The 72089-nt window shown below is 44.1% G+C and overlaps 1 long non-coding RNA gene and 3 other non-coding genes across 4 annotated transcripts; all 4 read left to right on the top strand.

The window, feature by feature from the left end:
• Window positions 1–5571: 5571 nt before the first annotated feature.
• LOC138952617 (uncharacterized) lies at window positions 5572–16331 on the top strand. The gene is made up of 3 exons (XR_011451394.1): window positions 5572–5788; window positions 6269–6308; window positions 15532–16331. It is a non-coding gene; the product is annotated as an uncharacterized lncRNA (long non-coding RNA).
• Window positions 16332–32339: 16008 nt separating this feature from the next.
• Trnar-acg (transfer RNA arginine (anticodon ACG)) lies at window positions 32340–32412 on the top strand. The gene has a single exon. It is a non-coding gene; the product is annotated as a tRNA-Arg (tRNA).
• Window positions 32413–34700: 2288 nt separating this feature from the next.
• Window positions 34701–34773, top strand: Trnar-acg (transfer RNA arginine (anticodon ACG)). The gene has a single exon. It is a non-coding gene; the product is annotated as a tRNA-Arg (tRNA).
• A 398-nt stretch (window positions 34774–35171) lies between these two features.
• Trnar-acg (transfer RNA arginine (anticodon ACG)) lies at window positions 35172–35244 on the top strand. Its single transcript has one exon. It is a non-coding gene; the product is annotated as a tRNA-Arg (tRNA).
• The last annotated feature ends 36845 nt before the right edge of the window (window positions 35245–72089 follow it).

Genomic DNA, 72089 nt, shown 5'->3' with positions numbered 1-72089 from the left:
GCAGCAAATAGCCGGAACACAGTCAGCTTTACTGTGGCCAGTGACTCATAATTTATCGACATGCACCGTAATATGTGTGGATTTTCCACATTGGCGGACCTTTTGAATTTGTGAACACTACTCAGTTTCAGAGCATTGTAATCAAAGTGTGGGAAAACTCATTTAAAAACAAAGCACGCTTGACATCACAATCATGTCCAAGTGCAGTTTAAGGGTCGCTATTTCCTTTTAAATGTCCGCTCAAGAAATTCCTTCTTTGTAGCGGTTGTTTCACAAAGTCATGTGTCGAATGTAGTGCACGAACAGAAATGTACTTAGACTGCTGACCCCGTTAATCAGTGGGCCTATCCAAGACTTGTGTTTGTTTGTTTGTTTGTTTGTTTGTTTGTTATTATTTTTCGTTGTTTGTTTGTTTATTTGTTTGTTTCTTTCTTTCTATCTTTGTTCTGAGGAACGTGTTTGAAAACTGACTGCACTGAAACTAAGAACGAAGTCCCAATATTCCAATAACGGTGTTTTTTGTTTTTTTGTTCTGTTGTTGTTGATAGAACGAAGTATAACTAGCTGGTTACTAAGAATATCGGCATTCATTTTCATCTTCCCAACAGCTTACGATTTTTGGACGATTCACTTAAAATCCAACATGCAGTATCTGGAAATCATTAAGTCATCCGTTGGAGCCGCTGAAGACTTACATGTAATTATCTCCACACTTTCCATCCAAACGCTGTCCTCAGATCGAGCGTGTCAAGCGCGCGAAAACAAGTGTAGCTATGCGCATGCATTAACGGCATGATTATCAACATGGGTTGCAGTAGTAGTACGCATGTTAAGGTTAAATCGCGCTCTTGATAAACACTCTCAGCACATTTTTTTACCCAGCATTGAAACGCTCAAAGCTCCACGCCCAACTATCAAGACAAGGATACAAGGTCATCGGGAGTGACAGAGATTTGGACAGGCGGTTATTAATGGAACCATAAGGTTTGGTTATACAACTCATAAACACCATCGGCACAACATTCCGACACGTACAACACACAAGCCTGCTAATCTTGCGTTTATGTTTTTGTTGTATTGTTTTCCTGTCATCTATCTGTCTCTGTCCGTCTCTGCCCGTCTCTTTTTCTCTTTCTGTCAGTGTCTGTCTGTCTGTCTGTCTGCTTGTCTTTCTGTCTGTCTGTCTGTCTTTCTCCCTCTCTCTCGCTGTCTCTCTCGATCTCCCTCTCTCTCGCTTTCTCTCTCTCTCTCTCTCTCCTCTCTCTGTCTCTGTCTCTCTCTCTCTGTCTCTCTCTCTCTCTCTCTCTCTCTCTCTCTCCCTCCTCCTCTCTCTCTCTCTCTCGCTCTCCCTCCCTCTCTCTCTCTCTTGAGGAGCGAGACTCATAGACCAATCCATGAATTATGGCTACCACATGAAGGCCTGTTTGTCAGCACGCCGTGTCAACATAATTACCCGTAGACGTTCTTAGGATCTCGTCACACAAACACACACAAAGCAGTCTTCGCTGTTGAGACGGATATTTTTAGCCCGTAAAAGTGTTTCAGGGACGAACTTTTTTTGGGCCAAAAGACTGCCACAAAGGTTGCTGACTTAGTCATATGATATAATGCTGCAATGTTGGAAGTCCGGGTGTTTGTAAGGCACTTGAAATTCAGCCGTTTGTTCTTTCAAGTAAGGCAAAGAAAAGACGCCACGCCTCTCTACACACACACACACACACACACACACACACACGCGCGCGCACACACACACACGCGCGCGCGCGCACACACACACACACGCGCGCGCACACACACACACACACACACACACACGCACTCACACACACTGCAACACTCGCACTAGTACCGGTGCACGCGCATACACACACACTACACACACACACACACACACACACACACACGCACACAAACGCTAATTTTGGACCGTTATTTCCTTTACTTTTAAACCACGCTTTCCCGACTCACGTTGCTTCGAACTCAACTTATCTAATGGGAGTACGTGTGATATTACTGGTTCGTAAGACAAACACATTGCTTCTGCTTGACGTAAAGATTCCGTGAACAATGCCCCTTTAACTGCTTAAGTCCAGTCCAGGTTTGATGTCACGTTAGGGGAAAGCAAAGCCTGGCTATCCATTATGACACGCCCACTATGTCAAATAAGGTCACAAAGGACTCGCACACCGCGTGACCCAAAGTGTGACCTTCATAAAGCCACGTCAGGTCAAATCAGCATCCGTTGGCCTTTATCTGTTTTGTATACTAATCCGTTATAACGACGCGTGAGTACGTCATGTTTTTGTCACGCTGTCTGTGCGTGACAGCTGAACACTGTCACACCGTGTCGTTGGTACGTGACGCGCGTTTTCTTGCACGTGACTGCCATACTGTGACGACAGGCAACGTCAGAGTCAGTTGAATGTGGTTGAAAGTCGTCTCTGTTGCTCGTTTCGTAAGTTGGTTGGTCAAGTCACCCAAGGCTCTAGAAAACACGTGTAGGTCAACCACAGATGGTCATCTGTGGGCGTTCTTTAGTCAAATGTCGCTTAAAAGTACACTCCTTCTCGTGAAAATAGTTCTGCTCAACATCTCAGATTCAGACAGGCTTGTACATGGGATAAGTCTATCCTTCCACTTGGTCATATACCAACAATGAACAGCCTGGTTGCTCTAAGATCATCCTTCCATTTGGTCATATACCAACAATGAACAGCCTGGTTGCTCTAAGATCATCCTTCCACTTGGTCATATACCAACAATGAACAGCCTGGTTGCTCTAAGATCATCCTTCCACTTGGTCATATACCAACAATGAACAGCCTGGTTGCTCTAAGATCATCCTTCCACTTGGTCATATACCAACAATGAACAGCCTGGTTGCTCTAAGATCATCCTTCCACTTGGTCATATACCAACAATGAACAGCCTGGTTGCTCTAAGATCATCCTTCCATTTGGTCATATACCAACAATGAACAGCCTGGTTGCTCTCTGTGTATCGTCGAATCTTTTGATGAATTGATTTCGTGGAAGCTACTTAATGGCTTTTTCAGAAGAATTTTTTTTTCTTCAAACAAGTCCCAACTCACCACAGCAATCAGTCTTTCTTTCTTTCTTTATTTGGTGTTAAACGTCGTTTTCAACCAGCAATCAGTGAGGGTGTTGACGTTGGGTATATGACCAAGTGGAAGGATGGACTTATCCCACGTACAATTCTGGCTAGATCTGAGATGTTGAGCAGAACTGTTTTCACGAGAAGGAGTGTGCCCTTAAAACATCCCCGAGGAAGGCTTGTTAACCCGTGATTTGTAAAAATGTAAAAAAAACTTTATACAAATTAGGTCGAACCTAAAACCATTTCTACAAATCTCGGGTTTACAAGGCTCAACACAACCCTGACGTTTTCAACGATTCTTGGACAGTCCACCCCGTGAGCCGAAGGCCAGGGTCAATCGAAAAACGAGACGATTCATCCTAATGTCCAGTGGATCAAACTTTTCGATCCTGGACTATCATGTCATGAGGTCAATAGGTTACTTGAGCAATTGCCAATCAGAACGATCGGTCATTTAAAATGTTAAAGTACGTCAGTGATAGGTGACCTACGTTCATCCTAAACCCTGAGTCTTTGGGTTTTAATATGCGTTAACATAACTTGGAAACTTGTGTCTTCAGTTCACGTTCAGTTGACGAAGTGCTTTGGGGAGATGCTTCGCATCTACCCCCAAACCAAGAGTATGACATTGTGTCCTTTATCGTTTGTGTGTGTGTGTGTGTGTGTGTGTGTGTGTGTGTGCGTGCGGGCATGCGGGCGTGCGTGCGTGCGTACGTGCGTACGTGCGTGTGTGTGTGTGTGTGCTTGCTTGCTTGTGCGCGCGCTTGCGGGCGTGCGGGTGCGGATGCGTGTGTATGTGTTTTGTTGTGTTCAACTTTGTTTTGCCTGTTTTTGACACATACGGGTTTTTACATTTAGTCAAGTTTTGACTAAATGTTTTAACGTAGAGGGGGGAATCGAGACGAGGGTCGTGGTGTATGTGCGTGCATGTGTGTGTGTGTGTGTGTCTGTCTGTGTGTGTGTGTAGAGCGATTCAGACTAAACTACTGGACCGATCTTTATGAAATTTGACATGAGAGTTCCTGGGTATGAAATCCCCGAACGTTTTTTTCATTTTTTTGATAAATGTCTTTTATGACGTCATATCTGGCTTTTCGTGAAAGTTGAGGCGGCACTATCACGCCCTCATTTTTCAACCAAATTGGTTGAAATTTTGGTCAAGTAATCTTCGACGAAGCCCGGACTTCGGTATTGCATTTCAGCTTGGTGGCTTAAAAATTAATTAATGACTTTGGTCATTAAAAATCTGAAAATTGTAAAAAAAAATAAAAATTTATAAAACGATCCAAATTTACGTTCATCTTATTCTCCATCATTTTCTGATTCCAAAAACATATAAATATGTTCTATTTGGATTAAAAATAAGCTCTGAAAATTAAATATATAAAAATTATTATCAAAATTAAATTGTCGAAATCAATTTAAAAACACTTTCATCTTATTCCTTGTCGGTTCCTGATTCCAAAAACATATAGATATGATATGTTTGGATTAAAAACACGCTCAGAAAGTTAAAACAAAGAGAGGTACAGAAAAGCGTGCTATCCTTCTTAGTGCAACTACTACCCCGCTCTTCTTGTCAATTTCACTGCCTTTGCCATGAGCGGTGGACTGACGATGCTACGAGTATACGGTCTTGCTGAAAAATGGCATTGCGTTCAGTTTCATTCTGTGAGTTCGACAGCTACTTGACTAAATATTGTATTTTCGCCTTACGCGACTTGTTTCTTTCTCCCCTTACAGCGATTGGCAGCGACTGCAGTTTCCCACTTGACGCTGTGTGCAGCTGGAACATGCGTTGAATGCAAACAAGAATGCCACATAGGTCAGAAATGCATGACAACCCCCCACACCGACAAAACACTGAATGAATATTAAACACGAAGGGGTCTGACTCTGCCTTTGGAGTCTATTCAGCACAGGATGCCTGATTAAAGAGGGTATATGCCGAAGGGCCCCCTTAGCCATTGTTTTATGTACTATCACGACCGTTGACCACAGACAAAATATTGGATGTTCTCTTTACCTGCATTTCGGCACACCTGTCAACTAGTTTATCTGATCAGAGTGCATGACTATCAATAGATGGAATTCTTATAAATATAGAAGCTGTCCATGTTATTGAATGAATCGTAAATGCAGAAAATATTGATTTAGTTAAATCTTCGTATCTTGCTTCTGCAGTGTTTCTGTTGTGAGGAAACACTCTGTTATTTATCCCCTCCCCCCTCCCCACTCCCCCCCCCCCCCTCCAAAAAAAAAATTAAATACTGACGACTTTAAGTAGCTTTGGTTAGTTATCCTCAATTAAAGGCGAGAAGAATATCCGCGAGCACTCTACGGTCATTTGGTAGTTTCTACAGCGGCAGGAAATATCCTTTTTCCCCGTCAGTTTGTTTCCTCTGGGATAAGCAGGAATTAGCCCCCGACACTGGGTGGCTTTGCCCCGGTCTCGATTCGTCTGAGGCCTTTTCTCGTCGTGTGCAGTCTGCTGTTGTTTGCATACCATGACGTAATTGCAGAAATGCGAAGAACGTCACAAAATGGAGGTAAAAGTCAGCGAGCCAGGCTGGGGAAAAGATGTGAGCGGGGATGCAGATTTGACGGACCAAAACGGATATTAGTTCACCTCACGCGAACACACGACCTTTTCACGTGCACGTGTGGTACAGTAAGTAGGGTAAACTCTTCTTTCCTGCCTGCGGTTGGTCGAGCAGATGGTGTGTAGGTGTGAGCGATTGGTTTGAACAGTTTTTATTCAGTTGCAGTATATATATATACAAAGCCATAATTGACTGTTATAATAAAGGAGCACAACAAGATAACAAACGAGTAATGTGGCGGACGATATTGTAAATGCATGATATTTAAACAAATGAAAACAAGAACAAGCGGTGTGAGCGATTGGGGTGGGTCAGGGGATGGGGCTGGGGTGAATAGATGCCTGAGGCATGACTGAAAGCCCTAGTGGCTCAGTGCACCTGAATGTCAGAAGCCTTGAGGTCACCATTTGACCACCCTAACAGGTCGGCAGCCCTGCCGATTCAGTGACGGCCCATTTTTGTGCGATGTCAAAGTAGTATTGGCGTTCTGCCGACTGCCGAAAACAATTATAATGACAATAACAATACATGATTTGTATAAATTGCAGAAATGCAGAAAGAGCCTGCTGAAAGCGCTACACAATCAAGGTAAAAGAAAAGTAGTTTAATTGTGTTCCGTCCTAAACAGATGAGAATAACACAACAGCAAATGAGTGTAAAGAGGAAGTAAAAGATGTACCCCACTGCCAGGCACTGAAACTCGTATACTTGTGTAGCTCTCCTGCCTGAATGCAAGTGCATGTAGACCTAACACAATTCGTGGTGCTGTGCGATGTTGGCTGTCAAAGCGGGTAGATCTTTGTCGGGTGTGTGTGTGTGGACATAACGGGGTGGAGAAGTCAGCCCCTGGCGTCCCGAAGTCACAGAGTCGCTGTCGTCAGGTTTGTCAGCGGCATTTCGCGTTGGTCCGAAAAAACCGTCTGACTTGCCCCTTATTTGATCCAGACTACAGACAGTGAATGGGACAGGTCCACTTGTAATGCTACTCTGTTTTTGTGACTTTGGGGCGACATTTTCTGTGGTAGGTTTCATCATGAAAGTAACGACATTTGGACGACAATCAATTGTGTTGATTAAACCGAATATAACATTCTGTTATACACAGCAAAGACGATTTTTGTTTTGTACACAACGTCAGACCTTTTTGTCTCGTATTACTTTCAATGGAAATATGGACACTTTGGGACATAACTTTGATTTGGGCTGAATGTCAATTGATATGATTAAGTCCCGTTATTTTTGTTCGTTCCGAACTGACTCTCTGATAATCCCTCTGATTATTTCTTCCAATGACCAGGAGAGCAATATCTTTTGGTTGCATCGACATGGTTGTAAGTTTATGATGAGTGAACTGTAAAAGGAACAGGTAGTACCTACATTTATCTCCTATTATTCAGAGACGTTAGAGAGCAATAATGGAAAGTAAATCCAAAACCTGTTTAGAAGATTGTTTTTTTTTCAAGAACAGAAGGCCAATAAATATCCTGGAAAGCTGAAAGAACAAACATTTCGAGTCAACGCGTCTCCTGGTTTTATTTTTTTGTGTGATTAAGTTTCACATGACATTTTGAAGTTTACCTGAGTCACCAAAAGTTACCTTACTACTGCCCCCCCCCCCCCCCCCCCTCCCCCCCCCCCCACACACACACACACTCACACAAACATGCTGTTCAAATCTATTCAAGTACCCCCCGCAGTGAACACAAAGAGTGCTAACTCTGATCGCAATACAAATACAAGGGCGACCATTCGTCCTGTGACGCAAGAGTCAGTGTTGGCTGACTCACCAAACCTTCTTTTTACATTTAGTCAAGTTTTGACTAAATGTTTTAACATAGAGGGGGGAATCGAGACGAGGGTCGTGGTGTGTGTGTGTGTGTGTGTGTGTGTGTGTGTGTGTGTGTGTGTGTGTGTGTGTGTGTGTGTGTGTGTAGAGCGATTCAGAGTAAACTACTGGACCGATCTTTATGAAATTTTTCATGAGAGTTCCTGGGTATGATATCCCCAGAAGTGTTTTTCATTTTTTCGATAAATGTCTTTGATGACGTCATATCCGGCATTTTGTAAAAGTTGAGGCGGCACTGTCACACCCTCATTTTTCAATCAAATTGATCGAAATTTTGGCCAAGCAATCTTTGACAAAGGCCGGACTTTAGGATTGCATTTCAGCTTGGAGGCTTAAAAATTAATTAATGACTTTGGTCATTAAAAATCTGAAAATTGTAATTAAAATTATTTGTTTATAAAACGATCCAAAATTACGTTTATCGTATTCTTCATCATTGTCTGATTCCAAAAATATATAAATATGTTATATTTGGATTAAAAACAAGCTCTGAAAATTAAAAATATAAAAATTATGATTAAAATTAAATTTCCGAAATCGATTTAAAAACAATTTCATCTTATTCCTTGTCCGTTCCTGATTCCAAAAACATATAGATATGATATGTTTGGATTAAAAACACATTCAGAGAGTTAAAAAGAATAGAGAAATATAGAAAAGCGTGCTATCCTCCTCAGCGCAACCACTACCGCGCTTTTCTGGATTGTTCATTTCACTGCCTTTGCCACGAGCGGTGGACAGACGATGCTACGAGTGTACGGTCTTGCGGAAAAAATGCAATGCGTTCAGTTTCATTCTGTGAGTTCGACTGAGCTTGACTAAATGTTGTATTTTCGCCTTTCGCGACTTGTTTTAATCTCCTCCTCGTGACAGGAAGTTTTGAAAAGGTTATTCGATTTACAAGCGTCAAGGTGTGTGGACATACATTACATTTTCAATGGGTAACCTCTGTCCGTGAATGGAAACAGGGGGGAGGGGGTTATATTTTATCCATATTGATGAAATCTTTAATGTCTGTTAACTAGAAATCGGTTGCCTCACGCTTGGTTTTTAATATTTGTTTTTGTTTTTAGTTGTTGTTGTTGTTGTTGTTGTTGTTGTTATTGTTATTGTTGTTGTTGTTATTGTTGTCGTTGTTGTTAACGCTTGTTAATGATCGCTGAACTTCCCCATTTTACACACCGTCCCAGAACCTTTGTCTGATTATATATCATAAAATAGATTTTACAAAAAAAAAAGTGTTGTCAATGCAGCTTATGCATTAAACTTTTCTTTTTTTTATTCTTTTTTTTTTTATCGATGTAAGGTCATTTGTAACATTAAGGTCATTGCGCACCGGCTTCCGCTGTTATTGCAAGTTCTGTTGGCTTTTGCACGCTTTCGTCATTGAAGTTTTCCCTTTTTTTTCTTTTCTTTATTTCATCCTTTTTACATTTAGTCAAGTTTTAACTAAATGTTTTAACATAGACGGGGAATCGAGACGAGGGTCGTGATGTATGTGTGTGTGTATGTATGTATGTGTGTGTGTGTGTGTGTATATATGTTCTTCATTATTTTCTAATTCCAAAAACATGTACATATGTCATATTTGGATTAAAAATCAGCTATGAAAATTAAATATATGAAAATTGTGATACAAATTAAATGTCCAGAATCCCTTAAAAAAAAATTCATCTTAATCCTTGTCGGTTCCTGATTCCAAAAACATATAGATATGATATATTTCAATTAAAAACAAGCTCAGAAAGTTAAAAAGAACAGAGATACAGAAAAGCGTGGTATCCTGCTCAGCGCAACCACTACCGCGCTATTCTGGCTAGTCAATTTCACTGGCTTTGCCACGAGCGGTGGACTGACGATGCTACGAGTATACGGTCTTGGTGAAAAAAAATGCAGTGCGTTCAGTTTCATTCCGTGAGTACGACAGCTTGACTAAATGTTGTATTTTCGCCTTACGCGACTTGTTTTTCTTTCCCTTCTTCTCTCTTCTTTTTTTCTCGGGAAAACCAAGTCGACATTTGTAGACCGGCGCTTCGAACATGACTCTTTACTGCAAGATCACAAAAAGGACCTCCATTCAACAGATCCCACGCTGTTGAAGGCAGTTCAGGGGGGTAACGCTTGAAGTGGATTTGCAAACGAACGACATGTTTTAGTGCTAATCTATGAGCAGATTGATTAACCGTCGTGATTTATGGGCCCCAGTCGTTAGTGGGGAAGTTGTGGGCTTTTTAAGGGCACGTTAAACGCCCCTTTGGCAGACTTGAAGCCACTTTGTCCCGCTCAAGAATAAGGGTGGGTGTTTTCTATTCTGCTGTACACGCCCCGCCAATGTGATTTGTGCGTGGCTGGAAGAGTTCGATCCTGGTCGATTATTTCTGGTTAATTTACCGCACTGGACGCCAAACACGTGCATGTAAATATACACTTGAGAACACACACACACACACACACACACACCTACACACACACACATACATACACACATACACACACACCTACACACACACACACACACACACATACACACACACACACACACACATACACACACACACACACACACACACACATACACACACACACACACGTGCGTGCATGCGGGGGTCTGTGCGTGTGCGCGCGCTCGTGAGTGCGTGGCCGCGTGCGTACGTGAGTGTGTGTGTCTGACTGTTTCAGACGCGTGCTTGTATGTCTATCCGTCTGTGCGTCTGTGTTGGTGTGTGTTTGGGCATGATTGCACGTGCGTGTTTGCTCACAGAGCTTGTTTACTGGATGATTTAAGCTGACACTAAGCTATAAATCTCATGCACTGCAAACATATCAAAGGAAATCATTGATAGGCGGTCGGTGCATTGCGTAATCTTCACGCTTGAAATTCAAAAACGCTTTTCTCCCAAGCACTTTGGCCACTCAAATGAGCAACGCCCAGCATTCATGCAAAGAATGTTATCGCTTAAAAAGGACTAGGGCCAAAGCTGTCAAATAAATCAAACTCTTTTAGACGTTCAAAATTCAGTGGTGATCGTTTTTACGCAGAATGTTTTTTGATTCAGTCTAGACGACAGATAGAAGATAACATGTGGAGGAAGGTACAGATTAAATGTTAAAATTATAAGAGTAAGAGCTACGATAAAATAATATGGTACATTTCATTATAGATATAGACTATGCAAAAAAAGCACTGGAACTTCGACCTATCCGGTTTTAAAGTGAACGAAGAAGAAACCCAGCTGACAAATAGTAATAAAGGGTAATTCCTTATATTTTTGAGTAAGAAGTAAGTTACAGAACCAGTATTTTTATAGGAGGACAGGAACATAATGTTCTGGTTTTAACGGATAAATGAGGTTTTTTTTAATGAAACAAGTCTCTTGAAGAAACAATAACCCGAGAGAAAAATTAGTTGGAGTTGAATTATGACTGGTACTCTTTAACACATTTTCTTGAGAGACGGAAATCGAAACTTTCTTAATTTTTATAATTGTTATATTATATGTATATTATTTTATTATTATTTTGTGCGTGTGTCAGTTAGTGTGATTGGTAAACTTTTGTTAAAAACGTTTCTAATTCTGGAACATCAGTGTCCGTCGATTCCTCTGAAGATCAGCTCAACACTTTGTGGTCAAGTTATCAGTTTAGAAGCAGTGGTAAAATCTACCTCTTCGATCTTTATACACAGGCAAGGGAACGCATAGACAATCACGTTGTATACATTACTATGCATGAGATGAACGCAACCACTATTTCTGCTTTCTTTTGGCTATTTGACAGAAGATTGCCAGGGGAGATAATTTTGAGGGATCATTTTGTTTCAAGAACTAGTGTAGCTCTCTCAGAATGACCGAGAAGTTGGACGTCTTTTTGCAGCGGCTATTGCAAACTTTTGAGAAGTCGTAATTTTTGCCTTCGTAATCTGGTTGGTTAGCTGGGATTGTTGGTTGCTTGATTGCTTATTTCTTATTCTTCGGGATTCCGAGGAGGAATACGGCTACTGTTTGCATTTGGCTCGTCGGCCATAAGCTGATTGAGGGCATGGTCATTGTTATAGTATCAACACTGCTGGCATGTTAGTACCTGAAAAGGGTTGGGTTTTTTCCTTTTGTGGTGAAGAGAACAGAACTGCCGTTGTATGGTTCCCCTTATTTGAACGATTGAAAATGACCCGTGTAAAAGAACATTCCAATCCAAAAAGTGTGCCGGAAACCCAAGTCAAATTTTTGTCTGGGTATAGAAATTCTGAAAAAACAAGAAATTCCTCCGAGGTAGGAAAAACACCCCCGTTGGTCAAAGGGAAATAACCATTCTCACTGCCACCAACTGAGAAGGTTATTTCCCTTTGACCATTAATATGTCCCTCTATAAGTCCTTGTAGAATCTTAATCCACCAATAACTCCCTAACCGTGTGTTTGACTGGTCCCAATTTTTGTAAGGACCGTCTCAGGAATGTATAGAACCTGTTCACCAAGTTTGGTGACGATCGGTCCGTTCATTCTTGAGATCTATATGCGAACACAAACAAACAAACACATCGACCGAATCCTATACACACCCCTATACCGGGGGTGTAATAACACAGGTGTCAACTTTTGATGCCACTTCTTTTAGCGGCCAGATTTTTAATGCGTACTACATGTACACACACTGCTGTAATGAGGTAAACGTTTTTCATCGTGTTTGTCAAAGTTCACGCACAGCTGATAAAACATCTGTTTTCAAATAAGGATCAGCATGCCCTGAATGAAGTGAGTGTCGGAAACTTCGCATGTGGAAATCATTAATCTTCTGTGAGAAGAGGGGGAAGATAGAGTTGGATAGAAAATTTAAAGCAAAAAACACGAAACGAGGCATGATAATGATTGAAATGCACCTGCTAAAACTCAATTAGGCATATTTAATCCACAAATGCAAGACATGTGCTTTAGCCGAGACAACGTATCTCTGTCTGGCGTGGGACTGTTGGTAAGCAGGGTTTGGGAACCCAGTGACACTTGCTACCTGTCTGCATTTATCAGTGTCTCCCATTTCATTGACACTTGCAGGTAAAGTGCAGAACTATGGAGGGGTGGTGAGGGAAGGGAGTGAGGGGGTTGGGAGGGGGGGTGGGGGTCACGGTGGTGGCAATTACAATTCAGTCGGCGTCGGATTAAAAAAACTGCACAATCTCCTGAGAGATTGATCAGATTCTATTCTCGTTTCGGGGTAAATCAAATGTAATCCTGCATTTGCTATTCAGCCAGCCGAGTAAACCCAACATTCGCCTGAGAGGATCTTCATTTGATTAAATGGACGAATAATTAATTAGTGTGTGATTACATCTAACCGGCAACTAAGTAGTAATATCAGTCTGAAAATAGAAAATTACCTCGCAAAAGAAAAGCTGAACAGATAAGTTTCTGATTAGGTTAACAGTAACGAGGAGTTCACGATAGAAAACGGGAAAAGGTGTTCTTTTTTCTGACCTCTTTGTTAAACTAAAGTCTATTATTGCCGATCAGCAGAGTTCAACACGCTTGCAGTTGGGCTAACCATAGACCATTTATCCTGGACCGCCAACTAGCTCTCTCTCCGCTCTATATCTCTATTACGAGGTAGCGGCCTCTCGTGGCCTTTCAGAAATCAGGGGGACGTCATATCCGGTGTCGATTGTAAACATGGACGAAGTTGCCGAGGTAAATTCTGAAAATGCTAAAATAAACTCAGCAAAAGTGCATATGGAACATGTTTTTCGATGAGTTTTGTTAAGTTTAGTTTGGAGTTTTGGAAAATCCAGTTCATTGTCACCTCCCATTGTCACAAATAACTGGAGCGTGCTTTCTTTCCACTGTCTTCGAATCGCTAGCCTTTTAAACCGGACGTGACGCGCCCCTGAAAGTCGAGAGTCGTAACCTCGAAGGGTCACGTGACGAGTTGGCGGTCCAGGCTATTTGGTCTATGGTTAAACTAAAGTCTATTATTGCCGATCAGCAGAGTTCAACACGCTTGCAGTTGGGCTTACCAAGATTTAATCAAGTAAATCACAATACAATAGCACTGAAAATGAAAAGTAGGGACACGAACTCAAGCGAAAGTGTTTATTACGTAACCAAGATAAGTTTAAGGTTACACGGATTGTCGGAGGTACCAGCTAGTACTAAAGTACTAACTGTACACGCTTGCAGTTAAGTTGCAACATGTCAGATCACGTCGAAGTGTGTGGCGACCAACGTCAATGTTTGCTAAAAGAAGACAGAGGCGAGAAACTCTCGCCCAGTTTACATGAGACAAAATAAAGTCTGCTACATACTGCGCGTGCAAAACTTGAAAGACGCTGGCTTGTGTTGCTGACCATCTCACACTGACTGGCCTTCAGCTGATTGGACATCGCTAATGTGTGTTTGTGCATGTGTGCTTGTTGTGAGCATTTTGTCTGTTGTATGTGTTTGTTTGCGTGTTTTTTGACTGTGCACTGTGCTGCGCTGCGAAAAAATGTGATTTTTGTATTTTATGCAAACATGTAATTATTATGTGCTCTTTGATGAGTATTTTCCTTTTCATCTGAGACAAATCGTATTTGTTGTGTATATATATTGTGTTGAGTTTTTGATTGAACTTGTAAATTGAACTTGTAAAGCGCTTCGAGCTGTGGAGAAGCGCTATATAAATGTCCATTAGTATTATTATTATTATTAAATGATAAACAGTTTTTAGCTTTTCTTGATCCTCGGAGCCGATATTTTCTTCAACGGTCACGCCGGGTTTGGTAAATCTGTGTCGGGTTTTGGGGGGCTTCTCAAGCTGAAGTTAACACATAAGTGCAATCCTAACTTCTAATAGTGTGTCTGGAGTGTTTGGCACGTTTCCGATCTGTTTGAGGATGATGTTCCGCGCTGTTTACGGATAGTGGCCGGCCTAAGGCGTCTGAAAAGTCATCACACTAACGCCAAAAATGACAATTAAGACTTTGAGCCCTTTGATATATCTTATCACTGCGCGTGCTGACATATACTCCCTCTAATGAGAACTGCACCAGAAAGGCTACACAACATGTTCTATGAATGCAAACTGGATAATAATGATTTTGTGTTTTTGTTTTGTTGTTGAGATTCGCTCGAATAAAGCGATCTAAATGCAGTTCCACCTCTTCCCCCCTCTCCCCCTCCCCCTCCATATAGAGATACGATGACTAGTTCTGAGTCCCCTATCTCAAGGTTGTCTACTGATTGGCCACTGGTGCGTAGAATTCTCTTTCTATCAAACCACTTGCAGTAACCACATGTACAATCAGTGCATGAGAGAAGACGTGCGGCGAACATCAAATAACTTTTAACTTAACTTCCCGCAACGCAATGAAAAATCAACCTTTAAAAGTGCAACTGACGATCTAAAATGAAGACTTTAACCCCAAAAATCAGTTCACTCTTTAATTTTTCAAAAATGACATTTTCTTTCAAAAAAAAAATTCAAACCCAATGACATTAAAAGCCAGACAGGGGGAGAGGGCGTTAAGGCGATAACTGTTCTGACTCGCTTAATATCTTTGTGTGTCTGACTGCAGCAGCTATCTTTACTTCCTGGCTGCGTGTTTTTGCATACACTGTAACGCTGTGTGGTGCGCAGATAGTGGGAGTACATGCACGTGCAAACTGCAGTTCGTGTGGAACCAGTTGAATTCCATGGGCTAATGCATTGTTTACAAGTGTTGCAATGATGTTATTCGCCGGCTTGGCTAATCTTATCTTACGAAGTCTTCCAGTTTCTTTGATCTTTCCTTATCTCTTGTCTCATAAAGTTCTTTTCTGTTGTTGTTGTTGTTGTTGTTGTTGTTGTTGTTGTTGTTAGTTTTTGGTGAATCATTTTCTTTCAAAAGTTGCACAGAGTCATTTCGGCTCTCTGTCCCTTGTAAATGAAGGCTCTATAGTGGTGATTGATTGGTTTAGTGATTGGTTGGTTGATTGATTGGTTGTTTGGTTGGTTGATAGGTCAGAAGGGAGGCTAACAAGATGGCGACAGTGGGGATCGATGCTGGCCTTTCTTACAACACAACGCCGTCCGAGTGCAAGTATGCAACTGAAGAATCGCCTTATTCTGCTGTCTCGCCAGAGAAGCTGTAAAGATGATATCTTCCAATATTTTACGATGCGCGTTGGCCCGTCGATTTAGACAGCAAGCAATCAAGTGCGCTTGCCGAAAAAAACCACTTAAAAAACCCTGTCAATTGAACAGACAACAAACATTACACTCCTATCACTATCAGCATTCTCTGCTCTATCAGCTGTTTGGCACCAGATTCGGATGCCAGACTCCGGGCGTGTTTGGCGTATCCAAGGGGCCAGAGTGGCTGCCGACAGATCTCTGTCTTATCTACACACCTACTGTTACATAAAAAGCCTCTGCACAGGTATTGAGTGCGTGTGCGTGTCTCTCTCTCTCTCTCTCTCTCTCTCTCTCTCTCTCTCTCTCTGGAGTGGTGTTTGTGGAGGGGAGGGGGTGTGTGCGAGTGTGTGTTGGATTGTGTGCGAGCGTGATTGCAGGCATACGGCGCGCGTGTGTGTGCGAGTCGACTTTTCTTTTCCTTTGTATTTTATTGACATACATGTACTTTTCAATGTTCTGTTATGCATTATGTATTCGTATAGGTAATGTTGTAGTTTGTAATACTGTATGATTGTGATTGATGATTGTCCTTTTATTGTCTCTATTTTTATGTCTTATTTTAGCAGGGACAGATTGTAAGACTAGGCGTCAGCCTAAAATCTCCATCCTTGAGTAATAAAGTTCGTTCGTTCGTTCGTTCTCTGTGTGAGTGTGTGTGTGTGTGTGTGTGTTGAGCCTCTTTGTCTGCTCTTTCTTTTCCTTACTGACTTTCAGCACGTGAACCCCGGCGATAATATGACTCATCGGTGCAGCGACAGTGAACGATGTGCACGAGGTTAGCAGATGGAAAGGAATGGGTGTACAGACACGAAAACGTGCGATTTGCTTGTTGATGAACGTGGTGCTCACGCGTACGAACGCACGCTCATATTCAGACAGACAAACAGAAAGGCCGCTGAGAAACAGACACTTAAACAGAACAACTAACAGACAGACACACACACAGCAAACTCAAACATAATTATATGCAAACACACACGCACACACACACACGCACACGCACGTATACGTCATTCCGCCTTCCGCTCTGCTTCCTCACCCCCCCCCCCTCCTACCCTCTTAGTTTGCAACAGATTGATTAGCCCACTCATCCCTTGTACAGGGTGACACCAAAAAAATGGTCATGTGGTGGTGTCCCTGATAATATCGGTCGTCCAGAGTGTGATTGTCTGTTAGTGTCTTTACCATTGAGGTTACGCACAGTCCCATGGGTTCTGAACTTGTTGACCCATCTGTAGATCATTGAGTGGACAGGAAATTCACGACATCCGAACCGTTCTTTGAATTGCAATTGAGCTGCATGGATTGACTTCAGCCGAAAATATGCCTCAACTATAAATAATTTTCCTCCGTTGTCCATGCCATCTGGAAGCTCAAATTTGGTACACTCATAGAACATTGGTTCCACTTGGTAAATCTGAAAAATTAAAAGAATTGATTAATTATTTCAAAAGTTATTCAAGTTTAGGTGATGACCGGGGTTTTTTTGCCCCTTGATCCAAGTGTGCCTGCAGCGCCGGGGAGCTCATATAGAGCACATTTTTGTGCGCCAGTGAAACAAAGAGTCTTTGTAGTACAGACTTGACACTTTGGGGATGTCTGCTACATAGACTTGACCTAATGTGGCTGAAGTTTTGTGTTGATCTAAATACAATTTCTGAAGTTATTCGACTTTTGGTGATGACCGGTTTTTTTGGTGTCACCCTGTACATAAAACGGTTAGCCATCAGTATCTTCATTAGGAAGGGAGAACTCTGAATGCTCATTCCGCCTGCACGGGGCTTTCTCAAACTTTTAGAATGAAATTAAATCTGTTAGAGCAAATTGCTGGGTGCTGAACAAATGTTCAAAAAGAAACTGATACTCTGCAAACCTGTTGTAGCCCCCTCTCCCCCTCTACCCCCAACAAATCACACACTCGGCATCCCACCCTAAACACAAATTTAAAAAAAACTGTCGCCTTTTGTTTTATTTTATGTTACATATTTTTGAAATTAGGATCGGGGTGTGATCTTGCTGACTGTGTATATAGTAAGAGGTGTTTGGGTGTTTTTTTTCACAATCAAGAGGATTGTTTTAGAGTTTCCTGCAAGATTTGAATAAGTAAAAGGCAGGATGGAGCATGAAGAGGTCAGTTTTTATTGTCTTGAATTTGGAAAATCTCTGGTTGAAAACAAAGAATTTGATTGATGTTCCAGACACTAAACCTGCACATTACAGGGTGTGGTCCCGAAAACGACGTATTGTACATACCTTCTTGGATTAAAAAAAAAAAGAAGCAAAATTAGAATAATCGTACACACACACACACACACACACACACACACACACACACACACACACACACACACACACACACACACATACACACACACTCTCTCTCTCTCTTTCTCTCTCTCTCTATCTCTCTCTCTCTCTCTATCTCTCTCTCTCTCTCTCTTAAGATAATAATTTTTTGCACACTTCCAATTGAACCGCCGTAACATCACAGTTCCTCTTGCTATTTCCTGTTTTCCTTCTGCGCAATTTTCCCCCTTTCTTTCACCTTACATTCTTCGCTGTTTTCTTTGTAGGTTTTCTTCCTGTCTTTCTTTTTCTTTGTGGTTTTCTTGTGTATGTTTTCCAACAATTAAATACCCTGTTCGCAAAACCCGAGGAAGAAAAAAACCCGCGTATTGGTGTCAACGTATTAACAGCTAATCTTATTGTAGCCTTACTACAATTTCAAGTTTTCGATTTGGATAAACCTTCTTCAACGCCAAGACCCAGACAAAAAAAGTTGGAGAGTTTCTGTGCACCCCTATTCTTTTGTAGGTTAATTACCATCGTTTCAACTTTCAGATCTTGTCTGTTCTTCTTCCAGAGAAATACCTTCCACACCAAGACAAACAAAAAGGGATACAAGTGTACGACAAAGAAGAATACAACAACAAAACAAGCAAGTGAAGAGTGCAGAGTTTTTGAAAACAGCGCAATCGTGTGTAGCTTACTACAATTTCACCACCCAAATTACTCGCACGGGATCGTGCTGATAAGTGCACCCCAGGGGAGAAAACCACGTCTGAAGCTGTCTGCTTACTTCCCCCGGAAGAGGGGGGTTAATGAGGCATGATGGGGCGGAAAGTGTTTGCTGAGAGATCGATGGCGGAGAGAAACACGAACGGAGCTCCACACAACATGGCAGCAACAAGTCGTGTGTCAGCAACAGTCTGCTGGCGTGTGTTAGCATTTCGAAGAAATCGTCAGTTGGGGTTGGGGGGGGGGGGGGGCGGGGGTGTTTTGCCTTTATGTGTGTGTGGGGGGGTGGGGTGGGGTGGGGGGGCAGGGGCGTTCTTGTCACACACACACAGTTATCACGTTCCCCATAAGAAATCCGGGAAGGGCTTGGGCATGCAGAAGAGTAGGCTTACAAGAGAACTGGTATACGCATGATTTTTCCTCCCTTTAAAAACCTAGCCAACCTAGGCCTCTTTCAAGAAAACCTAGTATTAATGCTAGAAATTAATGATAGTAGGGGAAGGGCTCCTAATATGGACCACTTTTTGTGGGAATAACCTATAACCTATAAGTAGCCCTCGAGATATCAAAATAAATAACAAAATGTCTTCTTTTCGTGGAAGTTGATAATTTCACTTATTTTCACTCTGTTTTTGATAAGCTTCTTTAGTTTCCTGGTGTGCTTCAAATAATGCTCTCATCAACCCAAAACAGATAAATCTAAAGCATATTTTAATTAGTCTGACTTGCACACTAAGTTGTATCATGTTATTTTGAAGTATAGGGGGCTTTTTACAGTGATTCGTGAAGGCCTCTCCACTGGTCCATATTAGGCGCCCATTTGTGATTTTTTTCTGTATTTAATTTTTGCTGAATGTCTATCAAAGCTATTTTACTCTAATTAAGCCTAACGGTTAACCTAAGAGAGAAGGACTACCAAACACAAAAGGAAACTTCGTCGCAAGAAAACAAGCGAGTTATCAGCATGAAACAAAAAGCGGTCCATATTAGGAGCCCTTCCCCTACTACGTTGCAAGCCCCTGGAGCAATTGTTTTATTAGTGTTTTTGTGAACAAGAAACAATTAACAAGTGGCTCTATCCCATCTCCCCCCCCCTTTCCCCGTCGCGATATAACCTTCGTGGTTGAAAACGACGTTAAACACAAAAATAAAGAAAGAAAGAACAAACATTCAAAGACCATAGTCTGATGACTAATATTGACGACACGGGCGGCCGAGATCAGAATGAGTGATGATCATCGATGGGGATGGTCTCGGCCAGCCGAAACCCAACGTTTGTCTTTCTATTTTCGGGTTCAGCAACAATCGGTATCCTATTTTGTTGCGGCTAACAAACGTAACCCTCTCAGGCTCACGAAAGCTAAACAGTGTCAAAATAGACTACACATACGGAGCAGAATTGGTTTGAGCTGTAGGGCTTGTTCCGTTATTATTTGGTGAACTTCGAAGTGGTTACAATTGTTATTTTATTAGCTGGCAAAGCGTGAAGCCAAATCAGTCGTCAGTAGGCCTACATACTTGACTATTGTCACTGCCTGTGTGGTCACTTGAATCAATTCATTTGTTGAAGGAGAACAATGTTGCGTGTCTCTTTGTACGCAAAAGCCGTCATATGTTGCTACTGTTAGTACATTTGGTCTGTTTCATGTGGCCCAGGGGGCGGTGGTTAGGGGTATTCGCTTGTGGGGTAGGGGTTCTCTGATTCCATTGTCTATGTTTGTCGTGCTGTCTCTCTGTTTACTTTATTCTTTTTTTCATTTTTTTTCATTCTGTCTTTCTTTCTGAAAAAAATCATTTCAATTGATGATAATTGCCACGAAACTCACGGCTGTGGCTGCCAACTTGAAGCCAAATGAAGATTTTGCTTCAACGTGTCATACAAAAAATATTCTTTCATGCGATGCCTAATTCTAACGCTCTTCTATTGTTTCTCTCTCCCATTGTTCTTTCCGTTTTGGGGGACGATAGGCAGACGACTTTTTGCTGAACCTAAGCAAACAAGAAAGAGAAAGTACACGATCAAACCGCTGAGCGCATAATTACAACAACGTACGCTGTTTGTTGATCCGTATTGTGCTTATCACAAAACAAAGAGACTGCCAACGTTCCAAAATTCAGAATAAACAAGTCGCGTAAGGCGAAAATACAATATTTAGTCAAGTAGCTGTCGAACTCACAGAATGAAACTGAACGCAATGCAACGCAGCAAGACCGTATACTCGTAGCATCGTCAGTCCACCGCTCATGGCAAAGGCAGTGAAATTGACAAGAAGAGCGGGGTAGTAGTTGCGCTGAGAAGGATAGCACGCTTTTCTGTACCTCTCTTCGTTTTAACTTTCTGAACGTGTTTTCAATCCAAAAATATCATATCTATATGTTTCTGGAATCAGGAACCGACAAGGAATAAGATGAAAGTGTTTTTAAATTGATTTGGAAAATTTAATTTTGATAATAATTTTTATATTTTTAATTTTCAGAGCTTGTTTTTAATCCAAATATAACATATTTATATGTTTTTGGAATGAGAAAATGATGGAGAATAAGATGAACGTAAATTTGGATCGTTTTATAATTTTTTTACAATTTTCAGATTTTTAATGACCAAAGTCATTAATTAATTTTTAAGCCACCACGCTGAAATGCAATACCGAAGTCCGGGCTTCGTCGGAGATTACTTGACCAAAATTTCAACCAATTTGGTTGAAAAATGAGAGCGTGACAGTGCCGCCTCAACTTTCACGAAAAGCCGGATATGACGTCATCAAAGACATTTATCAAAAAAATGAAAAAAACGTCTGAGGATATCATACCCAGGAACTCTCATGTCAAATTTCATAAAGATCGGTCCAGTAGTTTAGTCTCAATCGCCCTACACACACACACAGACAGACAAACAGACAAACAGACACACATACATCACGACCCTCGTCTGGATTCCTCCCTCTACGTTAAAACATTTAGTCAAAATTTGACTAAATGTAAAAACCCAAGAAAGGTAAGTTGTTGGAACGTTTGTTATTGACAAAACAATACGTTACAGTCACTGTCAAATTATTGTGCTTGTTTGTTTGTTTGTGTTGTTTGTTTACCTGACTGGCTGTCTGTTTGCCCGTCTGTCTCTTTCTCTCATTCTTTCTTTCTTTCTTTGTCATGCCGAAATTCAATCGTTCAACTGCATTCAAAGAAAATGCGTAGGTTATACGGTGTCTTAATCTTGTTCCATCATTCTTCTCTATTAATCCCCTCCCCTCCCCCCCCCCCCCCTCCCCCCCCCCCTTATTGCCTTAACCATATCCAAAACCTTTCTCATTTTTTTTATTTTTTTAGACAAGATAAGCGTACGAAGTACGAAGTACGAAGCCGGGTTGCTAGGCAACGAATGTGAAATACTCTCGAGTATGTCTCAAGGCTTATTTTGGTACTCTCCCAAAACAAGTAAGATTTTGTTTGTGATCAGTACCGTTATCCTCGGACCAGAACTGGTCTGTGTTTATTATTTTGGATTCGCTACATTCAAATGGCACCCCGGCCAGCACCATATGTTGTTCAAAGGTTTCCTGCTATGCCTGGAGGTGCTAATCTCGTACGTCGCAGGTATTTGTTGATCTGAACTTGTAGGAAAGGTAAGAACTCGTATATTCTTGTGCGGAGTTAAAACTGACTTAGGGTTTCATAGGGTCGAGTACTTGGGTTGTGTTTGAAAAAAATGAGATTTTTTGAAAAGATGAGCTTTTCAAAAGTATCCGTGCGTATAGATGCTGAGGTGGGGGTGGGAGATAGGTGGGAACGTGGCAGGTGTCAGAGTTGGCTTGAGTTTCTTTTCCCTAATGTGATCTTGAAATATTGTTATTTTTGTCTGACGGCAATGTGAGTGCAAGTATGAGTGTAAGCGGCGCGCGTGTAAATGTGTGTGCGTGGGCACGTGTGTGTGCGTGTCTAGGTCGTGTGTGTGTTTGTGTGTGTGTGTGTGTGTGTGTGTGTGTGTCTGTCTGTGTCTGTCTGTGTCTGTGTGTCTGTGTCTGTGTCTGGGTGTCTGTGTGTGTCTGTGCGTGTTTCTGATTGTCTGTCTGTCTGTCTGTCTGTCTGTCTGTCTGTCTGTGTCGACAACTCGAAGACAATGCCGCTTAGGTTTTCGTCAAAAACGCTCTCACACACGCACACACACACACACACACACACACACACACACACACACACACGCACACACACGCCCTATAGTTTCTTCCCAGTAGTCTATTGAATCATTAACTCAGTTTTGCTTCTGGACATAAGGGATATTTTGTCTGGATCAATGTGTGTTAGCGACTTTAACTTTGACAGTCCAAGGGTCAACGTACGCTCTCACGCTGACAGAAAAACATCCCTTTTGTACCATTAAAACTGGCAGTCGTGCCCGTTAGCTTCCTCATTAGACGCGAATAAACCCATCAATTATGTATGGTTGCTACAGTCTGACTCCATCTTATAGTTCATTCACCACCCCTGGCTTTGTGCAACTACAGTGTGTGTGGTGCTGGGGTTGGGGCTATGGTTATGGGTGTTTGTTTCTTTGTGGGTTGTTTGTTTGTTTTAGGGTTGTTTGTTTGTTTATTTGTTTGTTTGTTTGTTTGTTTGTTTGTTTGTGCATGTGTGTGTGTGTAGGTGTGTGTGTGTGTGTGTGTGTTTGTGTGTGTGTGTGTATGTGCGTGCGTGCGTACGGTTGTGCGCGCGTGGATGTGCCTTGTGTGTGTGTGTGTGTGTGTGTGTGTGTGCGTGCGTGCGTACGGTTGTGCGCGCGTGGATGTGTGTGTGTGTGTCTGTCTGTCTGTCTGTCTGTCTGTCTGTCTGTCTGTCCGTGTCTGCCTGTCTGTCTGTCTGTCTGTCTTTGAGAGAAAGAGAGAGAAAGTGAGACCGACAAAAAGACGGACAGACAGTGGTACAGTGACTTCAGTGAGAATTAAGCAGAACACATCGTAATCATCTGTCCTGATTATCATAGCAGCTGATCATAACTGGTGTACTTCCAAAATTGTAGTTCTTTCCCCCAAAACACTGATCGAATGTGGCTATAGACGCCATCGATCAAAGACGCGTCTAAAACCCCTTATCTTTCAACATAGCTCAGGGATGTTGCCAGGAATTATTTTTCTTCGGTAAATTTGCCGATATGGTCATACAAGTTTCGGCAATGTTGGAAAGTTATAGGCACCTCGATTCCACGATCGTGCAAAAGTTTGACAATTCTGTCTAAATGGCTGCACTATTGTCGGCAAGTTGAAAGAAATGTCGGCATTTCGCCAACGTCAAACAACATTACTGTAGCTCACCTTTGGTTCGGTCTTAAGTTCATCAGATATACAAATGAAAGAAGAGAGTGAGGAGACACTGCAAAAAGCAAACCCGTGTACCTTCCACACATTCCGGACACGTCAACTCGTGATAGAAGACAGAGGATCGAGAAGCCCTTTCACAACACATAATGTAGGTCACTACCTGTTAGATTCTCAGTCCAGCAGAACACGTCTGACCTAGGCATCATTTTGGCAAATCAAAATTGAAGCTACTTCAAAATTGCGTTTTGTTGTTGTTGTTGTTGTTGTTGTTGTTGTTGTTGTTGTTGTTGTTGTTTTTTCCTAAATTTTAATCAATCAATAAACAATTGATAACAAAATGGTATCTGTGTATTTTCTGTACACATACTTTCTCATTTACATGAGGTGCACAAAAACACATTATGTTAAATTTTACATTATACAAAAGGACTGAAATTAATCATACGTGAAACTACAGTGTTGTTTCTGCCGGTGTCAACATGTGTCGCATCAAAATTGATCATATGTCATCATATGTGGGTCTATTCAAAAACAATATTCGTATCATAACATATGGCTGTCTTTACCTTAAATCAAGGACAATAAACAATAATTTGTTTCTAATTAATAAAACTTCAGACTAATGTTGAAATCTCAAAACAACATTGTTGTTGTTGTTGTTGTTGTTGTTGTTGTTGTTGTTGTTGTTGTTGTTGTTGTTGTTGTGTCTTTTCGACGCAACACTGCTGAAATCAATGTATCTTTCACAACCATATATCAATTAGGTGTCTTAGATTTCTTAATTTTCAACATAGCTGAGATGTCAGTTTTCTGTTTTCTGTTTCTTTTTCTCTCTTCAGATGATAGCGATACCGGAGAAAACAACAGAGCAGAGACAATACGACAAGGACGCTATTTAAAGTGACTTAACGCATTACTGACACATACATCAATGCGTGATGAAAGACAAGACGAACAAGATGCCCTTTGGCAATAAGTAGGCCGCCACCTGTTAGAATCCCCAACACCACCTCTTGCCATTCTACCTGTTCCTTCGTCATGTTGTCTTGCCTTTTGCTTGCCACATCCGTACAGGATGAGAAACAAAAGACTGGTGGCATGAAAGACTCTCAGCATCCAAGTAGTTCACCGTCTGTAGGAACAGTCTCTGGCATTCTCCTCTTTGGGTTCTGTCGGCGTCTGTAGTTGTTGTTCTGCTTCCCTTCATTGTCGCCTCATCTCTGAGTCAGTACGTGCAAACAGCTTTCACCTGTCCGAACGTAGTCCATTTGTCTCCGGATTTTTTTTTACCAGGGTCAACTGTAGATGCTAAGTACAGGAGAGAATCAAGGGAATGCTCCAGTAACGTCTTTGCACAAATAGAATCATGCACGTCCAATTAGAACGTCAAAGAAACGGCGTGGACAATGAAGATGGGGAGGATGAGGAGGACTTGGAAGAGGAAGACCGGCAGTAATGTACTAATGACGATGACGACGACCACATCGACGAGGAGGAGGAAGAAGAGGGGGAGAAAGAGGAGGAGGATATAAAAGATAGGAACAACCCTGAAACCAGCGCCCTGTGTTTCAAAGGTTAAACAAATAATTATACAGTTTTTGATGATGATGATGATGATGATGATGATGATGATGATGATGATGATGATGATGATGATGATGATGATGATGATGATGATGATGATGATGATGATGACGATGACGATGGTGATGATGATGTCTCACCATCTCCCAGACCACTAAAGTGAAACATCACTGAAGTCGCATTTTGGCAAAAAGCAGAAGATTACAAGGATGCAACCTCCTTTTCTCAAACAACCCCTCCCCCCCCCTCACCTCCCCTCACCTCCCCTCATCTCCCCTTCCCTACTTCCAACCCACATCTTTTTAAGCCCTTTTTCATCTACCTGGCAAGCTACATACACCTGTGACAAAGTATACAATGACGTCAGCGCAAGAGCAGAATCTTATGTCGGCCCACAATCCATCATCATTTGGACCCAACGTGAACATGTGGATATAGCATCCCTGGTTCCTTCCGTCAGCAAGTGTTTCAGTGTGTGCACCATCCGTTCCCAGACGGACGGTTATGCTTTTTCTCCTGGCATTCTCTTTCTGTATGGATGGCTTGTGTCTGGCCGGAAGAGACACTAGAGAAGTTACGTTTCCTACGAAGAACAAACTGCGACAAGAACAACCGATCTGACATAATCATAAAGCAACATCGTTCGCCTGTCAAAGAATTGTTTGGACAGAATGCGGAATAAGACAAGCAGTAATCATGCTATAATTCAGTCTTGAAGTTATCACCTGCCATACCACCTCCTCTCTCCACCACATATTTGTTTACTTGTTACTTCTTGCACTCACTATGTTTTGTTTGATAATTGTTGTATTCGTTACATATTACACCCATTGCTTTCCTCCACACGCCATTTTGCCCATGCAGTACCGTCTGACACTTACAACACATGTCATTATAAGCACATCGACGAACCCAGAAACAACCCCTCAGTCACAAAATGATTCAATGGAAATTCGCATTTAAGTCATGTTTTGTTGGAAACATAACCTCCTAACGCACTGATACAAAGTAGTATGCAGACAAGCACGAGATCTTCAAGATCTGTTGGGGATATGAATTCTTGCACTGACGCGTTCAGTTCGTTCTTCAACTGACAATCAAAGTAGTTCAGTACAGCACGTGCACATGGAAGACATGACGGAAAGCAAACATTGTGGGGCACACGAATTCTTGCATTCGTATTATTAGTCTTCGTTAAATTCGTTGAAATCGTAACTTCCCGACTTACACAGAGTAGTCCAGTACAGCACGTGCACATAAAGATATTACGGACAGCAACAATGTGGCATACTCCGAATTCTTGCACTAGAATAGTTCGTTCTTCGTTGAAATCGTAACTTCCCGACTTACACAAAGTAGTCCAGTACAGCACGTGCACATGAAGATATGACGGACAGCAAAAATGTGGGGCACACGAATTCTTGCACTAGAATAGTTCGTTCTTCGTTAAAATCGTAACTTCCCGGCTTATACAAGAACTAGTCGTCCAGTACTAACAGCATGTGCAATTCAAGACAGTACGGACAGTAAGATTTGTAGGCCACATGTGTCAGGGGTGTTGCGGGAGGAACCACAAGAGGGAAAGATAAAAGGAGACTAGAATAGATCACAAGTGATCTACTCTCCGTTATCAGCCAGTAAGCTGTTCTGCCCGCATTGCTTCCGTGTGTTCGCTATTCGGCGAACTGATGAGGTCACTGGGAGCTACAAGAGGGCTAAGGGGAGATTTGGAATAATTACTCTTGCAGCTGCATTTCATAACAGAAAGAATTGCATTGGACGGTTTTGGAAAAATAAGCCTAAAATGATTAAATTCCATTGAAATCACCCAGCTTAGAGTGTGTGTTTTTTCCCTGTATGTAACTAATCCCTCGATTGAAGATAAACGACCTCCATTTTTTTGGTAAATTCAAAAAACGGTGTACTCTGCTTTGAGCATATTAACGGTCAGTGTCAGTCACACACAAAAAAACACGCAAACAAACACACACACAGTGGCATGCGCGTCCACACTCGCACCGTCACACACACACACACACACACACACACACACACGGACGTATAGTATCAAATTCAGCAGAAACTGCAAGCATACAGGAAGACCGAGATGGCAAAATCTACAGAAACTCCAATCAAATAGAATCTGGTACAGCTGTGTTTCGTTTAACTCCATCTCTTTGGAGAGAGAAACACACACATTCTGCCCCTTTGCTGTAGTATCTCGTCCCCATTTCTATGTCTATTTCAGTAGCACAGGCTTCCTCAATGCAGATACCGGGCATTTCCAGCACCAGTGCTGTAATGTGCAAAGCCAGTCAAGAGAACACACCGGTGCCGTATTTATCTCCCCTGAAGCTGGACTCTTCAAATCTGAAAAGCTGATAAAGCCCTCTTCCTCGCCACGTTTCCATTTCCCATGGCGGTTGGTGTATAGATATTCATTTCGGAACTTGGTTTTTGTCAGTGCATGGATTCTAAAGTAAATACAGGAAGACATCTTGTTATGTATCTGCCAGGAAGAGTTCTGATACAATAAGGACGTGGAAATGAAGGCAGTTCCGGAGGCATCGGTCCCAAAATGATGTAGGTTTACGGAGTTAACTTCACCCGGGCGGCATTGCGCAAGCTCTGACCAAACGTGATCTTTCTTTTTCCGAATGTTTGTTTTATTTTTGTTCTTGCCTGTCTGTATCCTTTCTCGTCTCCCCCTACACCCCTCCGTCTTTATTGATTTTGTTGTTGTTTGGTTACTTTTGCAATTGCAAAAGTATTTCATACTACTTGACCTTCCGATGGCCTTAATATTATGTCCGAAGTGAAGAAGATTGAGGACACAATGTTTCGTCAACAATATGATGCTGCAATCCGAAGGGCCTGTAGATGTTGAGATGTCCATCGATAACGCAATGGAATCAGTTTCTGTGTATTCTTACTAGTTGTCTGTTTAATTGTTCAGGCTTGCACCCCAAAAAAAGTGACTCGGAAAGAGACTGAGAGAGAACGTAAAATCACAATTTGCTGCATCACAGTTGTTGCAGCCAACGTTTAAGCTTAAGTCAGCTGCAGTCAGTCTTGAACATGCAGGTGTACATTTAGCTCTGTTGTTGTCAGATACAGGTGTAATAATCAGTCAGTGTGAACAGACTTAATCCTTCTTAACAAGTCTTATTAATACCATAGCTGTCGCGATGAATGATGGCGATTCCAAGGTATTTTGATGTGTGCATGAGTTCTTCAGCTGAAATATGCATACCTTAGATGATGATCTTCATATCTAAGCCATACTGTCATAACAGCCCTTGTTCTGTGGCAATCAACACCAGAGAGGTGAGGAGAAGATGCAAAATATAGAGTTGCACCTTGGGCCCTTCAGTTCAACCGGTCTGCGCGAACATCACCTGTCTTTTTCATCTGATGGTTTGTGGTTGGGTGTGGTCGACAATTACAGCTTTACATTTTTGCGGTGTAATTTTGACAGTAACTGTAGGACAGACGGGGCGGAGGCGAGAGAGAGAGGGGGGAGGAGTAAGAGAGGAGAGAGAGAGAGACAGACAGACAGACAGACAGACAGACAGACACAGACAGACAGACAGACAGACAGAGAAAGAGTGGTAGATTGTGGCTGAGTGTTTGACTGACTGAATTTTATCATATTTTATATTCGGGGATTGGAGGTCAAACCGAACAACCTCTGAGGCATGGATAAAGGAATTGGGGAGGTCAACGCCTTGACTTTGAAATAAAAGCTGATTGGATTGATATAATAATTATGTTATCGAAGGGATATGGAATGGATATATATGCGTATTGTAGTTGAAAGGAAGAAAAGTCAGACAGACAGACAGACAGACAGACAGACAAACAGACAGATAGATAGATAGACAGATAGATAGATAGATAGATAGATAGACAGACAGACAGACAGGCAGACAGACAGACAGACAGGCAGACAGACAGACAGACAGACAGACAGACAGAGAGTCGAAATTAGACACTGATCATGATAAAGTATCACACTGTTCGGGGAAAACCCTGTCAGATTGTCAGCAAGATGATTTTTAAACAGGGGTGAAGTCTCCTTCATACATCATTGTCATCTGTTGAAAGTCGTTGCACAACCAAAACGCGTTACTTCCGTCAGTGTAGAACTTGTCAGTGTTGATTGCGTTTTTTAATACTCTCGGGTTAAAACGTTCAAAAGTGTGAAACGTCACTTATTTTTTGTTCTACCGTACTCTTCTTCTTCTTCTTCTTCTTCTTTGAGGAAGAGGCACGTTTGAGGCAAAGTCACGTTATATGTTAAAGGGCGACAGTACATTTATGCATCGACAATACATTATTTTCTGTCTTGTACCTTTTTATTCTTCTTTTTTTCTTCGATTTTTTGAAAGGTCATTGCCTGAGCAAGACAATGTTGAATGCAAACGGCAACAATTACATTAACATTCCCTGAATTATTATTATTATTATGGTGAGCTTATATAGCGCGAACCACAATTAACTGTGCTCTCCGCGCTTTACATATTAATTTCTGCCGTGTGAAAATTGATGAACTGTTAGACAAACTGACAGTCGCTGAGAGATTAGGTAGGTGTCATTTCTGAGCCTTTGAGTTTGCAATATCAAGGAAGCAGAATCAAGGACCTTGAGAATTATTCTGTTTATTCGTATTGCAACAGTAACCTTCAGTGGTTTCAACACTGGTGTATATGCCTTGCCGTGGCGTAGCAGCTTGCGTGCCCTGATGATCCAAAGAGCTATGCCGGCCGGAGCCTTCATAGTGCTCCTGGTAGGTGTAACCACGCCGGACAGGTCTGAGGTGAATGGGACCAGACTAAGTATACACCCTGGCCCTCCAGGTTGGGGGTTGTGCGAAGGGCTAACAACTCATCCATGGAAAAAAAGTACTCGTTACAGAAACGTCAACAAGAGAAAAACATGTATAATGTCATGTATGTCTAAAAGAGACAGGTTGGAAGATTAGGCATCGCCTAAAACCTTTATCCCTTTGTATTAAAGTTTTGAATCTGAATCTGAATCTGAATCACTTGGCAAACCGACACTAAGACACAGTTACCCGTCCTTTGCAATACGTAATGATACAAATTGTATATGGAATGATTATTTGCAAATTCTTCAGCAGTTTGGCGTATGGCGAAAGTCTCCTTTTCCTTTGCCGTATGGAAACAACCACTGGCTTGAATGACCATTCAGAAATCGTCGTGGTTTTTGTATTGCAAAAGTCTCCATAGATCGTGTTTCTCGGAGTCTCACGAAAAACATAAAGCGATCAACATTGCAGAAGATACATACGGTTGAACTATCGTGTGCACCAGGCACAGATTTTCATGCCGAGATTGTCAGTGGGACAAGACCTGGCATAATACCTAAACTCGACAGCCCGGCGGTTGTGTGCTGTGCAGAGGAGGAATTGTTTTGAAATACGTTAACAGATTGACATCTATGTCGTTAACGAACAATTAATTCAATAAAAAAAAAATTATTAAAAAAAACAAAAAAACACCTCCCACTCAGAACAGAAAAGCAGCCATGCTGTTAATCTTGAGCACGTGCCCAAGCGGAAGGAAGTTGTTACCCCTTGCGAAATGCTGGAGAGATCGGTGTGAGTGTATGCGCTCTTGAAGCGAGAAGGACAGTACCTTTAAGTTTAGACCTTTGACAATTATTGTTAAATTCACTGTTCGTTAAAATTATTGATTAAGCGTATGCCAGCCCGAATGATCTGGAAATAATAATGTGAACCTCTGTTCCTTCTGGCTTAATTGTACGCAAAATGCAAGTGACTGAAGTGGCGGCCTGTGTTGTTGAATTTATGCGAGTGAGCATGCCACGAGACAGATCTATGACAAAGAGGAAGAACACGTATGTCAGTGTCAAGATGTAGAGCGCAATGTAGTGCAAAAATACATGTTCAGCATTCCAGGCATGCATCAGGATTCTGCCACGTCTGCGTAAGGCTGCTGAAGGGAGGAATCTAAGTTAAAATTTACGACCGTCACTGCTGGAAAGTATGTCTTCCTTATATGAGGACATTTTGCAACGTAAGTAAATTCTTTTTGAGAGTGCAGTGACAAAACGAGTTGTCAAGGGTGTCACCTTTTCTCTGTGAGATACGCGCAGTATCCTAATCCAGACGGTGCGTGGGATTTACCCAGTAATGACTGATTATCACCTTCTCAGGGGTTTTTTTCTTGTGCTTTTCGTTTCTTTGCTTTAACTTTCTTTGACACAAATACCCAATACCTGGGATGTCAAAAGTTCTTTGTGAGTTAAGAACAGCTAAGCCACGGCTTTATATCGTTAAAACTGTGCTAGATGTCTGTGTCACAAATCTGCAAAAAAGACAGTTCAGGAACACTTTGGACTGTTTTGTTTTACGAGCGACAAACTGCTGACAAAGGTCAAGAAGATAGGACAACATATTTTGTGGGAAAGCAAAGGCAAAAGAAGATGACGCGGAGAGGCTTCAAAGGCCGGACAGCCTCTGTGTCTGTGGCGAGGGTAAAAATGAAGAACATCAGACTCTCTTTACCTTGTTTACCTTTTAGCATTTACATTTATTTTCTTTATGTCTGTCTTTCTTTCTTTTCTTTTTTTTTCTCTTTTCTTTCTTTCTTTTGTTCTTTCTTTACCTTTTCCCTCGACCAAAAACCAGGATTTCGGCCTTTCTATTTCCCATTTACCGCAGGATAACATGTGGGCTTGTGGCGCAATGGATAACGCGTCTGACTACGGATCAGAAGATTCCAGGTTCGAATCCTGGCAAGCTCGAATATTTTTTTCTGTTCGGTTTGTTGTTTCTGCCAACATAGTATTTCTTGTATAGTCAGAGTTGTTTATGTGGCGATGGCTTTTTCAGATTGAACAATTTCAGGTAATGCACTGATTTTGTATTGCCGCAACTTGTATCACCGGTCATGGGTTTGTAACTCGTTTAAGGAGCAGACATTTGCTCAAACAAAATATTTTGAAGATGAAGTTTTCTGCAATGGAAATTGAATTCAGATTTTGTTGAGGACAGTGTTGTTGTCTGTCTCCCTCTGACTACGATCTATTTCTGCCCAAACTGAAATCTGCAAAGCTGTCGTGGCACAGTTTTCTCACATACAAAACACAAATAGTTTACATACTCACTAAGTAAATAACCAGGTCAGGCAAAGATTCCACTAATCTCAAAATACACCGCAGCGACCATATAAATTTATATTGCACGCCCGGGACAGTCACCCCATCTTCGCATTAACAGCATTCCAGGACTATGTCAAGATTTTCACAGGAAAGTTAATATATTGAAGGTATTAATATCACCTCGTTTGTTTTTTCTCCTAAATCGCGAACGTTGTGCATTCCCCTGTTTCCCTGTTCTGCTTTCTTGTGGACAAGCCTTTTGTCAACACTGAAGATGTGGCAGTGCGGAGGTATGCCCATCATCCTTTGCCTTGTCACGTGACAGCACGTGCGACGCGCATGATCCATGCCCCGAATGTCGCGTCGTCGGTCCTTCTGCGCATGCGCATTGCCATGTGACGTCACGTCTGGCTGGCCTCCTTTTGTCGGCAAGTGTTTGCAAAAATTGCACAGTTGAAGATGACTGGAGGTTTGACGGAGCGTGCGAAAAGGTGCAGAGAGGCAAACATTGCACTCCGAGTGCATGGAGCAATGTTTGCTGAAGAGGCCGAGCTACATGCAGTGCTCTCTCTCTCTCTCTCTCTCTCTCTCTCTCTCTCTCTCTCTCTCTCTCTCTCTCTCTCTCTCTCTCTCTCTCTCTCTCTCTCTCTCTCTCTCTCTCTCTCTCTCTCTCTCTCTCTCTCTCTCTCCCTCAATCTCTCTGTCACTCTCTGTCTCCCTCTCTCTCTGTCTCTCTCGCTCTGTCTCGCTCTGTCTCTCTATCTCTCTCTCGCTCTATCTCTTTCTCTTTCTCTTTCTATCTCTTTCTCTCTCTCTCTCTCTCTCTCTCTCTCTCTCTCTCTCTCAATCTCTGTCTCTCTCTGTCTCCCTCTCTCTCTTTCTCTCTCTGTCTCTCTCGCTCTGTCTCTCTGTGTCTCTCTATCTCTCTCTCGCTCTATGATCTCTTTCTCTCTTTCTCTCTCTTTCTCTCTCTCTCTCTCTCTCTCTCTCTCTCTCTCTCTCTCTCTCTCTCTCTCTCTCTCTCTCTCTCTCTCACACACAGTATATTTCATTGTATTTGCAGGGCTATGCTGCAGTTATGCTAAAATCCTCATCGTTGATTTTCTATTGTGCCTTGCTTATATGTGTACTCTTTGTTGTCCATCATTGTGTACTCTTCGGTGTAAACGACTGTATTATCATCGTCATCATCATCATTATAATCATCATTTTTATCATCATCATCATCATCATCATCATCATCATCATCATCATCATCATCATCATCATCATCATCATCATCATTTCAAACATGAGTAAGCTTATATTGGTGTTTGAATTTTTACTTCTATATGTTTTAAAACGGGGGCGATTGTGACAGGGGAGGCTACCGCTCCTTTCACAGCAGACTCTGCACCCGAGTTGTTGGCCTTTAAAAGTCAACACCAGTGGATTGTAGAATTCTGTTTGTGATGGGGTCTGGTGGTTTCCGATTGTCGGTATGTTCATGGAAACCTTTTGGTTTGCATAACAGTTTTTATAGGGCTAAGAAATTAGCCCTAACATTTTCAATCCTGTTTGATTGCACTTCGCTTCCCGAGGTGATCGTAGTGTTTCGATAGTGTAAACATTATTGGTAGTGTTTCTTTTTATTGTGTTGTGTGTTTGTCGTCCCAAGGACAGATTGCAAGAAAAGGCCCAGCCTTAAATCTTAATCCTTGTAAAATAAAGTTCAGTCAGTCAGTCAATCGAGTCAATCTCTCTTCTCTCTCTCTCTCTCTTGCAAGTTGTACTTGTAAATTTATAGATAAGATAGACACCATGCAGTAAGAAAGAACTTGATCATTTAAGCTCGACTTTAAATCGCAATTTTTCTTCAATTTATTTTGTGGTCGAGGAACATAGCAAGGGTTTTGTGAAACTGTTTCTTCGCTGAGTGTATGATCACATGTGGGCTTGTGGCGCAATGGATAACGCGTCTGACTACGGATCAGAAGATTCCAGGTTCGAATCCTGGCAAGCTCGAAGCTTTTTTTTTTCTGTTCGGTTCAGTGTTTCTGTCAAGACTGTATTCCTTGTATAGTCAAAGTTGTTCATGTGGCGTTGACTTTTTTTGATTGAACAATTTCAGTTGATGAATTTTGTATTCCCCGAATTTGTGTCAAACATTTTCTTTCTTTTTTTTCACGGAGTTTCGTGTCATTTCTTTTTCTTGTCGTTCGCTGTTAGATCGTCAGTCCGGACTGCAGGGCGAAACGTGTTGTCAATGTGTGACACCATGCAGTAAGAAAGAACTTATCATGGTTGAAATCAGGAATAAAGCTCGACTTTAAATTGCAATTTTTCTTCAATTTATTATGTGGTCGAGGAACATAGCAAGGGTTTTGTGAAACTGTTTCTTCGCTGAGTGTATGATCACGTGTGGGCTTGTGGCGCAATGGATAACGCGTCTGACTACGGATCAGAAGATTCCAGGTTCGAATCCTGGCAAGCTCGAATATTTTTTTTCTTTTCGGTTCAGTGTTTCTGTCAAGACTGTATTCCTTGTATAGTCAAAGTTGTTCATGTGGCGTTGACTTTTTTTGATTGAACAATTTTAGTTGATGAATTTTGTATTGCCCTAATTTGTGTCAAACATTTTTTTCTTTTTTCCACGGAGTTTCGTGTCATTTTAAGGCCGGCATTTACCTCCGAGAAGGGGGCGGGGATGTAGCTCAGTCGGTAGCGCGCTGGATTTGTATCCAGTTGGCCGCTGTCAGCGTGAGTTCGTCCCCACGTTCGGCGAGAGATTTATTTCTCAGAGTCAACTTTGTGTGCAGACTCTCCTCGGTGTCCGAACACCCCCGTGTGTACACGCAAGCACAAGACCAAGTGCGCACGAAAAAGATCCTGTAATCCATGTCAGAGTTCGGTGGGTTATAGAAACACGAAAATACCCAGCATGCTTCCTCCGAAAGCGGCGTATGGCTGCCTAAATGGCGGGGTAAAAACGGTCATACACGTAAAAGCCGTGGGAGTTTCAGCCCATGAACGAACAAACAAACAAACAACCTCCGAGAAGGGGAAAATAGAAAAAGAATAGGTCAGTCGCCTTTTTGACGTGCCCCCCCCCCCCCCCCCAAAAAAAAAAGTTTAAACAAAAGAAGAAGACAAAAACCAGATAGAAAGAACTGATTGAGTTTAATAACTTCAGCAAGCCCTTCCATCTGGCTTTGGACTTATTGATTGAAGTTAAACATTAGCAGACCATCAATGAGACGGGTTTACGCCGATTTCGGGGGAATATGGTTGATATGAGTCTGTCAGTTGGATCATGGTTTGCACCCGTAGTAGTTCATAGTGGAGACAAAATATAGTCGTTTAAAAAAACAGAAGCGGGGTGCACAGGTATACCGTACGTCGTAGCTAGGTCTCAGAGCGGGACATCCAGAGGTCTACACGTAGAGTTAAAACACTCTAAAGCCCCTAAACTGGTGATTAAAGGATTGACACATGCACACCTCCACCCTCGAACCCACCGACTTTCCGTGTCTGCCCGGTTATGTAATCTCTCCTAAGTATAGTGATTAAAGAGATTGACTCATGCGGCCTACCACGCCCTGGGCTCGTATAATTATGTGAAGGGCGTCTGCGAAACTGCTGCATCTCAGATCTCTGTCAATAACAAGGTGTGCCGCGTGTAGTGTCCCCGTAGGTGCGAACACTTATTTTACACACACCCCTCCCCTCCCCCTTGTCATTGATTGGGCTTTGGCACTTTATTTCCGGTAAAAATGACTTCTCCGCAAAGTCAACATCGGGCTTAATGAAGGAAGATCTTTATAGGGGCTGTATTTGTTTCACTCTGTCTTTTTTTCTGACCTTGTGTCCGCACAAAAGATCTCCGGTGTTTCCTGGCAGGTTGAAAACACATTTGATGTGTATTTTTGTAGTGTGCGCATGACGGTCGTTGAAAAAACTCAGGTAACTAACTTAAACAAAAGACAAGATACGCCAGGAACACTTTCTGGTCTATTTTTGAGACAGTGGGATTTAGCAGGGACAGAAGCTAGACGTGTGAACTAAAGGGGGTTCTCAGCTTGCTTGCAGAGCTACAGTTTGTCTGCCAAACTCTATCATCGATATGAAACAGTGGGATTTGGCAGGGACAGAAGCTAGAGGCGTCAACTAAAGGTGGGTCCTCAGCTTGTAGAGCTACAGTCTGTCTTCCAAACTGCTGCATCTAGGGTCCTTGTAAATAGCAAAAAGTGCATGCAATGTTTCCGTTGGTGTGAACACTTTCTATCATCGATATGAAACAGTGGGATTTGGCAGGGACAGTTAACTAAAGGTGTGAACTAAAGGAAGTCCCTCAGCTTGTAGAGCTACAGTCTGTCTGCCAAATTGCTGCATCTTGGATCACTTTCAACAGTAAGTTATGCGTGCAGTGTCTCCGTTGGTGTAAACACTCTGTGTCATCTGTATGGGACAATGGGATTTATCAGAGACAGGTGCAATATAGAGGTGTCAACTGAAGGCATCTTACTATTAACTGGCCTATTTGTCTACACCACCGCCGCAGCTTGGACCCCTGTGTGCGTGCACTGTCTCTGTAAGTGTGAACACTCATTATTGTTCTTGAGACAGGGGGATTTAGCTGGGAAAACTGCCAGAGGTGTGTCAGCTAGAACACACACTCGAAACACTGAAAGTATTCCGTTTTAGAAGACGTCTAATAAACTGGTTTTAAACACACAAAAGCGTTGTTTCGTGTTCTGTGTTAAACGTACTGTTCCACATCCAGAACACTTTTACACACATGCTGAACGCCTTTAGAACCCTTCAGTTTTTAACGAGTGTTGTCGAGGGCCGAAGAGGACATTTATCTATCTAAGTATACTGTGTGTAATGTAATGCATTAGTGGTTAACATCAAAGTTCACTGTGGAACGACGTCTGGGAAACGGGTCGCAACGATGTGGGTTTTTTTTTTGCGAAGGAGGCTTCTACATGGGCTGTGTAGCTTGTCAGTGACTGTTCTGTCGCAAATATCGGTTTGCAATGTCGCACATAATTTCGGCATTGGCGACAAGTCAAATGACTACCGAAGGTTTTAAGGGATCTGAATATAATACAAAAAGAAGTACGATGTCTTCGAATGGCGTGTTGTGTATTGAGTCCTGCCAGTTACTGAGAGATGGGTCACTTGTAGGAATGACGCTTTTTAAAAAAATTTTAGACAGGGCAAGTCTATTTCGCTACAGAACAGTAATGGTAAGCTCCGATGCCGTTTTAAAAAAAAGTGTGTGAAAATTTTGATCGCAGCAATACTTTTGCAGTGACAAAACTTTTGTTCACCAGCGATGTTTGTGCTCTCCCCTGTCACTGTGAACTGAAGAACTCCACCACATGGTCCATTCCTTAACGTGGTGTGGTGGTTTGCGTGTCTCGGTGACCCTAAGAGCTATGCCAGCGGGAGCGTAAACTCCTGGAAGGTCTTCCCAAGCTGGACAGGTCGAAAGGTAGAGGCCAGACTAATATGGACCAACCTTGTGCTCACAGGGCAGGTCCTTGGGCCATGAGCTAAGGGTGAGGTAACCCTGACAGAAACCTCGAGTGCTGAAGACGTATGTGTTGGGCCGCACGGCGCACTCCAACAAACCACAACACTACGCATCAACTGCCATTATGACACTTGGAGACAGAATTGACAGTAATGGTGCTCGCCCTGTGAGGATCCACCAGACAGGTGCAGCGCCGGGCTCCGCGCCTCGAAGGAGTCCACCCTCAGCTACTGGAGGTCCCTTCCTCTCGTCTTGTGGAGCCAGGGGACGAGAGCCCTCCCCCATGTGTTCTTGTGGAGAAGCAGAGCAGGACACGGCCCACATCCTACGAGACTGCAGGAACCACCAGGTGCTGAGAGAGGAAATCTGGCCATTGCCGGAGTCCCTGCACAACAAGCTGTACGGGCCAGTGGCTGCGCTGCAGAGGACCACTAATTATATCTCAAGATCTGGACTCCAAGTGTGATCGGCGATCGAAAAGAAGAAGAGAACTGTAGAACTTACGTTGTCTCATTCTCGCGTGTGTCTTAATTCCGAACGAGTTTCTGGACAATTTGTCAGATAAGTTTATTTTCTGAGTTATAAGTGTTCCTCTGTCCACTTAAAAGACCGCTGGGTGGAAGACCAGTAACTGTCTCCAGGGGCTCACATCCATGAGAGGTGGCATAGGACAAATGTCCTGGACAATGCAAAAATGATAGGACATTTGTCCTGAACAAAAAAAAATCAATAGGACATTTTTTTCTGGCACCAATTTTCGTGTTACTTTTTCGGAGAAAAAACCCGCGAAGGGAGCATTCAAAGTTGAGACTCTTGGAAGCTCTTCTCTATAAAAAGGACATAAAGTCTCCCCAAGTTTCGTTTGCTTGGAGAGACACATCGCTTCGCAAAACATCGATAAAATACCAAAACAAACTACTGTAAATTGGACAGTACTGACAATGTCTGGATCAAATGAAAGCATAATCGGACAATGACCACTTTGTGACAAAAACAATAGGACATATGTCCTCTTGCATGAAAAATGTATAGGACATTTGGAAAAAATATCCGTGTATGTCCGATGTCCGACGTGGATGTGAGCCCCTGTGTCTCGTATTGTTTTGTCACAGTTAAATGTTCCTATAACATACCTTGCTTGATTACAGTTAGTCAAGTTTTGACTAAATGTTTTAACATAGAGGGGGAATCGAGACGAGGGTCGTGGTGTGTGTGTGTCTGTGTGTGTGTGTGTGTGTGTGTGTGTGTGTGTGTGTGTGTGTGTGTGTGTGTGTATGTGTGTGTGCGTGTGTGTGTGTAGAGCGATTCAGAGTAAACTACTGGACCGATCTTTATGAAATTTGACATGAGAGTTCCTGGGTATGATATCCCCGGACGTTTTTTTCATTTTTTCGATAAATGTCTTTGATGACGTCATATCCGGCTTTTTGTAAAAGTTGAGGCGGCACTGTCACACCCTCATTTTTCAATCAAATTGATTGAAATTTTGGCCAGGCAATCTTCGACGAAGGCCGGACTTTGGTATTGCATTTCAGCTTGGTGGCTTAAAAATTAAATGACTTTGGTCATTAAAAATCTGAAAATTGTACAAAAAATAATAAATACTTTTTTTTATAAAACGATCCAAATTTACGTTCATCTTATTCTTCATCATTTTCTGATTCCAAAAACATATAAATATGTTATATTTGGATTAAAAACAAGCTCTGAAAATTTAAAAAATTTAAAATTATGATCAAAATTAAATTTTCGAAATCAATTTAAAAACACTTTCATCTTATTCCTTGTCGGTTCCTGATTCCAAAAACATAATAGATATGATATGTTTGGATTAAAAACACGCTCAGAAAGTTAAAACGAAGAGAGGTACAGTAAAGCGTGCTATGAAGCACAGCGCAACCGCTACCGCGCCAAACAGGCTCGTCACTTTCACTGCCTTTTGCACTAGCGGCGGACTACGTTCAATTTTTATTCTGTGAGTTCCACAGCTTGACTAAATGTAGTAATTTCGCCTTACGCGACTTGTTTTTAATGTAGAACTGACCATTTCCGCAACCGTATGGCATGGGAATGAGAGGAGTACGTCTTCTTAAGGTTCTGGTTGTATTGGTTGTTTTGTAGTGCCAGTTACAGATAGTTGTACAACTGCTCAACACCAAATCTGTAGGACATGAAAATGAGAGGAATACGTCAACTCCGGAGACACTGCACTGGCTGTGCAACTTCTATGTATCTCATGTATACATGAGGTGCGAAAGAGACGAGTGCGTCTTCTTCAGACAGTGTGTTGTTTATGGGAGAGTGCCAATCGGAGAACATTTTACAACTTCACGACGACCCTCCATAAACACGTTGTTGTGGAATTTCGGTTCTTCTGATTGTTGTTTGATTTGAGAAACAGAGCTGCAAAATTATTCCACCGACCGAACCTGTCTGTCGTCATTGCGTGTTTTTGTTGGAACGGGCACCCGTGTACATGTACTAGTGCTTCGGAGTGCTGCCCAACAATAACACGTTTAAACTACTGACCGACATTTCAGACTTTGGAAAATATGTTTATTGAGATGTACGCTGCATTCTCGTTCTTGAGAGATGTATAGAATGTTTATAGAAAAATATAATGATTACAGAAAACACCGCACCAAATGTAGATAAACAGTGAGAAAAGTCCAACGAAACGAGTATTCTCATCTTGCTTTTGTCGAGGAGGTGGGGGGGGGGGGGGGCTTGTCTGTTTCTCTGCCTGTTTGTCCGTCTGTAATTCCAAGTCTGCTTACAATACCTAAAGCACACGCCAAATAGTTTTATGTTTCTTATTTGTTCGACCCTCTTAGGATTATGGGGTTTTATGCACTGCCTTTCATAGTTAACTAAACTTTTGTATTTGAAATAGGTTGCAGTTGGTGTAGGCCTTAAGCTTATTTTAATCGTTTTTCCAGTATTTAATTTAATTCTCTATTTTTGTATGAACTCAAATGTTTAGTGTTCTTAGTATGTCTTGCTAGGCTAAGTTCTATTTAATCAGAGTATGTTTGCGTGTGCTTATACCTAGTGATATTGTAAAGCGCATAGTGTTTTTAGTTATGCGCTATAGAAATCTCCTTAATAAATAAATAAATAAATAATGTATCTATGTAATGTCTTACTATCTGCCTGCCTGCTTATCTGTTCGTTTGTTGGTCTGCCCGTCCGTCCATTTGTCCATTCATCTTCTCTCAGTCTGTTTGTGCGACAGTCTTCTCTGCCACTGTGGTATGCCTTGAAGTTAAAACAAACACCTTCAGTTCTCTTTCACGACTTGTATATCAAGATGGCCTAATAAATCAACACAGCTGCATTTAAATGAATGAAAATCAGTGACTTCCAATGCCCCCAAACCAAAACATGAATCCTTTGCGCACGAAACATATTAGTCAGCCACAACGGCGGCTTGTCTGCTAATGAGAAAACAATTCCAGTCACCCTGATCAGTTTCCATTGCATGTCAATTACTCTCGTGAATTGCGACCATCTGCACACTACTCTCGTGAATTGCGACCATCTGCACACTACTCTCGTGAATTGCGACCATCTGCACGCTACTCTCGTGAATTGCGACCATCTGCACACTACTCTCGTGAATTGCGACCATCTGCACACTACTCTCGCGAATTGCGACCATCTGCACACTACTCTCGTGAATTGCGACCATCTGCACACTACTCTCGTGAATTGCGACCATCTGCACGCTACTCTCGTGAATTGCGACCATCTGCAAACTACTCTCGTGAATTGCGACCATCTGCACGCTACTCTCGTGAATTGCGACCATCTGCACGCTACTCTCGCGAATTGCGACCATCTGCACACTACTCTCGTGAATTGCGACCATCTGCACACTACTCTCGTGAATTGCGACCATCTGCACGCCGGGCAGAAATCAATATGTGGGGCACAAGAGTCTAATATGGAAATGATTTAATACACACGCACTCTTGTGGGAAGGTTCACACGCGATTCAAGCAGCGGCTTTCCTGCTTGAAACTGCATGTTGTTGTTCTTGGTAGAATATCCCACTTATCGTACAATGGAACCCTCCGGTCAAGATCGCCAACAATCTTTGAAAATTATCTCTTTTGAGAGAGGGCGTCTTAGATTTGAGGCTATTTATATACAAACACAATGAATAAACAATCTGAGGAATGGGGGGGGGGGGGGCAGTGAAGATTAGTTTACGCAGTCTCGCACATTGCATGGACCTCGTGGTAAAGTGACATTCATGTAGAAGTATTCTATTATATATTCTTATAGCCGCGCTTTAAATTCTAAATGCCCCCCCCCTCCCCCTTACAAACTAACTGATTCTCCCCAGCTTCCTTACCTTGCTTACCTTACCTTACCTTACCTTACCTTACCTTACCTTACCGTATACCTTACCGTTAACCTTACCTTACCTTACCGTATACCTTACCTTACCTTACTTTACCTTACAATGAGGGTTGGAATGGAAGTAGCTGTGGTGGATCTTGCCCAACCGTCTTCCAACAACCTCACGTTGCCACAGGACACTTCGTTTGGCGACTTTCTACAGCTAGTTGAATACAACTAAGCTGACTCGTGTAACCACCAACTCATGTTGTGGGATCACGTGCAGAATGCAGTGGGCCTGTGAAGGAGACCCGCGGGGTCAAATATCCGCCAGTGTTGTGCTATTCCGGTTCTGTTTGATTACGTGTCTTGAATGATCATCTAAACGTCATTTGGGTATGAGCAGGAACACAATCGTGCACCAATGAATAACCCAGCCACGGTTTTGTGGTGAGAAATTGATGATCAGCGGTTTCACGCTGCGCTGGTTATAGGGATTTTGTCAGTCTCTGATTGTATTATCCTGTGTTGCTGCAGGGTATTTGTATTTTTCTTTGAAAATGTAGGATACACTGACACAGAGACTGGCGCAATATTTTTAACGGTGGAGAGGGGGGGGGGGCTTGGTGCTGCCTAGAAGTACCTAATATATCTGTCTCTGTCTGTCCGTCTCCCTTTCTGTTTCTGTTTCTGTCACTGTCTGTCTGTTTATCTGTCTCTCGCTCTCTCTCGCGCTCTCTCTCTCTCTTTCTCTCTCTCTCTCTCTCTCTCTCTCTCTCTCTCTCTCTCTCTCTCTCTCTCTCTCTTGTCATGTTGCTTTACTTGTTTATCATTTATTAGACATTTGTATTAGAAGTAAGGACCGGTTGTAAGAAAAGGCGTCGCCTTAAACCTTTATCCTTGAAAAATAAAGTTCCATCATCATCATCATCTCTTCCTAATATTGGCAACATTAGTGTGACCAATTCTGGACACACAAAATAAAAAAAATTCTGGCAACATTCCTGCTTTCACACCATTAGTACTGAATATGAACGTTATTTCTCGCTGACCTTCGTGATCATCACCATCATTTTACAACAACTGGTCACGCTGTCACGCATTCATTCAGTGATGGTAAGAGGAGACGGGGAAAATGAGACACGGCGCGCCAGGTCAGATTTTATCTGACAGAATACACACACGATTGCACGCGCCGCGTGCTCATGTACGCCCGCACGCATAGTGCAGGCACACGCCGCCGCACGCACGCACTGACACAGACACACACTCGTACGCACGCACGCACACAGACACACTAACACACACACTGCACACACACGCATACACACTCACACCGGCACACACACACACACCGGCACACACACGCACACACACACACACACACAAACAAACAACCCCCCCACCCCACACACACACACACTGACAATCATATGGTCAGACATATATACTCACACACACACACTGACAGACAAATATACAGACAGACAAACACAACAACAGATACGCACACGCACACACATACACACGCAAACGCGCATTCGCACGCGGAAAGCGAGAGAGAAAAAGTGGGAAACAGACAGACAGACAGACAGACAGACAGAATGTTGGGGAAGGAGAAAGAAAGCGGATAAAAGATCGAGAAACAGGGAGTGGAAGATTTGGCCGAGAAGGGGTAGGAAAAACAGGACTTGACCCCATTGAGGTGTGATTAATTCTGACGCCCATCATCTCTCTATTATCATATCCCGGACCAGGAGAAAGTCGTGCAATCGCTAACTGATGCATAAGCAAACAGGTGCTTTTTTTTTACATCCAGCCCTCGCCCGAGAGAGAGAGAGAGAGAGAGAGAGAGAGAGAGAGAGAGAGAGAAGACAAGACAAGACAAGACAAGACAAGACAAGTTCTTTATTAACGCGTGTAATGGCATAAGCAAACAGGTGCTTTTTTTACATCCAGCCCTCGCCCGAGAGAGAGAGACAGAGAGACAGAGAGAGAGAGAGACAGAGACAGACAGAGACAGAGAGAGAGAGAGAGAGAGAGTGAGAGAGAGATCCCCCCACACACATTTGCAAGTACAGACAAACACACACACACAACACACACACACAAACACACACACACACGCGCGCGCGCGCATATCTCTCCAGATTTTTACTGTCAGTGTGTTTGTGTGTCTGTGAGATAGTGTGTGCATGCATGCCTGCATGCATGTCAGGGCCGGACTACCGGGGGGGTTATGGGGGTTGCGCACCTCCCCCCCCCCCCGGCCTAAACATGTACCTCACTTATTTAAAACATTTTTTATTATTGTTTATTTTATGCCGTTTCATGCAAGGGGCGACCATTTTCCTATCTCAGAATATGACCTACCCATCAGCTTCAGACCCCCACAAGGGGCTCTGCCCCTTGATCCCGCCAGGGGGAACATCCCCCTGGACCACCGCTGGCAACCCCCCCCCCCCCCCCCCTCTTAGCCTAGTCCGGCCCTGCATGTGGTTACGTGTGAGCCTGCATGGGTATGTGTGTGCATGCGTGTGTGTGTGTGTGTGTGAGTGCCGGCGTGCATGCGTGCATGCATGCGTGCGCGCGTGTGTGTGTTTGTGTGTGTGTGCGCGCGTGCGTGCTGCCGGATCTGTGTGTGTGCGTGTGTTTATGCGTGCATGCGTGCGTGTTTGAATAATGTGTACGCCTGTGTGTGTGTGTGTGTGTGTGTGTGTGTGTGTGTGTGTGTATGTATGTGTGTGCTCCCGGTATCATTTTTGAGTGCGGAAGAATTTGAAAGATATTAATTTATAAGCAAACGAGGGCCTGAGTGAGATGAAATAAAGACCCAAAAAGCCCAGAATGCTGTCACGTAAACTGATATTTGCAGAAGATTAGGCGAACGGTTTCGAGGATTGGATGTCTCACCGAGATGTCTGTGTTTCTTTTCCATACAAAAACAACAACAACAAATTCGGGCGGCTGGCCAGAAAGTGAGGTAGTGCTTCGTTGAATATATACTTTACTGAAAGTCAAGCTTGAGTGAATCTTGCTTACGGTTTTTCTGTGTATTCACATGACTAACCTCAGCTCAATTAGTTTGGACAACACTTTGGACGAAATTATTGCTGCTGCAGAAACATTTAATTGGCAAGTCTGTGACAGTCATCGTCTCTCTGACGCCCCTCCCCCCTCCCCTGTATACCCACCTTACCGACTCATAATTCTTTTGTTATATTTTTTTGTTATTCTTTATCTGGTCTGTATTACATTTCTAATAAGGGTATGACCTTGACATCACGTGAAATAATATTTCCTATCTAGATGTACATTATTTATAACCACACTTAATATAAGCTTAGCTTGTTGTGTGGTCACAAATGTCTGTATCGCATATACATGCCACCCTGTATTTCTTTAATAAAATCTTGTTTAAACCAAAAGATAGACAGACACAGATAGACACACACACACACACACACACACACACACACACACACACACACACACACACACACACAGCGAAAGAAAGAGAGAGAGAGAGAGAGAGACTGACAGACAGACAGACAGACAAACAGACAAACAGGCAGACAGAGAGACAGGGAGAGAGACAGGGAGAGAGACAGACAGAGACAGACAGACAGACATAGAGGGAGAGAGAGATCTAGATCATTTCAATGTGTTTTACAGGAGGTGTGGATGAGGGAGGTCTGAGTATCTTCTTCTCTTCTTCTCGATCGCTCAGACAGGGACTCCGGAACTTCTGATGAAGTCTGCAGTACAGCGAAGACTCTGCAGGGTGCCGAAGATCTTCTCCTGAACTGGTGTGTCAGCAGACCATGTTTCTGCTCGTAGTTTCTGGTGGATTGGACAGTGTTGGAGGAGGTGTTCCACTGTCATGTCTGCGATGCCACAGTGGCATACAGGCGTGTCCCCAATGTGGAATTTTGAGAACATGTGATGCCTGAGTCTGCAGTGGTCGGTCTGAGTATAAAGAGAGGGCCCAGTAAGTAAATATCCAGTCGCGGGGGAGCGGCGGGTGGTCGCTGGTGACCACGAGTCAAAGGTCATTAACTACGAGCAGCAGGCAGGGTGCTGGTGACAGACTGACGTCACAGGCTGACCGTCCTGACGTGGACACTGATGTATGTCTCCTTGATGGTTTTGTCCTCGCTCCCAGTGGCAGTAGTGGTCAGTGATGCGCTTCTGGCGGAGGATTACTCCTGATTGCTGCCGTGTGTTTCTTTACTCGGCTGTGCGTGCAGGGGTGGGGGGGGGGGGGGGAGGGGGATAGGGGGGGAGGGAGGGGGAGGGGGGGTCCTGGCCTGAGGTGAATGAGCAAGTCACCACCCCAAGCAGCGGGAGCTTGCCCACAGACATCAAATAAAACTCTTTCTATGTCTGTGGGGCCAGCCGCGGAGCCGGATTGGTTGAACCGTGCAGTTTAAACCAATCCGACCCCGCAGCTGGCTCCCGTTGGGGTGGTAACTTTCTCACGTTTTGCGCCTCTGTGCAGGGTTCTAGACGTCCTTACCTGGGAAATACACTCTCTTTTTTTTTTCCTTTTTTTTTTTATCAAGGATCGATCCAAAATATCCAAGTAAAAGAACTAGATGTCAACAGCATCGGGGGGATTGGGCGTCCAGATGTCACTAAACTGTCATGTCTCTTGTATTTAGTGCAACAATCCTAACCGGAAACACATGTAGAATCATATGAACGAACACTTTCGTATGACTCGCAATAATTATACTGACACAATTCGAAATCGGAAATTAGAATATATAAAAGAATTAGACAAAAAAGTATCCAGTGGAGATAACTTTGGTACTAAAAATTGGTGGAAACTAGTTAAATCATTCTTATCAAAGAAAGGATCAAACCCCAATGAAATTCCTCCTTTGACGTCAAACGGAACAACCTACTATACTAACCTAGAAAAAGCAAACTTGTTCAACGACTTCTTTATCCAACAGTCCATTGTCGAAGACGATATGTCAGACATTCCTGAAGTACCAAGGCTTCCTTGCAGAATAAACACTCTCACACTTTCAGTCGAAGAAGTTATAAATACGATTAACAAACTAGACAAAACAAAAGCAGTCGGTCCAGACGAAATCCACAATAGAATTTTAATTGAGAGCTGCGAAGTGATTTGTGACAGCCTAACTGCACTGTTTAATCGGTCTTTACGTGAAGGACTTTTTCCGTCAGCCTGTTTGGAAAATAGCCCACGTTTCACCAGTTCATAAAAAGGGAAACAAAGATACATGTAGTAATTATCGTCCAATCTCCCTCCTAAGCTGTGTTGGCAAAACACTAGAGAAATGTATACAAATTCATGTCTTTGACTACTTAACACAAAACAATATCATTACAGAGTCGCAGTCCGGTTTCATCCCTGGAGACTCAACTGTTTACCAGCTTCTTACAATATACAATGACATATGCAAATCACTCGATAATAGAATAACTACCCAAGCAATCTTCTTTGATATATCCAAAGCATTCGATAGAGTTTGGCACCGGGGCTTATTGCATAAACTCGAAGCCGTTGGAATTAATGGGCCATTATTAAACTGGTTTACAGACTACCTAACAGATCGAAAGCAAGCAGTTGTATTAAAAGGCAGTAAATCAACTTATCTTCCAGTAGTAGCGGGAGTTCCTCAAGGATCAGTGCTTGGACCTTTGCTTTTCCTAATTTATGTAAACGACATTGTACGTGACATAGAATCTACGATTAAGCTTTTTGCTGACGACACTAGCATGTACTTGTCATTAGCCAATCACAACATCCGTGCCGAAATTTTAAACTCAGATCTTGAAAAAATTGTAAATTGGGCAGAAACATGGAAGGTAGCATTTAACCATGCAAAAACTGAATTGGTGAACTTTTGTACACAAAGAACCCCTGATATCGCAGATCTAAACTTTGGCAATACCATCCTTGAAAGTTCCCAAAATCACAAACACTTAGGAATAATAATACAAAACAACTGTAAATGGGATGAACATATAAAATCTCTTGTTGCAAAGTGCAGAACTCTCGTAGCTTGCTTGCGTACATACAAATATAGACTGAGTCGAAAATCATTGGAAATTATGTTTAAATCCTTCATTCTACCACACTTTGATTATTGCGACATAATATGGGACAATTGTAGCAAAACCCTAACAGATGAACTCGAAAAGTTAAACCTAGATGCAATACGAACAATCATCGGAGCTGTCCGCGGAACCAGTCACTTTAAGCTTTACGGAGAATCTGGACTCCAATCATTATCTGAAAGGCGTAACCGTCATAAACTAACAATGTTCCATAAAATTATTCACGACAAGACCCCCCCATACCTACAAGCAGCACTCCCACCTCTCGTAGCAGCCAACAACCCCTACCACAGACGCCGCCCCTTAGAACGAAGTATACCCCCACATCGAACAGAAACGTACAAAACATCCTTTTTTCCTTCGACAACAGTACTCTGGAACCAACTACCTGTACAAATACAGTTAACTGACTCCCTCGGGGAATTTAAACATTACTTAACAAAAGACGACACACAAATTCCCGTTTACTTCTACAGTGGCAGTCGACAAACACAAATAATCCACACAAAAATGAGACTTAATATTAGTGATCTAAAGAAAGACTTAGTTGAGCGACACCTTGCGGAAAACAGCGTATGCGACTGTGGTGATGGAACAGAAACTGCAACACACTTCTTACTAGAATGCCGTTTACACTTAGCTGCAAGAAACAACACAATCAACAAACTAACCAACAACCTCATACACACAGATATTCTACTTCATGGACACCCCTCCTTGCAAACAAAAATTAACAAAAAAATCTTTTTAACAGTGCAGGAATTTATTGGACAGTCCGGCCGTTTCGAACAGATAAACATGTAAAGTGAAAGCAAAATCGACACGTCTACTCGTCTCTCTCTCTCTCTCTCTCTCTCTCTCTCTCTCTCTCTCTCTCTCTCTCTCTCTCTCTCTCTCTCTCTCTCTCTCTCTCTCTCTCTCTCTCTCTCTCTTTCTCTCTCTCTCTCTCTCTCACTCTCCCCCTCTCTCCCTCCCTCTCTCCCTATCTCTTACTCGCAAACACCATAAATATTATATATGTATTCCCAAACGGATTTTTGTTTTGATGTACAATTTTCATTCAATTTTCTTTTCATGTTTGCAAGCTTTTCATTTAAACTGTACAATAGCCGCCATTTATATTATATGTAATTTTCTAGAAATAGTGAACACCACTATAAGCATTATGCTTGTTGTTGTTTACTCAATATGCGTTTTTTGTAAATAATGCACAAACGTTAAATAAAACAGTTTAAACCATATGAACGAAGCTATGTCCGAATGTGCTTTGTTTTCCTCCTCAGTAACTACAACATAATTATATCCGATACCAAGTCACTCGAGGGAACGGAGTTCAATCTGGCGTAATAATAATAACACATCGTTAACCCGAAAACAGTTATCAACACTGATTTGATCTTCTCTCTCACAGCGTTTTCTTTTATCTTCCTGGACAATCAGCTGGCAACAGATGGATAAAATTGCTCTGGTCAGATAAAACCATTCACGATTCAATGACATCCCCCACAGAAGCCGCTCTCTTTTTAATTTCATCGCAACTCCAGTGGACAACGTTATCCACAAATCTCGTTTTGTTCCTTGCCTCATGAATGTTTCACTCTGGGTCAATTTGCCGAAAGCCCTATTGATCTCGGGTTGCCGAGACGAGACCTCGGTGGTTGCGAGATCCAGTCACAATCAAACAAGGTTGGCCAACACTAGTCCGTGGCCCCCCAACCTCTCCCTGGTACGTGGTTGATTTTAAAACTCCTGTGTCAACTTCAGACCTCCCACCTTTCAAGACAATCGTTTTTCAGATGTTCTGTTCACGAACTCTCAAGTAACCTCTTATTAAAGGTACTGAACTTGTCAAATCCAGGTGCACGGAGCCCCTAGGGCTTTTAGTCATACCTCAGGCAGCTATCCGTAAGAAGAACTACCAAGTTTCATTGACTTGCACCCAAAGAGTCAAGAACTGCGATTTTTTTACGAATTAATGTCGTACTCGGACCCGGCTGGTCTTGACCTATTTTTGGATCTAAATTTAGATCAGGTAGATCACCACATCATGCACAAAAAGACACGTCACTAAGCAAACTATGTCAGACGTCATCATGAGTTTGTGTAAAACAAAATGGAGGCCGGAATCACTCAGTTGAATCGATCTCCGACCAAACACCACGTAATAACTAGGTTAATTTATGCACTCGCGTGAACAAGAAACTGTCGAGCTTCACAGATGTCGTCGTTGGATAGTTTTGGGTTTGTTTTACTACCATAGGAGGATTTTTGAACTGTAAATGCACTCAGCTGCAACAAAACCGCAAAACGAAGGCTGTGAGCTGCACTGTACTGTGCCTTTAAAGGTGGTCGTCTACATTTTTGCTTTTTTTCAATAATCTTATGGTTAGATTTCGCTAAAAAGTTATGTCAGATGATGAATGAACCATGGGGAAAAATGTTATAGACAAAAAAAATGTATGTAAAAAAAGATTTTATTTTTGGGTAGCGTGACTCACGCTTCCAATATTTTGTTTTCTGTTTGCTGAGAACATGTGCTTTGCCTAAAAATACTGACCAATCAAATTCATGTCACTGTGCTTATAGCCACGCCCAAACAAGTGCAGCAACAGTTTGACACTGGAGCGCTGTCCAAGCTTTTTTTTTAAACGCACGAAATGCACGGGATTTGAGAGGAGTTTTGCGCTTGGCATTTTCCAAATAAGGATATCCTACTATGAGTACTACGCTGGAATACTACAATGAATTTTCAAACGGCTACACTGGCTTCGTGTTTCCTGATCGAAAGGGGGTGTATTGTTGATAATTGTAGATAATAGACTCTGCATTTTAATGGTCAAATGGCAAAATGTAGACAAGGCCCTTTAAGACTCCATCCTTGACTTGATATTTGGAGCTCGTAAAATGGGAGTTCTACTGTTACAACAGACGGACGGACTTCAGGTTGTATAACTCGATCGCTGGAGACAATCATTTACGAGTGATTTCCCCTGATTCGATCAGTTTGTCCGTGACGGTCAACTGCCGCCATATTGGAGGGCGTCGGTAGGGCAACCGGTGTAACTGTTTGTCGTGCAATTAGGTGACTGGTAGATGTGAGAGTGATTGGAGTGTCTCTGGTGATTGGAGAGTCACTGTTGGTTCCTGCCACGTCCGTTCCCCAGTCGCTGGCCACCCGGGTGTGACCAGATATTCCAGATGGACATCGCATACAAACAAGTTTAATGACGATCTGACTGATCTTATACGCTACTTGTTTATGTTATTCAGTGCTGCCCTCGTTAGTGTTGTTGTTGTTGTTGTTGTTGTTGTTGTTTTAATTTTAGGGGTCGCTGTCTTTGATTCTTTTTGTGTTGTATTCGATGCTTTGTGTCCAACTTCTTCACATAAACGAATGCACGTGTTAAGATTCACAGTTACTCACTATCACATGCTTGTTTGATTTATCTTATTACGTCATTGGAGATGACCCCAGTGCTTAATTTCTTCATTGTAATATTTTTGAAATGTTCATAAATAAAGGGATCGAAACATCTCGTAAAGGGAACATGCCCTGTATTTTACGAACGCAGGTATACATGTAATTTTTATTCGACACCGCCCCCCTCCCCCCCACCCAGTCACTTTGCCATGCATTCACCCCCCAAAAAAAACCACACACACACACACTGTCACACACACACACACTGTCACACACACACACAGTCACACACACACACACACACACACACACACACACACACACACACACACACAAAACACGTGATAAAACTAAAGGTGCCAGTTTTTGACACCAGCCGAAAACGTAAGCTAAAGTACGTGACCGTGTAACTCGTGTCATGTCAGGTTCTAGGTACACGGTGTCCCAGAGTAAATTCACGCACAGCTTTTATGTCGTTTTTTTACAACCTTGGCCTTGAAGCCTTATTTAGTAGGCCCCCATGTCAACGAGTCTCCACAACAACTGTCCCGCTCGGTCATTTTCTAACCGCTGAAGGACCTTTGCTAGCTGTCACGACTTGTCTTGTGACTCACCCTCAGAGCACAGTCGTCCTCGTATCGTTTTGCTGATTGACACCAGTGTCGATTAAGACTTGAATCAAGTTCATCAAAACATTCCCATTTTACACGGAAAGCAGTCGGGCTGTTTTGTGTTTTGTGTATTTGTCCGAGCTGAGGGCTGACCTTAATGTTTTCCTTTATTGAGCCCGAAGTTGACTTCCCGAAGTCTTTGTACCGCAAAGTCAGTACCAAAGCTTCGTGCAGCGAGACTTCGCGGCAAAGTCAGTACCAAAGCTTCGTGCAGCGAGACTTCGCGGCAAAGTCAGTACCAAAGCTTCGTGCAGCGAGACTTCGCGGCAAAGTCAGTACCAAAGCTTCGTGCAGCGAGACTTCGCGGCAAAGTCAGTACCAAAGCTTCGTGCAGCGAGACTTCGCGGCAAAGTCAGTACCAAAGCTTCGTGCAGCGAGACTTCGCGGCAAAGTCAGTACCAAAGCTTCATGCAGCGAGACTTCGCGGCAAAGTCAGTACCAAAGCTTCGTGCAGCGAGCCTTCGCGGCAAAGTCAGTACCAAAGCTTCGTGCAGCGAGCCTTCGCGGCAAAGTCAGTACCAAAGCTTCGTGCAGCGAGACTTCGCGGCAAAGTCAGTACCAAAGCTTCGTGCAGCGAGACTTCGCGGCAAAGTCAGTACCAAAGCTTCGTGCAGCGAGACTTCGCGGCAAAGTCAGTACCAAAGCTTCGTGCAGCGAGACTTCGCGGCAAAGTCAGTACCAAAGCTTCGTGCAGCGAGACTTCGCGGCAAAGTCAGTACCAAAGCTTCGTGCAGCGAGACTTCGCGGCAAAGTCAGTACCAAAGCTTCGTGCAGCGAGACTTCGCGGCAAAGTCAGTACCAAAGCTTCGTGCAGCGAGACTTCGCGGCAAAGTCAGTACCAAAGCTTCGTGCAGCGAGACTTCGCGGCAAAGTCAGTACCAAAGCTTCGTGCAGCGAGACTTCGCGGCAAAGTCAGTACCAAAGCTTCGTGCAGCGAGACTTCGCGGCAAAGTCAGTACCAAAGCTTCGTGCAGCGAGACTTCGCGGCAAAGTCAGTACCAAAGCTTCGTGCAGCGAGACTTCGCGGCAAAGTCAGTACCAAAGCTTCGTGCAGCGAGACTTCGCGGCAAAGTCAGTACCAAAGCTTCGTGCAGCGAGACTTCGCGGCAAAGTCAGTACCAAAGCTTCGTGCAGCGAGACTTCGCGGCAAAGTCAGTACCAAAGCTTCGTGCAGCGAGACTTCGCGGCAAAGTCAGTACCAAAGCTTCGTGCAGCGAGACTTCGCGGCAAAGTCAGTACCAAAGCTTCGTGCAGCGAGACTTCGCGGCAAAGTCAGTACCAAAGCTTCGTGCAGCGAGACTTCGCGGCAAAGTCAGTACCAAAGCTTCGTGCAGCGAGCCTTCGCGGCAAAGTCAGTACCAAAGCTTCGTGCAGCGAGCCTTCGCGGCAAAGTCAGTACCAAAGCTTCGTGCAGCGAGACTTCGCGGCAAAGTCAGTACCAAAGCTTCGTGCAGCGAGACTTCGCGGCAAAGTCAGTACCAAAGCTTCGTGCAGCGAGACTTCGCGGCAAAGTCAGTACCAAAGCTTCGTGCAGCGAGACTTCGCGGCAAAGTCAGTACCAAAGCTTCGTGCAGCGAGACTTCGCGGCAAAGTCAGTACCAAAGCTTCGTGCAGCGAGACTTCGCGGCAAAGTCAGTACCAAAGCTTCGTGCAGCGAGACTTCGCGGCAAAGTCAGTACCAAAGCTTCGTGCAGCGAGACTTCGCGGCAAAGTCAGTACCAAAGCTTCGTGCAGCGAGACTTCGCGGCAAAGTCAGTACCAAAGCTTCGTGCAGCGAGACTTCGCGGCAAAGTCAGTACCAAAGCTTCGTGCAGCGAGACTTCGCGGCAAAGTCAGTACCAAAGCTTCGTGCAGCGAGACTTCGCGGCAAAGTCAGTACCAAAGCTTCGTGCAGCGAGACTTCGCGGCAAAGTCAGTACCAAAGCTTCGTGCAGCGAGACTTCGCGGCAAAGTCAGTGCCAAAGCTTCGTGCAGCGAGACTTCGCGGCAAAGTCAGTACCAAAGCTTCGTGCAGCGAGACTTCGCGGCAAAGTCAGTACCAAAGCTTCGTGCAGCGAGACTTCGCGGCAAAGTCAGTACCAAAGCTTCGTGCAGCGAGACTTCGCGGCAAAGTCAGTACCAAAGCTTCGTGCAGCGAGACTTCGCGGCAAAGTCAGTACCAAAGCTTCGTGCAGCGAGACTTCGCGGCAAAGTCAGTACCAAAGCTTCGTGCAGCGAGACTTCGCGGCAAAGTCAGTACCAAAGCTTCGTGCAGCGAGACTTCGCGGCAAAGTCAGTACCAAAGCTTCGTGCAGCGAGACTTCGCGGCAAAGTCAGTACCAAAGCTTCGTGCAGCGAGACTTCGCGGCAAAGTCAGTACCAAAGCTTCGTGCAGCGAGACTTCGCGGCAAAGTCAGTACCAAAGCTTCGTGCAGCGAGACTTCGCGGCAAAGTCAGTACCAAAGCTTCGTGCAGCGAGACTTCGCGGCAAAGTCAGTACCAAAGCTTCGTGCAGCGAGACTTCGCGGCAAAGTCAGTACCAAAGCTTCGTGCAGCGAGACTTCGCGGCAAAGTCAGTACCAAAGCTTCGTGCAGCGAGACTTCGCGGCAAAGTCAGTACCAAAGCTTCGTGCAGCGAGACTTCGCGGCAAAGTCAGTACCAAAGCTTCGTGCAGCGAGCCTTCGCGGCAAAGTCAGTACCAAAGCTTCGTGCAGCGAGACTTCGCGGCAAAGTCAGTACCAAAGCTTCGTGCAGCGAGACTTCGCGGCAAAGTCAGTACCAAAGCTTCGTGCAGCGAGACTTCGCGGCAAAGTCAGTACCAAAGCTTCGTGCAGCGAGACTTCGCGGCAAAGTCAGTACCAAAGCTTCGTGCAGCGAGACTTCGCGGCAAAGTCAGTACCAAAGCTTCGTGCAGCGAGACTTCGCGGCAAAGTCAGTACCAAAGCTTCGTGCAGCGAGACTTCGCGGCAAAGTCAGTACCAAAGCTTCGTGCAGCGAGACTTCGCGGCAAAGTCAGTACCAAAGCTTCGTGCAGCGAGACTTCGCGGCAAAGTCCCGTACCAAAGCTTCGTGCAGCGAGACTTCGCGGCAAAGTCAGTACCAAAGCTTCGTGCAGCGAGCCTTCGCGGCAAAGTCAGTACCAAAGCTTCGTGCAGCGAGCCTTCGCGGCAAAGTCAGTACCAAAGCTTCGTGCAGCGAGACTTCGCGGCAAAGTCAGTACCAAAGCTTCGTGCAGCGAGACTTCGCGGCAAAGTCAGTACCAAAGCTTCGTGCAGCGAGACTTCGCGGCAAAGTCAGTACCAAAGCTTCGTGCAGCGAGCCTTTGCTGCAAAGTCAGTACCAAAGCTTCGTGCAGCGAGACTTCGCGGCAAAGTCAGTACCAAAGCTTCGTGCAGCGAGACTTCGCGGCAAAGTCAGTACCAAAGCTTCGTGCAGCGAGACTTCGCGGCAAAGTCAGTACCAAAGCTTCGTGCAGCGAGACTTCGCGGCAAAGTCAGTACCAAAGCTTCGTGCAGCGAGACTTCGCGGCAAAGTCAGTACCAAAGCTTCGTGCAGCGAGACTTCGCGGCAAAGTCAGTACCAAAGCTTCGTGCAGCGAGACTTCGCGGCAAAGTCAGTACCAAAGCTTCGTGCAGCGAGACTTCGCGGCAAAGTCAGTACCAAAGCTTCGTGCAGCGAGACTTCGCGGCAAAGTCAGTGCCAAAGCTTCGTGCAGCGAGACTTCGCGGCAAAGTCAGTGCCAAAGCTTCGTGCAGCGAGACTTCGCGGCAAAGTCAGTACCAAAGCTTCGTGCAGCGAGACTTCGCGGCAAAGTCAGTACCAAAGCTTCGTGCAGCGAGACTTCGCGGCAAAGTCAGTACCAAAGCTTCGTGCAGCGAGACTTCGCGGCAAAGTCAGTACCAAAGCTTCGTGCAGCGAGACTTCGCGGCAAAGTCAGTACCAAAGCTTCGTGCAGCGAGACTTCGCGGCAAAGTCAGTACCAAAGCTTCGTGCAGCGAGACTTCGCGGCAAAGTCAGTACCAAAGCTTCGTGCAGCGAGACTTCGCGGCAAAGTCAGTACCAAAGCTTCGTGCAGCGAGACTTCGCGGCAAAGTCAGTACCAAAGCTTCGTGCAGCGAGACTTCGCGGCAAAGTCAGTACCAAAGCTTCGTGCAGCGAGCCTTCGCGGCAAAGTCAGTACCAAAGCTTCGTGCAGCGAGCCTTCGCGGCAAAGTCAGTACCAAAGCTTCGTGCAGCGAGACTTCGCGGCAAAGTCAGTACCAAAGCTTCGTGCAGCGAGACTTCGCGGCAAAGTCAGTACCAAAGCTTCGTGCAGCGAGACTTCGCGGCAAAGTCAGTACCAAAGCTTCGTGCAGCGAGACTTCGCGGCAAAGTCAGTACCAAAGCTTCGTGCAGCGAGACTTCGCGGCAAAGTCAGTACCAAAGCTTCGTGCAGCGAGACTTCGCGGCAAAGTCAGTACCAAAGCTTCGTGCAGCGAGACTTCGCGGCAAAGTCAGTACCAAAGCTTCGTGCAGCGAGACTTCGCGGCAAAGTCAGTACCAAAGCTTCGTGCAGCGAGACTTCGCGGCAAAGTCAGTACCAAAGCTTCGTGCAGCGAGACTTCGCGGCAAAGTCAGTACCAAAGCTTCGTGCAGCGAGACTTCGCGGCAAAGTCAGTACCAAAGCTTCGTGCAGCGAGACTTCGCGGCAAAGTCAGTACCAAAGCTTCGTGCAGCGAGACTTCGCGGCAAAGTCAGTACCAAAGCTTCGTGCAGCGAGACTTCGCGGCAAAGTCAGTACCAAAGCTTCGTGCAGCGAGACTTCGCGGCAAAGTCAGTACCAAAGCTTCGTGCAGCGAGCCTTTGCGGCAAAGTCAGTACCAAAGCTTCGTGCAGCGAGACTTCGCGGCAAAGTCAGTACCAAAGCTTCGTGCAGCGAGACTTCGCGGCAAAGTCAGTACCAAAGCTTCGTGCAGCGAGACTTCGCGGCAAAGTCAGTACCAAAGCTTCGTGCAGCGAGACTTCGCGGCAAAGTCAGTACCAAAGCTTCGTGCAGCGAGACTTCGCGGCAAAGTCAGTACCAAAGCTTCGTGCAGCGAGACTTCGCGGCAAAGTCAGTACCAAAGCTTCGTGCAGCGAGACTTCGCGGCAAAGTCAGTACCAAAGCTTCGTGCAGCGAGACTTCGCGGCAAAGTCAGTACCAAAGCTTCGTGCAGCGAGACTTCGCGGCAAAGTCAGTACCAAAGCTTCGTGCAGCGAGACTTCGCGGCAAAGTCAGTACCAAAGCTTCGTGCAGCGAGACTTCGCGGCAAAGTCAGTACCAAAGCTTCGTGCAGCGAGACTTCGCGGCAAAGTCAGTACCAAAGCTTCGTGCAGCGAGACTTCGCGGCAAAGTCAGTACCAAAGCTTCGTGCAGCGAAACTTCGCGGCAAAGTCAGTACCAAAGCTTCGTGCAGCGAGACTTCGCGGCAAAGTCAGTACCAAAGCTTCGTGCAGCGAGACTTCGCGGCAAAGTCAGTACCAAAGCTTCGTGCAGCGAGACTTCGCGGCAAAGTCAGTACCAAAGCTTCGTGCAGCGAGACTTCGCGGCAAAGTCAGTACCAAAGCTTCGTGCAGCGAGACTTCGCGGCAAAGTCAGTACCAAAGCTTCGTGCAGCGAGCCTTCGCGGCAAAGTCAGTACCAAAGCTTCGTGCAGCGAGACTTCGCGGCAAAGTCAGTACCAAAGCTTCGTGCAGCGAGACTTCGCGGCAAAGTCAGTACCAAAGCTTCGTGCAGCGAGACTTCGCGGCAAAGTCAGTACCAAAGCTTCGTGCAGCGAGACTTCGCGGCAAAGTCAGTACCAAAGCTTCGTGCAGCGAGACTTCGCGGCAAAGTCAGTACCAAAGCTTCGTGCAGCGAGACTTCGCGGCAAAGTCAGTACCAAAGCTTCGTGCAGCGAGACTTCGCGGCAAAGTCAGTACCAAAGCTTCGTGCAGCGAGACTTCGCGGCAAAGTCAGTACCAAAGCTTCGTGCAGCGAGACTTCGCGGCAAAGTCAGTACCAAAGCTTCGTGCAGCGAGACTTCGCGGCAAAGTCAGTACCAAAGCTTCGTGCAGCGAGACTTCGCGGCAAAGTCAGTACCAAAGCTTCGTGCAGCGAGACTTCGCGGCAAAGTCAGTACCAAAGCTTCGTGCAGCGAGACTTCGCGGCAAAGTCAGTACCAAAGCTTCGTGCAGCGAGACTTCGCGGCAAAGTCAGTACCAAAGCTTCGTGCAGCGAGACTTCGCGGCAAAGTCAGTACCAAAGCTTCGTGCAGCGAGACTTCGCGGCAAAGTCAGTACCAAAGCTTCGTGCAGCGAGACTTCGCGGCAAAGTCAGTACCAAAGCTTCGTGCAGCGAGACTTCGCGGCAAAGTCAGTACCAAAGCTTCGTGCAGCGAGACTTCGCGGCAAAGTCAGTACCAAAGCTTCGTGCAGCGAGACTTCGCGGCAAAGTCAGTACCAAAGCTTCGTGCAGCGAGACTTCGCGGCAAAGTCAGTACCAAAGCTTCGTGCAGCGAGACTTCGCGGCAAAGTCAGTACCAAAGCTTCGTGCAGCGAGACTTCGCGGCAAAGTCAGTACCAAAGCTTCGTGCAGCGAGACTTCGCGGCAAAGTCAGTACCAAAGCTTCGTGCAGCGAGACTTCGCGGCAAAGTCAGTACCAAAGCTTCGTGCAGCGAGACTTCGCGGCAAAGTCAGTACCAAAGCTTCGTGCAGCGAGACTTCGCGGCAAAGTCAGTACCAAAGCTTCGTGCAGCGAGACTTCGCGGCAAAGTCAGTACCAAAGCTTCGTGCAGCGAGACTTCGCGGCAAAGTCAGTACCAAAGCTTCGTGCAGCGAGACTTCGCGGCAAAGTCAGTACCAAAGCTTCGTGCAGCGAGACTTCGCGGCAAAGTCAGTACCAAAGCTTCGTGCAGCGAGACTTCGCGGCAAAGTCAGTACCAAAGCTTCGTGCAGCGAGACTTCGCGGCAAAGTCAGTACCAAAGCTTCGTGCAGCGAGACTTCGCGGCAAAGTCAGTACCAAAGCTTCGTGCAGCGAGCCTTCGCGGCAAAGTCAGTACCAAAGCTTCGTGCAGCGAGACTTCGCGGCAAAGTCAGTGCCAAAGCTTCGTGCAGCGAGACTTCGCGGCAAAGTCAGTACCAAAGCTTCGTGCAGCGAGACTTCGCGGCAAAGTCAGTACCAAAGCTTCGTGCAGCGAGACTTCGCGGCAAAGTCAGTACCAAAGCTTCGTGCAGCGAGACTTCGCGGCAAAGTCAGTACCAAAGCTTCGTGCAGCGAGACTTCGCGGCAAAGTCAGTACCAAAGCTTCGTGCAGCGAGACTTCGCGGCAAAGTCAGTACCAAAGCTTCGTGCAGCGAGACTTCGCGGCAAAGTCAGTACCAAAGCTTCGTGCAGCGAGACTTCGCGGCAAAGTCAGTACCAAAGCTTCGTGCAGCGAGCCTTCGCGGCAAAGTCAGTACCAAAGCTTCGTGCAGCGAGCCTTCGCGGCAAAGTCAGTACCAAAGCTTCGTGCAGCGAGACTTCGCGGCAAAGTCAGTACCAAAGCTTCGTGCAGCGAGACTTCGCGGCAAAGTCAGTACCAAAGCTTCGTGCAGCGAGACTTCGCGGCAAAGTCAGTACCAAAGCTTCGTGCAGCGAGACTTCGCGGCAAAGTCAGTACCAAAGCTTCGTGCAGCGAGACTTCGCGGCAAAGTCAGTACCAAAGCTTCGTGCAGCGAGACTTCGCGGCAAAGTCAGTACCAAAGCTTCGTGCAGCGAGACTTCGCGGCAAAGTCGACTTCGCCTAATTACACCCCCGGTATAGGGGTGTGTATAGGTTTCGGTCGATGTGTTTGTTTGTTTGTTTGTGTGTTTGTGTTCGCATATAGATCTCAAGAATGAACGGACCGATCGTCACCAAACTTGGTGAACAGGTTCTATACATTCCTGAGACGGTCCTTACAAAAATTGGGACCAGTCAAACACACGGTTAGGGAGTTATTGGTGGATTAAGATTCTACAAGGACTTATAGAGAAACATATTAATCAATCAATGGTCAAAGGGAAATAACCTTCTCAGTTGGTGGCAGTGAGAATGGGTGCAGTGAGAATGGTTATTTCCCTTTGACCAACGGGGGTGTTTTTCCTACCTGGGAGGAATTTCTTGTTAATATCAGGCTTTACCCAATGTAAAAGTCTGGTCAGACTTGAGACAGGGAGCAGCATTGTTTTCACATGAATTAGGAGCTGTGTCTTTGATGCAGGATTTTGCTGTCTCGGATGTGTCCATTTTGTGACGGTGTTGAGGAAGGATGTGACATGCGTCTTGTGATAACTCTATGATAATACAGTGTTCTGGATGATCACGAACGTGTAGCAAAAACCTGTACGTGTACGTGTAGATATTGCGTCACCCGTGACTCACTTTTTTCTCCAATGTTCCAAATGCATGCGTTGTTTTGCTCCCACCAAGACTGCAGACCTTGGCAAACGCTTGACGTATAAACTAGATTTGATGACGTTACCCGTACACGTTCCCGTACACCTCCTGAAAAGTGATGATCTAGATCTTGCTAATCTCGTTGTTTTCAACATGTGGTTGAAAAGCGTAATTGTATGCTTTGCTATGTTTCATCGTTTTGATTCAAACAGCATTTTATTCGGATGCATTATTTACATGGTAGTGACTATATCCACGGGTCCGTGCCTCTAGTCCCCCATGCTATATCCACGTCAGTGACGTCATTTCCTCGGAATCTCGGAATCACTCGGCAGTCGAAGCCTCGCGTTGGCACTCGGGACTCTTGGCGCCATATTGTTGAGATGGAGGAGGAGGAAGAATCAATTTGTGTTGGCGAAACATTCAACTCTTTTGACAACCTACAAACTAAACTGAAAGCCTTTGAGGAGCGCACCCATGTGCAACTTTCGAAACGTTCTTCGAGATCGCTAGCAGCCCAGAGAAAGCGCGCGCCGAACAGAACGTTCAACGATGCCTTGCAGTTTGCCGAGATCGACTATGGCTGCGTTCAAAATATACAAACTACCCACTTGATGGGTGTTTTACCAGCCAATCCTGACTTGCTGAGTTTGAATTGTGTGGTTGTGAATGTGTTTGGAAGCACTGTTCTCTCTCTTTCTCTCACACCCACACACTCACCTTTACATCAACATGAGAAATTCATTCAAAATTCTGTCAACAGATTGTTGGTACACATAAAGCTATGTAGTTTGATCATACAAATGTTCAGGAATTTTGAAAGATTCCCAATTGAAATGAAAACGATTTATTTTTTATTTTTTGGAGGGCTTGAAAGGAGGGTTCCACTGCAGCATAAAAAATGTCTAATATTGCTTGCTGATTACACGTTAATTTTTAAAATATTTTCCAAAACATCCTCAAGTGACATGTACGAACATGTACACCAAAGGAAGTAATACTTAGATATGTGACAAATAATAAGACTACATCATGAGTGGATAGTGGAAAAATCAATTTAATTTGAATGAAGGCGAATTTGAAATTTAATGTTTACATTTCACGTCATTTGTAACATATATGTATCTCAACATAAACGGGTATATATACTGCTAACTAAAAAAATTGCTCATACCCTGGAACTTAAAATGGCAGATACACCAACATATGCAGGAAGATTCTGAAATTGTAGTCTTGTGGAGGATGAAATAAATTTTCCTGATAACTGTACAGCAAACTTGATCTTCAAACATCTTTCATTACAAAAATTGACGAACCTGGATATAAGATTGGCCTATTTCATTATGTGATGAACACAGCGAACTTTTGACAAGCAGATACAAATACACAAAAACTAACACATGAGGGAATTTGTGTTGCAATTTGTTTTCATAAAATAACAGACCCTGTGTTGGGTCTTGTAACAATAAAGAGAAGTAACTGAATTCACAAACTCATTGCTGAACGACCGCTTGATCTTCTTAGATTTTAAGAGAGCAAAAAATGGTGAATTCAAAATCATGGGAGTACTGTGGACAGTTGTGAGGGCCCCAAAGGGGGGGTATCATCACGATCACGGGAAGGGAAATTTTAGCTTTCACGATCACAGTTACCTTGATTTTTGTTTTCACGATCACGAACACCAGTGGCAAATCACGGTCACGGTAAAAGTTGCAGGTACAGAAAGCACGTGTCAAAGTAAACACAACCACACAGTTATTCGCTCCTCTGGATCTATTGTTTATTCAACACAAAGTGACATCTGTTGCACTTTTTTATTTGTTTTTTTGAATTCTCTTTCATTCACACATAGAAATACATATCATGATTTGTAATCAGTAACAAGAATGTTGTTTTCCTTGGTTTTTCTCTCGCTCTCTCTCTCTCTCATACAGACACTCACAGGAATATACACTCCAGGGGCGGAGCAGTTAAGCCAGAGGGGGGGTTACAACCTGGGGTCCAGGGGCAGACCTTGTGGGGTACATGGGCAAGGCCCCGTTGGGGGGTCTGGGTGGCTTAGCCCCCCAGAAGGTGAAGAGTTTTAGCTATTTTATGAACAATTTATGGCTTATCCTTGATCTTAAACATGATCAACTGGTGTCAGCAGCCACTCATTATTTCTTTTAAAGTTAGTATTACCTTTTTTATTTTTTTTGACAGCCGGGGGGGGAGGGGGGGTTTCCGGAACCCCTGTAACCCCCCCCCCAATCCGCCCCTGCACTCATAAACATTCAACTCCCACACCCTCACTCACACACATGAATATAAATACTTGCACAATTTCACATTTCCAGAGCTAAATCTTTTAAACCCATTTTCTCAAAAACTATTGGGTGGATTGAAATTAAAGTACATGTATGTGTGATGGTAGAGTCTATAATCCTGACTAAAGGTCAGTCTAGGAATCATGAAGGTGGGTGAAGGAATATACACTCATACACATTCAACTCACACACCCTCACTCACACACATGAATATATACTTGCACAATTTCACATTTCCAGAGCTAAATCTTTTAAACCCATTTTCTCAAAAACTATTGGGTGGATTGAAATTAAAGTACATGTATGTGTGATGGTACAGTCTATAATATCAAAATCTCCAACGAACATGACTTTGATCGACTTTGACATGAGGATCAAGTGACCCAAACTGGCACGTCTCCCCACCATAGTTCCTGAATTTAACCCATTGTTGATAAGTTTACAGGCGCTAAAATAAATCCAAGCTTAATGCAAAGAAGCGACAATTAGAATCTATGCCAAGCGTGTCCACGTTGCTGGGATGAAAAACACATTTCTAGTTTCGGTTTTGGCTACACGCAGACTCGATCAGACTCGAGCCAGTCGAGGTCACACTGAGCGAGTGACAGCCGGACGTGGCAATGTCGACAATGTCAATGATCTCAATCAAACTCAAAGATCTTGAACAAATTTCAAGATCTTTGCCTACATTCAGAACAGTCATAGAGCAACATAGACAGGGCCGGACTAGGGGGCGGAGGGGGGGTTACAGGGGTTGCGCACCCCCCCCCCCCCCACCCTGGCTTAAGCATGTACCTCCCAAACGCTTTTTTTTTTGGGGGGGGGGTTGCATCTGGATCATCATGAAATCCGAGGAGAAATCGCACCTCTCACCCCCTTTCGAAAGACATTTTTCTTCAACGATTTTTGTGATGAAAAGTATGAGTCCTTACAATCTCAATTCTTCTTCATTGCCAATACAGCTTGCTGTCGAATTTACCTTTTTCGTTCAAGGAGAGGCTTCCTTTCCCTCCAGAAACATCAAAAAACGTTCAGCTTCAAGGGGGATTCGCCCCCTGGACCCCCACCAAGGGGCTTTGCCCCCTGGACCCCCATCTGTAACCCCCCCCCCCCCCCCCCCCCGTAGTACTTACCTAGTCCGGCCCTGAATAGATCAACATACCTTGACATTTCGTCTTCGGAAAGACGGACCCATAGCCTGACCTTTCCATCAAGGAAGGCATTCTCGCCGCCTGCTTTGGTCTGGCTTGAATCCACAAAATATAACAGAAGTTCGATGACAGTACCGCTGCACGCCATTTTTGATCTTCGAATTCGAATTTGACTGAATGCACTCAAAACTTTAGCACGAAGCCCTTCCATTGGATGAAGTTTGGCAGACTTTTGCAATTCGCCTTCTGATTGGATCTCTTTTTTTGTGTGATTGGTTCTCTTAAAGGGAAGCAATCGCTGTCAAAATCATATTTCTGAATGTGTTGTTGCTTCCCTTCAATCGGGATTAGCTCCTTGACGAATAAAGGATCATAGACTGATACAGCTGTGAAAAATGTACGTTGAAAATAAAATGCTTTGCAATAATGCCCATCACGATCACGAAAACAAATGATGATCACGATCACGAGACTTGATTTTTTTGTCATCACGGATCACGGGCAAAGTCCCATCACGATCACAGAAATGGAAATTTCGGCAATCACGGTCACAGAAAGGTCAAAAAACGCCAATCACGATCACGATTTTAAACCCTTTGGGGCCCTCAGTTGTGACTTACGGAGTTCAGCCCCTCAGCACCAATCTAGCGAATAGGGAAGACCAATACATCATTCTTCATCTTCCGGTTGGTAGCTTTAGTCCACACGTTGACAACATTCACTTAAACATTTGAACAATCGACACATGCTTCACACTGCATCAAAAATCACCGCAAACTAGGAAAGTGCAAATCCCGAATAAACTTCATGCAAGTTCAGGTGAGGTTCGTATTAAGAGGGGGGGGGGGGGGGGGCTGCAATGTTCCAATGTCACCACAGAGAACGCTGTATACTGCTCATAAAGTCTAAACATGGAATTATGACATTGATATTTTACAGCTGACGTCCTAGTCATGTCACAGTCTGTTAAGTGCCGAACCGAAAGCAGGAAAATATTGGGCAAGAGTAGCGTCCCTTGTCAGTGACGTGGATTTAGCATGGGGGACTCGAGGCACGGACCCGTGGATGTAGCCACAGCCTATTTACAAATCCATGGAGTTTATGATTAAATAAAGAAACACAATAAGATAAACTTATAATTTTGCTCTAAGAGACAAAAGAATAAAGTGTCGTTTTGTTTGTATCGTTACGCTCTGCGTTTGATTTCGTTTTTTTAATTTTTTTTATTGTAGGCATAATGTTCCGTAAAAGCCGTCACGACTAATAGTCTATAAGTGACAATTCTTTTTAGTTGATCTGTGACACACTGTGACACACACACACAAAACACACACACAAACACACACACACACACATACACACAAACTCACACACACTCACACACACACAAACTCACACACACACACACACACACGCACACACACACACGGCCATTTGCCTGATGGCAACAGACATCCCTACCGATTCATCTGTAGTCTAATTCATCAGCCGGTCAGTAATTCAGCCGCTATTCAATTATTTATGTCAAGCAATACACTAAAACCAAAAGGACTGCATGACCAGGCAGCCACAATTGTAGTCTGACACTGGTCAGTGCTTTAGTGCGCTCAATCAGACATGAAATGAAGTCAGCATTCATGAAAGGCTGACATGTAAAAGCCCCAGCAGACGTCTTGTTGCTCTGTACATGTACAGTATCGATTTGCAATGGCGGTTTGCATGTGATGACTGGTGGTCTCGGTGTGCCCAAGGTCACGCTGGGGTGGTCAGTCTCGGCTACAGCTGCACTTATATAGGTAATTGTACAGTCATCTTCCCGCAAGTCATCTCTCCGCAACGAGAGTTCAGCCCGAGGTCAGACATTTTAAAGGAACATACCCACTGAGAGCGCCTGATTATTTAGGGGAAGGGGGTAGGGGGGGGGTCATATTTTGTTTGTTTCTTTGTTTCTTTCTTTCTGTCTTTTTTACAGCTCCTCACTTTTCTGTCAAATCGCAGGGGCTACAGAAGACCTCGATTCTCCGTGTAGATCGACTGAAATTAGAAACGTCTATATAATTTTGCAGCAGGTTTCGCCGTTGACAAACACCGAACTTGGACACACAAAAACCTGGACCCGGAATCATAGCCGCTTGAGAGTTACGTCAAATATATTCTAGCCTGCAACATATTTGGTAACACGGCTCTGCTGGAATGAACGATGGGTGGTTAGGATGGGAGTGAATGATGACGGTTTGCTCGGACGACAACCCAGACAGACAAGATACAGTCGCTGGTGTTCCCCCAAGCTGTCGTTGATTGCTTTTATTGATAGGCCCCGGTCTCACTGAGGTGGTCCGTTATGAGGGAGTAAGGGGAGGGGGGGGGTGGGGAGGGGAAAGGGGGGTGGTAGGCATAAAGGACCCCTCTGGCCCTGGAGACCAAATGTGACCCTCCACCACGAAATGAGTCGCATGTCACCTTGCGCGGTTCTGCGCTAGGCTTAATATAAGTCCGGGGAGTGTCTGGTAACAGTGTGAGGGTCACCTTAGTCACAGGCTTATAACTCAAACAGTTTTCGCTCTTTTCTAAAACGGTTTTCACCACTAGATAGAGCATAAAAAAACTCGTTAGGAAAATGTGAAAATATGAAAATCATGCAAAGGTGACATGCGACTCATTCCGTGGTGGAGGGTCACAAATATTGGGAAATTCCACAGCAGGCTGCGTGTTGGCTTTGGCGCCGAGCGTGGGCTATGTGTTTTTGATGGCCGCAGGAGCGGTCATCTATTGGAATGCATTCGGAGAGGTGACATGTCTCGTTTGTTATTACCGTTCTCACGAGATCAGTTACAGGGTGTTTTTTTTCTCTCTATATATATATATGTATGTCTGTGTCTGTGTCTCCCTCTGAGTATATCCGCTTCTGTCTTTCTATGTCTGTCTCTGTCTATGTGTATGTGTGTGTGTCTCTCTCTCTATCTCGTTCACGCTCTCGCGCTCTCTCTCTCTCTCTCTCTCTCTCTCATCCAACTCCTGGCAGGTCAAAGCAGAGGTTAACCTGAGTGCACGTGTACCCAGCACGAGGGGGGTGATTCGGGTTAGAAGTTGGGTAAGCACTTTGGTCTTCAGTCTTTGGGTTAGCTACAATCGCCCCAGACCAAACATACTCTTTGTTTCCTGAGCCTGGACCATTGAGACGGTTACCTCATAGATCTGTTCATTCTTCAGTTTGTCGGTGTCAAAAGCTATACCCCCATTCCACACAGCCGTTCTAGGTCCCGTTTCCGTACCAACCAAGGACTGGTTTTTGTGTGTTTTGTGATCGGCGCACGGAGATTATGTACATGTTGACCGACCAAGGGAGCATGCTTCTGGACTTTCCCACTGTCTTGTCGCTTTTGTGCTTTGTCTTCAGTTGTGTTGATGCTGTTGTTTTTCCGTCTCTTCGGGTTTTGTTGGAAACCATAGACCATTTATCCTGGACCGCCAACTAGCTCTCTCTCCGCTCTTTCTCTCTATTACGAGGTAGCGGCCTCTCGCATACATATAGGAACCTATGCTTACAAGCCTTTCAGAAATCAGGGGGACGTGATATCCGGTGTCGATTGTAAACATGGACGAAGTTGCCGAGGTAAGTTCTGAAAGTGCTAAAATAAATTCAGCAAAAGTGCATATGGAACATGTTTTTCAATGAGTTTTGTTAAGTTTAGTTTGGAGTTTTGGAAAATTCAGTTCATTGTCACCTCCCATTGTCACAAATAACTGGAGCGTGCTTTCTTTTCACTGTCGTCGAATCGCTGGCCTTTCAAACCGGACGCGACGCGCCCCTGAAAGTCGAGAGTCGTAACCTCGAAGGGTCACGTGACGAGTTGGCGGTCCAGGCTATTTGGTCTATGTGGAAACGTAGTGTTTTCGTCCTTAGAAGGGTGGGCGGGTAAGGTGGGTGGTTGTTGACTGATTGACGTGCAGTCGACTCCGGGGAATCATGCTTGCGTCAGGGTGTTGTGTGTGTGTGTGTGGGGGGGGGTGCGTGTGGACAGTCCATTATGTCATATCCCTCCCCCCCATCCACGCTGCGTGAGTGCGTACGGCGTATGTACGTGCGTGGTGCGTGTGTGTCATGTTTACATGCGTCCGTGTGTACGTGTGTCTGTCTTTGTGTCTGTGGCTATCTGCCTGTGTCTGTCAGTCTCTCTACGTCTATTTACTTTTCCATCAAGCATACTCCAACCACCATCCTCGCGTGACTGCAATAACCCATCAAGAGAAAGACAGAAGCTGAGAGGGCGGCAGAGTTGAAGCAATCGATGAGACGTCATTTGCATGACGTGAGGGAGATGATGCAGTCTGCGTGGTGTGCGTGACCCGGAAGGACACCCAGGTCAAATCCTCTGTGGTTATCGCATACCGACAGTGGGCTCGCATTGGCGATATCATGTTTTGCACACAAGTGACCTGGCAACGTCAAGTGCTGTTCACATGACAGACTTAGAATCAACTTTCTACCAAAGTTCAAGTTATGTGTGTCAGAACTGCTACCCTTGTGGACACAGCACTAACGCTCAACCGGACTATTTTCAAACAACGATTTTCAGCCGACTTGCACGATCGGGCTTGTCATGTCGTATTCGTTATTTTCAGAAGAAGAACTTGACCAATCTGGAGGTGCCATGATAGAAGTCTGTTCCAAGATGCGTGTACATCGCTCCAGAATCGAGCGATGCTGAACTGAGTTTGAAGTCGCTGCTAAATCGAAGCTCAATCAAGTTTTAAATCAGTCGTCGCGGGATCGTTCCCATAGGGGACTCTTAGCCGACTTGGTCTCGGCAACTAGTGAGCGACTTCATGGCATGCACTCTTCCCACCCCACACAGACAGTGTTATTTTCCTCATTCGTCTATTGATCAGTTTAACACGTTTTTGTTGGTGTGTGTTTTTACGTGTGTTTTGTGTGTACCTTGTTCTGTATCTAAAATACAAAACTAGTTTGTGATGTTCCATCAGCAAGTTAAAAAAAAGTAAGGTCTTAAAAGGGGGGGGGGGTCTTAAAAGGGGGTTTCTGTGAAACCCTACAATCTCAGTCCTGAATCTCACATTAACTCCGTGTTTAAAGTTATGGTCACACTGATGGTATCTGCCACGTGCGATTGTGTAAGCAAGATGGGGAGTTAGTGTCTTCCGTGGACATTTACAACGGTTCACCTTGTCGCTTAAAAGCCCCGTTATGCCATAAATTGCCGTCTATACATGGTCTATACCCCGCTGGCCTCAAGTTTATCTGAGACATTTCATCTGTTTGGTCTGTTAGTAGGTTGTTCTTCGGTCACTAATTTGATATACCTTTGTTAGACGTTATAAATGGTATTTAGCTAGCTCGCTAGATACATTTCTGTCAATGTTTGTTAATGTACCTGTGTGTTGTATACTTTGGTGTATTCCACAGACAGACAAACAGTCACTGACAGACAGACACAAAGACAGAGAAAGAGACGGACAGACTTGCACAGATATATGGACCGACAGAGAGACAGAGAGAGAAAGACAGACCGACAGACAAACAAACAGACAGACAGACAGACAGACAGAAAGAAAGAAAGAGAGGAACGTCCAGGGAGAAGGCAACATTCTTTAACCTCAGAATCAAACGCATAACAGTGACACTCCACTATCATTTTTTTTCAAAATGTCAAGAGTTCAAATCTTTTGTAACCATCTCGACACAACAAAAATAAGGAAGAGCTTTAAATCTAAACACAACCAGCCAACCAGGGAAGAAAACGACCGGTTTAAACACGCGACGGTTTAAAAACCCAAAGGGACAAGTTGCCACGCTTGGTAAGTCCCTGGCGATTAGATGAACACAAGATAGGTCCCTGTGACAACACACGCTCCGCTGCGCTCGCTACTGTGGTCAGTGGAGTGGATCAACCTGTTTGACGTCAGAGCTCTTTGATGTTTGCCGCCAGGTGAGTCATGAGAGTGGACAGTGGTGGTAGTGGTGGCGGTGGTGGTGGTGGTGAAGGTGGGTGTCATTACTGAGTGGAAATTGTAAGTAGACGCGCTTTAGCCGGCGGACACGAATGGTTTCTAATTGGTGGATGTGTTAACTCATTCGAGGCGCAGCTAAATTTCCCCTGTGTTCCCTGCCAACGCGCGATTTAGAGCCATTTTGAAAAAAATATTAAAAATCAACAACACAAGATAACCTTACATACCTTATGTTTTTGCAAAGTTTGAAACTTACTCTTTTAGAAAATATATGAAACATTTGAAAGTACATACCTTTTGTTGTCTTCATATCCACGCAAAATATCCAATTTGAAGCAAAACAAAAAAACTTTCTACGTCATGGGTTCATCATACACAATGTCATGATCGACACTTGCATTGCCCGAATCATCACCCAAATGATCGTCCATTGGCACAAAATCGTCACCAGAATCTAAAATATCATCTCCACTATCATCATCACTGAGGTCAAGATCAGAACCGTACTGAATAACACGTTCTAGCACTCTTTTCAAGTTACTACGTCTCAGCAGAACGATCCGCCATCTTGGAAAAGTCAAAACACGTGGGTCGCACACCGTCAACAAAATTTTTATTAATCCCAACAATTTAAGGGAAGGAACTGTTTACAGTGAATGGTACCACTGTAGACAGATAGAAGTTCATTGCAGGGGTTGTTTCCCTTGGTCAGCAGGACCGTTTACACCGTTAAAAATTCGTGATATCCGTCGGAACTCAAGTGCCGGCACGCAGCCAACGCTAAACACAGATGTCGGAATTCCAGTTCCGACGCGCTCTCGCTCTGTCTCTCTCTTTTTTTCTTTCTCTCTCTCTCTCTGTCTCTCTCTCTCTCTCTTTCTTTCTCTCTCTCTCACTCTCTCTCTCTCTCACTCTCTCTCTCTCTCGCTCTCTCTCTCTGTCTCTCGCGCGCGCTCTCTCTCTCTCTCTCTCTCTCTCTCTCTCTCTCTCTCTCTCTCTCTCTCTCTCTCTCTCTCTCTCTCTCTCTCTCTCTCTTTTCTACGTTAATCAGTATCCGTGTAAATATGTGATTAGATTAGTCCCCTCTCTGGGCGAGGGCTGGTTGAAAAAAAAGCTCGTTGTAATGCTTATGCCACAACCCTCGAAAAATAAAATTTGATTTGATTTGATTTGATTTGATCTCTCTCTCTCTCTCCCCCCCCCCCCCTCTCTCTCTCTTTGCAATTGTTGTTGTCGCTTTTCTACAGCAAATTTACAAATTCTTTAGCATTTATAATTCATGTTCGTGTCAGTCAAGTCACTGAAACAAAATGCAGTACTGTATTGCTAGTGAACTCTCCCACCTCCCTCCCCATTCATCGTGTTTCCTGTTTACCCTCGCCCATTCTCATTCGTACACAAGTTTTAACCACCTACGCATTTCATTATCCCTTCAAGT

Source organism: Littorina saxatilis, linkage group LG17, assembly GCF_037325665.1.
Source record: "Littorina saxatilis isolate snail1 linkage group LG17, US_GU_Lsax_2.0, whole genome shotgun sequence".
Lineage (NCBI taxonomy): Eukaryota > Metazoa > Mollusca > Gastropoda > Littorinimorpha > Littorinidae > Littorina > Littorina saxatilis.
Note: the sequence above shows the minus strand (reverse complement) of the source record. Positions and strands in the feature narration are given on the sequence as shown.